The sequence below is a fragment of the Embiotoca jacksoni genome, unplaced genomic scaffold, assembly GCF_022577435.1.
Source record: "Embiotoca jacksoni isolate LCO1_2020_lvr unplaced genomic scaffold, fEmbJac1.0.p SCAF_22, whole genome shotgun sequence".
NCBI lineage: Eukaryota > Metazoa > Chordata > Actinopteri > Embiotocidae > Embiotoca > Embiotoca jacksoni.
In genome coordinates this window covers 9,189,741-9,250,688 of record NW_027185363.1, presented here as the reverse complement: position 1 = coordinate 9,250,688, position 60,948 = coordinate 9,189,741, and the positions used below count along the sequence as shown (strand labels likewise).

The following is a 60,948-nucleotide window of genomic DNA, read 5'->3' as shown; positions in this document are numbered from 1 at the left end:
CTCCTCCTAAAGTTGGTTTATTTAAACAAATTGTGAATCTTTGATTGTTTGACCCTTGAAATGATTTTAGACTTAAAGTTTTCTACGTTTAACTACATTGTTGGACTCCCAGACTTCTTAACTACAGAAAGAACCTATTGAACCTAGCAATGGATACACCATCTTCTAGGAGTCAGTGAGAGGGTAAAGCAGATGAGGAATTGTAAATGCAAACAAGTTTAAGGCCATCTGGCAACATAGGGCAACATAGCTAAATGCGATCAATGAGCAGAATGGCTGTAGGTTAAGTGGCTTTGGCAGCCCACCTTTTGTTGGTGGTCAAGATTGTATTGCAAGAAAGGAGAGACTGAAAAGCCCATTACTTTTACCTGGGAATGAAATACAGATGAAGTTGCCTGCCCGACGGATTTACAGCCAATTAGGTTACTGCAATGTGGTGACTATTAATAAAGTCAGGCCCATAAGGTGCTGCAGGGCCACCTTTTTCTAACGTTCAAGAAAAAAAAGAGCAGGCAAAAAGTCCCTGTGGTGGCGGGGTGTGGTTAGTTCAGCTGCAGGGGGTAGAGAGTGGGAGGAGTGGTTCAGTTGTAATGAGCACATCTGTGTGGCGGTATTATTGCACGTGCTGATGAGCTCTCCCCTATAAAGGGAGCAGGGAGAAGGAGGAAGAGGAGAAGCGGCTACACGAAGACATTGGTGTATGGGCAGGGCAAATGAAGGCATTTTACACCCGAACGTACGACTGAGCGTGTCATCTGTGTCCGGGAGAGACCCCGGTAGCACCAACCTTGCTACAGTCCCTTTAATTAATTAATTAACTAATTAACCTGTAACACCCTATTTCAAAAAGTGTTATTTGATAGTGTGTTGTTGTGTTTTTTAAAAAGGCACAGCGGTAATTAGTAATATTTAAATATTTATAAATTCCATGTACATTTTTTAGTAAACCAGCATGGACAAATCATGCAGGGGCCTTACAATGATACACATATATTTAGTTAATAATGATTTGTATTCATTTCACACCTGTCTGCTCATACTTGGCCATATGTACTTGAAAATGCTGTTGTCACTTTTGACAAATAATGTTTAATCCTATTTCTTGGATCTAATTAAACAAATATTCCTCATGGCATTAACTAGTCGGCCGACTTCATTAATGGCTAATATTTATGAGATTTGCTTGATGGTTCTAGTGGCACCCAAGTCATAGACGAGGGAAACTGATAATCATTTTATCACATTAATATATTAAAGCTGTCCCTCTTTGCTTGTTTCCCCATTATCCTAATTGAGTACAAATTGGTTAAGAGGGTGCAGTATGGCTATCAAGCGCCTTAGTTTTATCAGATGACAATTTAAGCCCCTGAGATCCTATTAGGAAGAAAGCAGCTAATGTTTAAAGGCGCTGTGTCAGCTTACAGGGGGAAAGGGGGATGGTGAGCAGCAGGGGGATGACAGGGAGATGAGGGAAAGGGAGGGTAAGATGCTGAGAGACTGGTCATGTGATCAAGTCAAGCTGAAATGTGAAGAAATAGCTGACTCAGTTGTATGTATGAAAGCTAATTATAATTTTATTTAGACAGTTGATAAAGTGCTCTTTTAAATTAATTTTGATTAAAATATCAGTAAGGGGTCACATGACAAGAGAATTAAAAAAAAAAATGAAGTTTCCTTTATCAAACAAAACAAATGATGTAATGGAACTGTCAGGTAACAGAGGGGACAGAGTTACAAGGGTAGAAAGTTTAATCCAGGATTAAGGTGTATGTCCTATAATGTGTTCTATAGGTACAAGCAACTCGGAGTTGCCAAATAAAATTCAGATGCGTACAAACAGTAAACCACATCTGGGAAGAACAGGTTGTGCTGTAGTTTTAAGTGCATCCTTAACAGATTTGCAGTTCTTTAAGGTCCTAAATGTACTTATTAAACCAGTGCTTTTGTCCTACAACTATGTTACTTCATTGACTGATGCAGATGGAAGTCATGAGGGAAATGAATCTGCGTGGCATTCAGGTACTTTAGTTTTTAATCCTTTGTTTATCAAAGAAGTCAAAGTGTTTACCGTCCCTCTACTCATCCAGATTAGGACCTTCTCATGGTTAAGGATTTCCTTGCTTAATGTCTAATTTTTACCTCTTTACCGTTTTAAATAAACAAAACACAAAAGCTTTTGAGTGATTGTCACAAATGTTCTATATTTTAATGAACAGTAGTCACATGACGGCACACTTTGTTTCTGCAGTGTGCTTTATCTCTGTCAGTGAGACCTGGGCCTTGGTTTTCAGTGTATCCACATCCATGTTTTGAAGTTTATTGAGGAATGAATCCTCAACCTCCTCCTCTTCCTCATCTTCATCCACCATTTTTGCGAGGTGCTCTGGCAGGTCAATGTCATCACCGGCCATCTGAACCGTTGCAGCGTCTCAGGCATTCCATCACAGAAGTCATAAAGTAGAAATACTTTCAGAATGATGGTAGAACATGATAATCAATATATGGATAGCTAAATGGTGACTGGAGGATTCCTTACGTCTGGGAGTCTGTATTTATCTCTTTGTACCACTCTTGAATTTGCCATCAGCCTTCTTTGTGGCAAAATCTTTGTCACGCTGAATCCTGCTGAACACACATGTATGCAAGACAGTCAAAGTGAGTCATAACGTAAAAAAAACTTAAATGTACTGCTGCAGCTTAATTTTTTTTTATCTTTTAAATCCATTGAGCTAATGATAAAAACATTTCAATATTTGGATCTGACCTATATTTCATCATATTTACTTTGCCTTCTCCAAGAGGCCTAAGCCCAAATCAACGTATCCGGGCATAAGGACAGTGTATTAAAAGGTTAATGGGTAGACGTAGAAGCAGGTGGCTTGGAGTAAAGCTTTTCTTAGAGATCAGTATTTTATCAGCAGCAGCATTACCACATTACAGCAATGTTGTCGGTAGGGGTGTCCCAATCAAGTTGATTTGCTCCCTATCTGAGTCATTTAATATTGAGTATGAGTCCCAATCCAAGATTTGTATTTTCAGACATAATACAGCTGCATAGTGCTCACTTTAAGTTTATTGAAATTATTAAAATCAATCCAATGTCTATACTCTGAGCTGCATTTCTTGAATGAAAGGTGCTATACAAATACAGTTTACCATTGTTATTACTTGACAATGGAATATCTGTAATGCAAGGAAACAAATTCTTGCATCCAAGTTGCTCCTTAATGGGGATTTTTATTAATGTTTTTCTTGCAAAATAAGAAAATAAACAAACAAGCTTTTTTTTTTTTAAATAATTCTATTAAGGGCAGCACTGATTTTAAGAAAATAATCAAGTTCAGAGATCTCCAGAGCATCGACTCTCTGTAACGACTCTAATTTGTAGTGTCTTTAATTAATGAGGATAGTCATAGTGATAGTGATGGTCGAGAATTGGGAGCCGCCCATTGGTGCTGCAATTGAATATCTAGGGAGTTCATGCAAATTTATGCAGTGACCTTGAGACAGGAGATCTTCCCTGTTTTGTCAGTTTCTTTTGTCTTTTTCTGGAGCAGTTTTGTGGAGGTTGGTGTCTCCTAATAAGCAGAAAAAATGCTAACTATTGTGCCTACCGTCTAAAATTTCCCACTGGCCAAGCTGAGTCTCATGTGACACCATCGGCCGCCTCGAGTCGAGCTACAACGGTGCAGTTCACACTGCTGCAGCTTTTAACTGCAACATTATAACAAGGTTTGGTCTCGTCTCAAATCTTTGGTCTGAACTCAGCTTAACAATCAGGGTCATAACAAACAAAATTCACACATGAACTTTGTCACAGTTACTGAGTGAACTGTGTTTTGTTGTCTGTTTATATCAAATTTAGCCAAATAAAAATATTAGTATTGAATGCAGCTCTGTTGCTGCCACCTCGCAAAATGCTCAAATTGCAGACATTGACTTGGGAGATTGGCTTGGGACATCCGTAGTTGTCAGCAAGGAAGGGCAGCTCGCACTATGAAAGCCTGAGGCTATTCTATGAAACAATATCTTATTAATATAATCAACAAGTCAAACACACTGTTTGGGTTTACCTGCCTTTGTCTGCTGTGTATGAGTTTGTGTGGATCAGTAAGAATGAAGTCGCTACCATTTTATGATCCGATTGACTTTTTTTTTAGATGCTCTCACTTCATTCCCATTTTGTTTAGAAATCTGAGAGGAGACGTTGTTTGACCTTTGTGCCTTGTCATAATAATTATAATTAATTAATATAATTATAATTAATTATAATAATTGTCACACAATTCAGTTGAGATTGATCTGACAGAGTCATGTTAAGAACTTCAAAACACTTTTACACCACATGTCCCAATTAAGGTCAGTAAAGTATTATTTAGTTGCTGTTGCCAACACCTCTGACTTACTTTACTCATACTTTTCACATAATATATGGTTCATTTAGGCAATACTATGTTATTAGGAAGCACTGCATATATTTCTATCACTATGCTGATGACACCACATTACATTTATCTGTGAAGCCAGAAGACACAAATCACTGATTTTCTACTTCTAAATTCAGACAAAACTGAGGTTTTTGTATTTAGCCCCTCATAAAGACACTATTTAACCACATAGTTATTCTAGCGATGCCTTGGCCTCCAGTATTACTGAGGAACCTCACAGGGATATGTCCTTGAACTCATACGCATAGCCAGTCTCTGGGGCTGCCTTCTTTCACCTGCACAGTTTTGTCAAAATTAGAAAACACGTTGTCTCAGAGAAATGGTGAAAAATGAATGCAAGCATTTGTTACTTCTCCATTGGACTATTGTAATCCATTGTTATTGTATTTTTAGGATGTCCCAATAACTCTCTAAAAAGGCCCCAGTTGATCCCATATGCTGCAGCAAAAATACTGAGAGGAGATATAATGAGAGATTATTTTTCTCCTATTTTTAGCTTTTCCTCATCGGCTCCCTGTAAAATCCAGAAAATAATTTAAAATCCCTCACCTTACATGTAATGCCTTTAATGACCAAGCACCACTATATCTTAATGACCTCAGAGTGCCCTATTATACCAATAGGACATCCTCAGTTCAGGCTTACTTGTGGTTCCTAAAGTCTCCAAAACTACAATGGGAGGCAGCGCCTTTCGATTTCAGGACCACCTCTGGAACCAGCTCCTGGTTCAGGAGTCAGACACCCTCTGCTTAAAACTTTCCTTTTTTAAAGTTTATGGTTATGTTTTCTTAAACCGAGGCTGCTGGGGGAGACATCCCATGATGCCCTGAGTATGTCTCCTGTCCTGTTCTCTCTTTCACTCTCACCGTGTTTTTTATGTGCCACTATTGCATGTCATCAACTTTGTCTTCTCTCTCCTGTAGAAACTTGACTTAGTCTTGTGTCAGATTATTGTTATTACACAGAGCGTGGAACATAATCAACACTGTGGGGATGAACACTGGAAAAGATTTAGTTACCTAAACCAGAAACTTAACCGTCATCAACCCTTCAATCCAGATTTACTTCTTTATATACATTGAACTTGCGTCATTTCTAGTATTAGCCCACTTCTGTAGCTGAAGCTGCAATGCTGTCCGACTCAGTACAATAGGGCAAGTTCCCTTGTTGGTACTAGATTTGACGTGTCTATTTAAGTGTGGTCTGCTCAGGCCCTGACCCTGCTTTAATACGATTAGCTGCACGGAGAGCTGTAGCTTGGCACAGATCTGCGGTTACTTGATGTCTTGGCCTGGTTTGCACTCCTTCACCTTATACCCTTCCACTGCTGTGCCATCAACACTCAAGGATAATCTCAGCATTTACTGAGATACAGTTTTGTACTTAGTCCTCTAGTGGAATCACAGATCGTGTAGAAGGCAAACACACTGACATGTCTTTGAAGTTTTGTAGTCAAAGCAATTAAAATTGTTTTCTGGACTGTGTGGATTTACTGCAGCTGTGACTCCACAGACAAAGATACAGTCTCCAGTCTACATACAATCTATGTAGATAAAAACCAAATGAATACTTGTAGTTTAACTTTAATGACTTAATCCAGTATTTTAGCTCTTTTTAACAGCAAAGCCCCAGTTTTGTTTGCTGTATTAGTTCTAGAAAAAAGATGTCTAATATTATTCACTTTTACTTGATCACTAATTTAATATCTAATTTTCTAGAACAATAATATAGCCAGATGAAGAATATAACTTGAATTACCTTCTCGTAAAAGATTTTTAAGAAAATTTGGATTCTTTTTTTTCTTTCACTAGTGACCTCTCCTAATTAAATTATAATGTTAAACTGCCTGATTGACCTCCCACTGCTATTTGAATTTAAAGCAGCAACTTCCAAGTGTTAAACAGGCTGCCTCACTTTCACATGAGCAATAAGACCTTAACTTCATTACAATTTGCCTTTTAATTGAATATAACAAACACTTCAGCAAGACTCGGGATTGTAAGGTGATTAAATAATTATTGTTTTAAAGCGCACTGGCTAAGAGAGGTGTTTAATGGTGGCTTCTTGAAACCGAGCCATGACGAGCTATTACACGCAGAGCCTAATCTGCTTCTCTGGCTAATTTGAGCCCCAAGGAAATAAACCCCTACCTAAAGCTACCCTATAAGCCTGGCTCTCATCTGTTGATGTCACACATGCATCACACGTAGCCAAACAAGCAAGTTCAGCCTGCCCAACACACGCACTCACTTTTATAGAAAACTCAATTTCAGCTACGGTATGGTGTGTTTATTAATGTATACAGATAGATGGAAACTATACTGTACTACACTCAACATGGACTCTAACAAAGGGATGGGGACAGAGTCAACTTTAGTAATAAGGATCTAAGCTAAACACAAAACGAGTCAATGACTGTGCATCAGCCAGCCCAGTTATAACAGTAGCTTGAGGCCAAGTGGTGAAGACACAACTAAGTGGTTTTTTTAATTTTTTTTATTGTTATTATTTGAGAGTTGTCAAGAACCTCAGGTATCAATCAGGACCGTCCATTATATTTGGATTTGCTGGATCAGGAAACTTCAAGCTTTCTGTTTTCCCATTATGTTTACGTTTTGTCTGATAGTGCCTCAGCGATGTGTTCAATTATTTGGGTAAATTGTTACCTCTAAATGCTCTGGTTATGCAACTGTAAACACAGCATGAATGACAAGTGTCGTTACTTAAAATGTTTGCGTCTCGGTATTAACCATGAATCACATCTCAGTACGTGCCTCCCGCATGGTCCACATTGCAAGCACACCATGTGTCAGTGGATGTGGAGTACAAATTTGCTCCTCTGTTGTCTAGAGTTGAGGCTTGATGTGTTTGTGTCTGTAGCTTTGTGACAAACACAAAGTGGAAGCCTACTTTGAATATTACTCATCACGCGTGTTAATCCCTGCTTAATGGATATGGAGGTTGTATTTTCTCAACATTAAATACTCAAACGTTTGTCCATAAAATATCGCAGGTGAATTTTATATATTGTGCAAAGTGCTTCCAACTTTACACAGTAAAACATTTAGGCATCTTATAATGTTATGTAAAATCACTAGTATGTGAGTGATATGTCCTCTACTCAAACACGCATTGATAAGTCATTTTTTTGGTGTTTTACTACACTAGTCATTACTATTATTTTTTGGTACTGTTTTCTATCATGCTATATAAAAAAATATATCTTCTCCGCTTACTCACTTTTCTTCTACCAGCTGTCTCTAGTACTCCTCAAACTCCTCCCTGGACATGCCTTTAGACTCCTTTTCCATCTGCTCCTGCTTTACTGTTATCTTCACCACCTCCTCCAGTAAAACTCTTCAACTTATCACCCAACATTTGATCCATGACGAATGCCACAGCTCAGTTAAAATGTTTTTCATTCCTACAGGCAAAAGGAAAATTGAGGGCTATCCGAGCACAGAGGGATAATGCATAAATTAAATATTAATATTTAAATTAAGAGACAGAGCTACTCACTATACAAACTTCCCAAATTGAAACCTTGCCTGATGTGTGTCAAGATGTTTAGGCTCTATCAGTAACTTGTGGCTGCAGTAATATCGCTAAAGAGATTAGCTCATAATTGACGGCCTCCAGACAATGGAAAGTGTTTCCCTTGTCAGCAGGATAGACTGTCAGGATGTTGGCACTGTTGTCTACATCTCAAACCAGCACAAATGACATTAGTAGATGTGGTGTGATGGTGTGTTGATAATAAAAACAGATTATAGAAAGAAATTATGAATAAATCCCATAATGCAGTTGTACAATTTTATAGACAGAATGAATACTGTAAAGGTACTACAAGTTACTAAACTGATTTTACAGTTCATGGTGCTGCAAGCAGATAAAAATATTCAGTAATTCAGTATTATCACTCTTTATATCTTTGTTTATATTTTTTTGTTTGTTTGTTTGTTTTACTTTAAATATGGCAGTTAGCCAAAGGGCTATTTTTCATCTTCACCCTTAGCAGATGTACGCCACCCTAAAAAAGAAGCCAATACTTAAATTACAAAGTCTCATGACGAATCATATGTTTGATATTGACTCTCCTTTGGCTCTGTTTTGGTTTCCACTGATTTATAAGCGCTGCCAAAAATTGTTGGTGGTTTACAGGCGGGGTTTGGATATCACAAAAATATTTTCAGCATAACTGATAAACCACAAACTAAAACAATACATGACATCTAATCCCAGATTTGTAGAGTATTCATTCAGCAGTCTACTGTATATACATTTTCACTCACAAAAATAGATTATCATTACTCTGGAGACTTTCTATTCACATTTTTGTGTTAAATGTACCCCAAACTGCCCCTATTCTTTAAATGCACAACACATGTTTTATTCTCCATGAAGCACAATTCAAACGAGTTAAAGATGTTTTGTGGCTTATTAGCATGTTCTGATGGGACCTCTGTTGCTAGTGGATTTTTCATTAATGATGCTAAGAGTATTTTTAGCGACGCTGTGCACTTAACACCTCCTTAACCTAAAAACATCTGAGTCTAACACAGAATTAAGCTCTGTACATGCACCATGCCAGATTTAAGTTCACCTAATTACACAGGATTTGTCTCGCATATCTTTCTGTCTATGGCCGTCAGCCAAACTGTGAAATCTGATTTATGCAGACTTGGCGAATGTTTTGCCAAAATACACTTAAATAAACTTCTTTCACTGTAAAAGATGATAATCTCCACCAGAAGTATTGTCTTGAGCGACTGCTTTGAGCAAAACAACCGAGAACTGAAATATGCTGCAGGGGCCTCATATGGCCATTTTGATAAGGATGATCCAAAGTTGCTCCTGAATCTTGTGCAGGTCTGATTCCCAGCTATCACAAACACTTGTATGAATTTATTGTGAGGTCATGTGTTATTCATTTAAGCACGTTGTGTCGGTCTCTACTTGTGACCTCAATGAAGATCAGACCAAATATCGCAAAAGCCCAGGTAATGTCACAGGGTTCATATACTTTTCCCTGCCAGTGTATTACAACCGCATTGTTTTTTTTTTCAGGCCTGTCAACTGTAGACAGAAAGGCTTATGGGAAAATTGGGCTACGGGCCTTCAGCTATTACATGGTCGCCACTATTATTCCTGTATTCACTGGCATTGGTCTAGCAGTTCTCATCCAGCCTGGAAAATCATCCAGGGAAACCTTGGAGACCTCTGGTGGTGGAGCAGAGGCTGTGCAAAGTGTGGATGCTTTCCTGGATCTGATCAGGTGTGTATGAAAGCCTTCTTAGGTAACTGAACAGTAACCTTTTTCAACATATATATTTTCTAATTAATAGCATTAACATTTAAAACACCCAATCTGTGTTTTGGATTCGTAGAAACATGTTCCCCTGATGGAAGCTTGTTTTAGAAAGGTAAGATCTGCAATGCCGTTTTCTTTTTTTTTTTTTGATGTTTTTACTGTCACCAACTATCAACATTTAGCCATACTTTTTATCTATGTATACTCTCACAGTGATCACTGGCCTGATCATCCACAGCTTCTTCACCCTGCCCCTCATCTATTCCCTGGTGACACGTAAGAATCCCTTGAGGTTTATGGGTGGCCTCCGCCAGGCTCTCACCGCCGCCTTTGGGACGTCATCTAGGTGAGTCTGAGTATTAAACATACAGACTTATGAACAATGCTGAAATATCAGTGTACTTGTACGGCACACTTTATGGGTTTTGTCACAGTCCTGCAACCCTACCTGTTACCCTCCATTAAATGGAGGGGAATTTCAACATGGACAAACAAAAGTGACACGCTTCATGCTTTCTATAGGTGCCACAATGAACATGGATGGTGCAGCCCTCCATGAAGCAGTAGCTGCTGGTAAATAATTGACAAAAACCTGTTTTCTACCTCTCAATGAGTCAGTACAGATTTAACAGATATAAAATGGAAAGAACACATTATGTAGTATCAGGGTTGAGTAAGTATGTAAATAAAGAGTGTATGCCTCCATAAGCAATACCAGTCAAGCTCTCACTAGGTTTTGCCTGATTTTGTAGAGGTAAAAACTAATATTACATCACAAAACATCCCCGTTTCCCTTGTTCAGAGTTATCGTCACAGCTGCGAGCACTGGTGCAGCCGGCATCCCACAGGCTGGAATGGTTTCCATGGTGATTGTGTTGGCGTCAGCTGGACTGCCCACTGAAGACATATCACTGCTCATGATTTTGATTGGATTCAATGAGGGTCTTTACAGTCAGAGTAACACTTAGGCATATCTTGCATTTTTGTTTTAAATGGAATGAAATCCAAAACTATGAGAAAAAATTACTCGTCCAATAAAAAATATTTTTATTTACCCGCTAACATGCTTAACTTTTACCCCAAAAAGTATTCTGTAAGTATTCTTTTACATTTTGCAAGCTCGGTTTTGTCACACACACAAATTTCTTACCTGTATGTCTGTTGGTAGGGCTCGTCTCAGGACTGCCAGCAATGTGCTGGGTGACGGTGTCGGTGTAGTGCACCACCTGTCTGAACGTGAGCTACAGAGCTCGAGTCCTGCAGGACAAAGATTTGGTGGAATAAAGCTCACAGCGCTGAGATGCCTGGAGTGTCCATTTTTAATGGCAAAGTTTCACCTGATGTGTTGTTTTTATTAATAACAAAATACATTTTTGGACAGAATTCTACAAAAAAATGTTTTAGCTCTTAAGAAAAAAGAAGAGAAAGAATTAATCGAAAGAAACCTGATGAGAAACACTATGAACTGCAAATGTTATCAGAACAAAGGCTTGGAAGGAAACAGGTATTTTTCTCTTTGAATTATCTGCACCCACTCGTGCTGGTGGTATCATTAGGAGCAACAAGTTTAGGAGACATAACTCACAGGACTTGAGGAGCAGGAGGGATTAAGAGCTCACTTCCTGTTGCATTGCAGCGTTAGGTATGAAACAAACTAGAGTTCTCTCTGTGGTATGTTAGTTTCAAAAGTTTAGGCTTTTGGATTTTTTTCAGGGACCAAATTGCCAAAAATTACTATATTCTAACAGTATTTGGAGAAAGAGCATAAACAGTAACTTTGGTTCTGCAAACTGTAGGTGGTGTTTTTAGTTTTAGCATTTGTTACTCTGCACTGACAAAATCCAAATAAAAGATGTTAACTTTGTGCAAGAAATAGCACAAGATATTTTGTCACATGCCTTAGGTTGATTTATTTTCTCTTTCTTTTTGAAAATTGTTTCTGTAATTCGATTAGTAATATCAGCAGCTGGTCTATATTCTTACATTTTATTGTCAACTCCACTTACGACAGTAGCATTGTGTTTGAATAGACCACATTATTGTGTGGATACAAGGTCGGGGTGCTAAATATGCCAACCTTGTCAAATATAACATAACTGTTAGGAGGTCAGTCCAACCAATGTTTTGTGACTTGATTAACGCTGGCGTGTCTTTCTTATTGAACGCTCTGAGCACCATCTGGTGGCAGGAAGGTCACTACGCAAGACAAAAAAATAAAACAGTGACCTAGTTACACATTGGCTATGTTTGGAATTGTTTAAAACATTTTGATGCAGAGAAGAACATAAAATTAAAAGTTTCGGAAGAAACCTTAACAACTGTATATTAGTTATTACAAAAAATATATATGAAAACATGTTGGTACATAAAGTTATCTTCTCCAAATTTTGCATCTTGCATCTGTTCCAGATATGTAGGAAAACAAATGCTTTTACTCACAAGTCATGCGTACTGCAGTATTTCAGTGCTGTGTAATGCAGTGTTATGAATAGAAAACTGCAAACAAGCCAGAAATAATTTTTTTCTGTCGAGCAGTGAGTGGAGAAGTACAGGAAACTGTGGCTGCTCCCTCTGGGCAACAAGGGCGAAGCCAGAGGGATGCCACACTGTGTTTACTGACATCTCCCAGAGCTCAGTGCAGCTGTGAGGAGATAGGGAGGGGGAGGAGGGAGGGGGCGTGAGCGTCACAGCCAGCCAGCAAGCAAGAGAAAAGGAGGGGAATTCATGTGGAGGAGGGGTTTCATCGAGGGTGAGAGAGATTATGAGAGATGGTGAGAAAAAGCAAGAGAGCGAGTGACTGTGTGTGTGTGTGTGCGTGTGTGTGTGTGTGTGTGTGAAGGGGGAAGATGCTGTTGCCAGGGAACAACACTGAAATAGAAACGTTCATCATGTCTAGCTCGCAGGAGGACAAAAAGTCATTCAATGATGGAAGCAAAACGGACTGAACGGGAGGAAAACAGGTGATCCCGAATCTGAGCCGCCTGAAAGAGTCAAAGAGAAGGTAGGCAGTTGTGATTGCATAACCATCATAACACAGCACCCCATACGGCTGACATCATCCCAGCGGGATTAGAGCCTCGGGTGGGGGCATTAGTGTTGGTGGAGGGTGGAGGGAGGAGGAGGAAGAGGAGGGGGGGGGGGGGGGGGGGCAGAGGGGGACTCGGCAGTGAAGAGCAGAAGTAAATAGGAGGCAGAGAGAAAGAGAGTGATCATCATGAGACGGGCTAAAAGCACAGGGTGAGGATTATCTTTTGTCCAAAAAGCAGCACGGGATCCGACTGGCAGAGGACACAGAGACCATGAGAGCAGGATGCTGTGTGCTGGGTTGTGACTTGGACTATCTCATTCATTCTCCTCTTTACAGGAGGACACAATTTTTTTCTCAATCTCCATTGACGGCATCAGCCAACAACAACAACAACAACAACTGTACAGCAGCCCAGATCCTGAGCACCTGAGCGTCCTACCTGCAAATGTAAACAGTGATGACCCTCCTTCAGCTTTAAAGAGGAACAAGCAAGATAAGGACGCTTTCAGAGGAAGTGTTCGTAATTACAATCGGTGAGTACCCTGCCTTTACGCGAGACGTGATCTCTGTTAACGGCTAGAAAAAGTGCTCTCCTTCAGGGCAGATTCCGCTGATGTGAGGCACAGAGGGCAAATTGTTAAAACATGACATTGAACATTTTGTTTTATTCTTGAACTGTATGCGTTTCAAATTATTTGAGACTGTTTTCGTTTGTCTGGTAATTAAATGATAGCAGCCGTGACAGAACAGCCTCCCGGCTTTCCCACGCATTTACAGGCCATGACGATTTTGATGTTCTCAATCTCCTTCTTCATAAGAGTACTGACGTCTTATCTTCTACTGAGAGTTAGAACAGGTTTTTGTTTTTTTTGTTTTTTTTTTTGATTTCACATTAGATGTTCATGTTTTTCCTTATTTCTTAGTGCTTGGCTTGTGGTTTGATCTGGTTTGGGCCCCAAAAGGAGGAAAAGGGAATGATTTGGATCAAATTGGATCTGATGGTTTTGGACACTGTCAGTCAAATCTGCTCCAACTACAGCTACGCAGTTCTGATGAAGCAGGTTAGCTGAAGCTTCAGGTGTCATTAGATTAGATTATACCCAAAGATCTTTTTTTAAACTTTAGTTGATGCTCTCCGCAAAATTTGAAGCCACGTTTTTATGCTTTTGACATCACTGTCCTCTTGCAGCTGAACAATCAGATGAGTTTGAGGAGGCGATGGCTGTACCCGATCGTAATGTCTGTTGTCTTTCCTCATCAATAAACCAGTTGAAGCTCATCCTTAAGCGGCAAACATGGTAATGATTCCATAAGAAGAAAAATGACTTTGATGCTTATTCAAGTGGAGAATCCACTTCTTCGCTTAAATTTTACTTATCGTACATCAAACACAGAAACATTATGTGGTAAAATTAATGCACATATAATGTTTGTTTTCCATCTGAGACAGAATTTTCCGCATCAAATTTGGTTTGCACAACAGAGTCAATAACTCACGAGGTAGTGTTTGGAAAATGAAGGCTGCTCTGCCATCTGGACACAAATCCCCACCGAGCACGTGCCGCTGCATCATTACTTTGTGTCCATCAATCAGCGGTTCGCCGTATGAGCAGCTGAGCTGGGGAAAGAGACATTTGCACAGAAACAAAACCACATGCACTGAACATGTGAGAACAGAGGAGGAAGGCAGATTGAATTGTGATTGTCCCTGGAGGGCCTAAATGAAATGGGTGTGCAAAGAAATCATCATCACGTCCTCATTGAACACTGTAACTTTCACATAGTGTTATCCAGTGTAAACACTGCTTCCCCCCCCCCCCCATCATTCAGGATCCGATCACGCATTACCAGCATCATGAAGCCGGAGGGCCTGCGCCTTTTAGCAAACATTTGCTGTTTTTTTTCCAAATGGACCGGCTATAGCAGATCAGTGCCATCCCAGTGGACAAATGGACTGCGATAACGTCTGCCGTGGCATGAACTCTGGTTGGGACAGTGACGTAAAAAGGAAGCTCCTCCACCCCCCCCCACCCCCCCCCCCCCCCCCCCCCCCAAAAAAAAAACATTTCTGACATAAGACTCGCACATGATGGTCGCTCTGTGAATTACTCAATCTTGATTGTCAAGCCGCAGCAAATGACCCAAACACGCGACACTGTCAAGCTTTACGTCAAACAGCAAGAAAAAGACAATGGATGGTGACTTCTGATTTGGTTGCTATGGAAGCAAAGATCAGTCTGCTTTATGAAACCATGTATGAGTTGCTTGCCTTGAGGGACTGTGCTGAATGAATAATTTGATGTTTTATTTCCGTGTCTTTCCCCAGGGATGAATTGGAAGGACACTCAGTGGGATTTGGTTCCACCAGATTATCATCGTGACTTCACTGTACTCTATTTACCCAGAACTAAATTGCCCTTGTGTGCCGCCCGCCTCAAAAAAAAAAAAAAGCCATTTAATATACCATTTTCATAAAGTTGTTGGACTGATGAGGGTCAAATTCAACTCAGAATGATAAAAGTTGAAGCAGAAAATGCTGATATATCCAGATTTTTTTTTTTTTTTGTGCCTCGCATAGACAACCAAAAACATTAAATCCTACATTTCCCATAATTCAACTGGATAGTTTCTTTCATTAGCTCCCTATTGTCTGGTAACCACCCACATCTTTCAAACTCCACACCCTCGGTTTGTTACGCAGGTTTGATTAGTTTGACGTCTCAAATCAAAATTCACACAATCCGGGTTGTGTAAAGTGGGTGGGGTGCCGCCTTTAATACAAATACAAGTAGTTTACGGTTTGACAGTGTTTTAACACTTGGTTTCCTACTGAAAGGTTTGATGACTTTTCTCTCTGTTTGTCCACCACAGTGAGCTGAAGCCCGTCCTCCCTGGCAGGGGATGGGTACAGCAGAAGCCACTTTACGTATGGACAGCATGGAGGTCAAGGATGAGTGGCAGGATGAAGACTTCCCCAGGTATTTGTTTGTGTGAGAGAGAGTGAGAGCGAGTGAGAGCGAGGGTGAGAGAGAGACAGTGAGAGAGAGAGAGAGAGAGTGATTCTGGGTTTGTGTGTGCAGTTTGTCGGATTTGTGCACGTGCCACTAACAAACAGATTAGGCTTTAATGGAAAGTCAGTCACGTGTGCGTTAAAGGCTGAAAGGAAGCAGGTGTGTTCTTTAAGTGACGTGGTCGCTAGGTGTTACGTGACGACGTTGTATCATGTCGGTGAACAAAATAGCAGCGAGCAGGGAGAAAAAAGGAGAAGTCGAAACAGTATCCAGCAGTGGAAAAACAGGCGGCCGCCCACTCTTTTAGAAAAATCATTTCTACAGCGGAGGCAGTGTGTTTATAAAAAGTGAGCAGCAGAACAAGTTGCTCAAGAACACCAAGTATGTTCACAACAGTTTTTTATGTATGAATATATATATATATATATATATATATATATATATATATATATATATATATATATATATATATATATGTATATAAAAGGAATAAATAAAGCTACAGAACGTTTAAAATGGAGCTCTAAAGAAAGATTTTTCACTGCAAATGTTTCTTCTCCTCCCTGCTGTTTAATTCCCTCTTGAATACTCGTTAGTGCAGTCTTCACCTTACCTCAACAAAAGCTACTGACAAAATAATAACGGCAATTATGCCAGCAGCTCCATCAGCTAGCCCATACTTGTGGTGTTTTCGGGTGTGTGTGTGTGTTTGTCTGTGCAAGCACATCTATGTTGGTGTGTGTGTGTGTGTGTGTGTGTGTGTGTGTGTTGGGATGAGTTCTGCCTTCTGTAATCTTGCCGTCTCATCACCCCCAGCTTTGATGGTTCAGCTGTCTTATTATAATGTCAGAGGGGAGTTGGTAATTACTGGTGTCACTTTCTTAAACATCAGATATTGTTTCCACGGTAACAATGTTGTTAAATCAAAAAAGAGCCTCCCTAAAAACAAGGAATGACTGCTCATACTTTATGGTTTGTTACTGAATTTATTTGATATGAATTTATTTAGTTTAGCTGTGGAGTGTACAAACTGTAATTATAAACAAGCAAAACAATCATTAATTTGGTAGCAGGAAAACATCGCCATTTAAGTTATGCTGGATATTCACTTCTATCTCTGCAGGCCTCTACCAGAGGATGGAGATGTTGATTCTTGTTGCCTCACTGACATCAGAACCAGTAAGTGGAATAAATACACAGCATTAGATTTTTATTTTTTATTTTGCCACATACTGTATCTGACCTTCCCCAACCTGCTGTTTTAGTCCCTCCCACCAGTCTGAACGTCGGCGAGTCCATGACCCAGCGCAAGCGTCGCACCCTGGTCGCCCCCGACATGAACCTGTCTCTGGATCAGAGCGAGGGCTCGGTGCTCTCCGACGACTTCCTGGAAACGCCCGACGACCTGGACATCAACGTCGACGACATCGAGACGCCTGACGAAACCGACTCCCTGGAGTTCATTAACAACGGCAACGAGCTGGAGTGGGAAGGTCAGACGGACGTTAAATGATACTCATGAAACATTTAGATAATCAGTACTGAGGAATTTTTAAGGTCAGGGGATGAATATTAGAATGAATATGTTATCTACCGTTGGCGGTCCTGTCACGTAGTGCTGCCGGCTGTCAAATGAAACAAAAAATTTAACTGAAAACAAACACTGAATAATAAACCTTGTTAACGAGTTTTTGTTTTTACGGTTGTTGTTGATTTTTTTTTTAAACGCTGTTAAATATTTTTATTCTCCAAAAATTATTTATTTCAATCACAGCTTTGCTTTTGTGTTTTCATCACGATTCTGGTGAAACAATACCACTAATTGTAGTTTAGAAATTATCATAGAATAATTGAATATTCTCAGCCAACCTGTATTCATTTATTTTTTTTATTCAAGTATTAGTGGAAGTTGTGCAAAAGAATCATAGTCAAAGTTGATGTTAAATTTAAAAGGTTCTGCTTGGTGCGGCCGTGAACCGAGTTTAAGCTTCTTTTTTTTTCTTTTTTTTTTTTTAGCAGACAGAAAAGTTTCATCTTCCTGTCCCTTAAACGATCCGAGCCTTAACTTTCTGGCGTCACCTCGTTTTCAGATGACACTCCTGTGGCCACGGCGAAGCGTCTTCCAGGTGAAAGTGAGGAGGAGAGAGACTCGTCCGGTCGTCTGTGGCGAACGGTGATCATCGGGGACCAGGAGCAGCGGATTGACATGCAGGTCATCAGGCCGTACCTGAGGGTGGTCACACATGGAGGTTAGTGAGAGAGCGTGGGCACCGGAGTTAATCCAAAAGGGGTTTCAAACACCACGACTGACACGAACGCTCTCGATCAATAAAGTCTAATCTAATCTCATCAAATTTGTTTACGTAAAACATATAAACTTTGGTAAAAAAGAGAGGAACTTTTCTTTCAAAAATACAACAACCAACAAAAGCTGAGGTTCGTGGAACTACAGCCAGAGATCAACAACAAGAGTAAGTCTGTGGACAGATGGGTAATACTATCGGCACACATCCCAATGATAAATCTGAGAAGCATGTCAAGTGAAGAAGAGTGCATATGCATTCACAAATATATTATTTAATGTAGCCTTGTGTCTCCTTACTGTACATATCTTACCAGAGGATGAACATGGTTTGCAGGTTAAAAACATTAAATCATGAATTTTAAAACCTGATTGAAGCTAATGATTCCGACATTTGACTGTTTTGTACTGTGAATGTAGAAAATAAAAACACAGATTTTTGTTGTGATAGCTTTAGGTGTTCAAACTACTCTTATCCCTGCTGAATATGTACTAACCCTGTCCGAGTGGAGGAACCTACGAGGCAGCAGTCAGCTCAATGTTGGACATTAAAACTCATAAAGTAAAAAAAAAAGAAAAAAAAAGGCAAAGCTAATTTACTGCCCATGTGTTAAATGGTCTGCACGTACAGAGCACCATTTTACCTTTGCGGGTTCAAAGCGCTGTAAATCTTTTGCCTTCCATTCCCCCTTTCACACACACTTTCACACACGCACGACAGCATGGGTCGCAGGGATTCATCAGGATTCAGTGTCTCGCTCACTGAACCACCAACCTAAAGATTAGTGATCAACATGCTTTACCATCTGGTCATCACCGACACCCTGAAAATACATGTTAGCCTCACGTCATTAGGCCCCAATCATCTACTCCCAACAAGCACACTGAGATATTTCAGTTTTTAAAAAGCAACACTTATTAAAGGCAATTGAAAAAATGTACATCTGTGAAGCTGCTTTGTAACTAATAAACCGTAAGTGATGAATGCATTTATATATGTAACATTTGAGGGAAATTCATATTTAAGTAAGTTCTTTTTTTGTTTTTTAGATCTCAACAGTTTTTTCAGAGCGTGATAATGCAGTTGATGACATGACTGTTTTATATCATATACCGTGTCTCCTCTACTTCACTAATATGTGCCTCTGTGAACCATCAGGTTATTATGGCGAGGGTTTGAACGCCATCATCGTGTTTGCATCCTGCTACCTTCCTGACAGCAACTGTGAGGACTACACGTACATCATGGAGAATCTCTTCCTGTAAGATCATTTCTGGTCTCTGGAGGGGCTTTTTTTTTTTTTTTTTTTTTTTTTTTTATCAGGATCCTGCTTTCTTCTTTTTTTCACTGTGTAATTTATCAAAGGACATGATAGAAGAAAATGTGTTTTAACTAGTGTGCATGTCAAACGATTATTAACATTAAATTGAAGTCGAAACAGTGCAACACTCCTCATTTTGACTTCACTTTGTGAATAACATCTGAAGTGGGTCGACTCAGAAACTGTTTTTTTTTTGTAGTCTTCATTTGGTGTGTTGCTTTTATGTTTCGTCAGCAGATCTGAGTTTGTTCGTTCCGTTGTCAGGTATGTTGTGAGCAGCCTGGAGCTGCTGGTGGCTGAAGATTACATGATTGTTTACCTGAACGGAGCGACGCCTCGCAGGAAGATGCCGGGAATCAGCTGGCTGAAGAGATGCTACCAGATGATTGACAGAAAGTAAGACAGGCAGTGTCAGAACAGTTTGTGCAAACATGAAGGAAATGAGAAGAAAAGTCAGAAATGTGCAACTGATGATGATGTTAAACATGAAATAAACACAAACACTGTCTGAATGTCTCCTGCAGGTTGAGGAAGAATCTAAAGTGTCTCATCATCGCTCACCCGACGTGGTTCATCCGGACAGTCTTGGCCATCTCAAGACCTTTCATCAGGTGATTACATATTTATGATCCATCTATTTATTGGCTCTGAAAGCATGTCCACATACATATCTACAACAGAGAGAAGACAGTAAATAAATTATAAAGCTATGCCAAATTCACACAGTACGGTGCACATTTAAAACATAACAAAACATAAAAATGTAGCTGTTACATAATGACAGGGTGAGTGCTGGCACTGATACAGATATAAGTTGTCAGACATGATAATTGAGATATAGTAATTGCATGTTGTCGACGTTTTCCGCAGTGTGAAGTTCTTGGATAAGATCCGCTACGTTCACACCCTGCAGGAACTCAGCCAAATAATCCCCATGGAGCACGTGCAGATCCCCGAGTGTGTGCTGCAGTAAGTACTCTCAGCCACAAAGGGTCTCTGTTGAGACACTACACACAGCGAACCAGCTGTTGTATACTCCCAAGTTTACAGTAATAACACTTTGAAAAGGTTCTTACAGTACAATGAAGAAGGTAAAACTCAGCCAACCAGCTCTTATGTAAATGTGTAGTTGTCGTTGTTTCCCCGCATCTTAAACAGTAGATGAATATGTTATAATCAGCATTTACTTTGGTGACCTTCTGTTTTTATGGCAAACTGTGATCATCTGAAACCTGAGAATACAAAAAGTAAACTATAATGGCTGATTCCTGTGCAGACAACAGTCGAAGATTCATACTGATTTTAAGGCAAACTGTAGGTGGCTGTATGAGGCTTTGGGAAGCACTGCGGTGAATACTTGAACACAGTAAACAGGGCCAACAGCTGACATAATATTTGGCACATTTCCTATATATGATTTTTAACAGTATACTACAGTGAACTTGTAGCTGCAGTGTATTACACAACTGGTGAGAAATATGTTGATTTAATGCAACATCAATCAGAGATTTCCATTCTAAATTTTTTAAAGGTACGATGATGAGAAGTTAAGAGCACAAAGGGAGAGGTGAGCGATTCATTTTCACGTCGTTTTGTGTTAAAAATAGTTTTTGTTCATGCTGTTTTCCTGCCTGTTAGAAGTCTTCTTAATATTTGCCTCTCTTGCTTACAGACTTGATCAAGAGCAGCAGCAGCAGACCAACTCAGCACTCCCCAAAGAAAGGTGACCTGAGTTTGCAGAACATACAGTGCAGCTACCATGTGGAAATTAGTCAGACATCTTTCCTTTAATAAGAGCCTGTGACTGCTAGAAGTCTCAAAGAGTTTTCACTTGTACTCGGTACAACTATAGTTACATTACTTAAATCGTTTAAGACACTGAAATAAGGAAACTTCCTACAATAATATCGATGAAATAGTTTGGAAAAGGCTGGAAGATTAAAATGGGGTGAAATCTAATTTGTTGTTTCCAGGCCAACGTCCATGATAGCTGAGGTGGGACGTGACATCTGACATTAAGGTAAGATGTCCCGTTCGTTTAACTGCCTCCTCCATCAACTCTCCAGGCTGGTTTGTAATGTCAGCCCACGGTAACTAATCTCTGACATACAGGGAAATGTGCACAAAAATATGCTGAAGTGTGTAAAAGAGACACGATACGGTAAATCAGATGTTGGACGGAGGCCTGTCTGGAGTCTTGGGTCACTGACCAAAGGTCTAAAGGGTCAGCTCTTGGGCAGCAGAACCGAGATCCAGTTTACAGTATCTCATTGCCTCAAATGTTCTCATAAAATAATGTAGAGAAGCCCATGTAGAGTAAAATATAAAATAAATTCTGTGCTTTTAAATCTTTTTTATTAGTAGATGATCCCCTGAAGAAAATAGAAACACTTCACTGGTTCTTTAATTACATTCAATTATGTTTTGATCTGAAAATGCTAATTGTATCTAAATGTTAGTAACTGCACCGAATTAAACAACCGTGTGCTCTGAGAACTCTGGGAGTGAATCTCAAATTGACCTGCAGTGCTTGTGATTACTGTCATTCATCAAGTTCACCTCATCTTCCCTTTTGCCAAGTCACGTTTCTGTTCTTTAAATTAAGACTTTATGCGAACCCAAGTAATGTTAGCTGATCCTCAAGCGTTACCTCGTGTGACATAAGGCACAGCTGCTCAGCTCTTCAAGCCTGCGTGCACACAACCGATCAATTCTATTTTTAATGAGCCGAACGAACCAAGTCGAGCAAATTGATCCGCGCAGCACAGTCTGTCATGAAATCGAGGGAAATACCCACCGCGGCCGGTCGAGGTGGGTTAGAGTGGAATTATTTTAGACGCCCAACCCCCTGTGGTGTTCTGTACTGCTCACAGTTTCTATCATATATCAAAAGAGCTATCATCCAGAGGACTGGCTGACATCCCAAGAATGGACACAGGCCCCGTCTCGTATCCAAATGCCAGCACAGGAAGCAGGAGAAAAATGAAGAGCCAAACCTGATATGTGTCAACTTGGACTTAGTTTAGATTTTAATGTAATCCCCCGTGACAACGCCGCCAGGTTTCAAGACTATCCGTAAAGTCGCTCAAGCGTTGATGATGTGAGACTTTTTAGCTGTCAGAATAAAGGTGATAGGCAGAGTTAAACAATTCAACTTTCTGTATTTGCATTTCAGAGCTTAAATTGAAGAGCCCGTGGGGGACATTCGTTCATTAAAAATGGGAACCAAAGTCACAAGCTGCTGGCGCAGGATTAAATCCTCTGAATGGATCAATTAGCTGCAGGACAATCATTCCTCAATATCGCTCTTATTTTCAGTGACATGCTTGCTTCTAATGACTTCATTAACACCAAAGCAGTACAACTTAAAGCTAAATGAGAAACGATCATCTTCCTGCATGTCAAGTCGAGCTTTATCTACAGCATGACTTCAACTATGTGAATGAAAAGTTACGGACTCGGATGGACTCTCAAGCTTCACGGAGCTGGGAACATGTACATACCTGTAATATATTTTGGAGAAAGGTGTTTGCACATGGGGTATTGTTTGGTTTCATGGATACGTGCTGGAAAATAATGTGCAATGATGTCGTTCTTCTTAAACCTAAGGTAGATGTTACTGATGCAAAAAGTGTGTTCCAGTTTTCAAGTTTTCCAGAGTTGAATATGCAGGTGGCATGCTTGTTCATATCCTTCCTGTATTTGTTACATGTTTCTGTCAGTTTTTAAGTAAGAAAAAAAGTACTTTTACAAGATGGAGAGTATACGTTGTTACAAATGAAATATATTTAAAAAGAGAGAGTCAAATGAATTGCTAAAAGTGTTATTTATCAAAATGTGCCATTTACTGTTTGTAAAAAAAAAAAAAGACAAATAAATGAATAAACTAAAACCAACTGATGTGATGATTGTCCACCTCCGGCATTCAACCATGACTCCTAAAACAGAACATGCGACTGTCTCACCCGGGTACCTTACAGCTTATATTTTTCAACTTTTTATTGCCTCTAAGTGCATTCCAGTTTGGTCCAGAATATTTCTGACAGTTGAGTTATTAAGGGGCATAATGATGATCTACGAGTGTGTTGGCCAAGTCGGTCAAAGTTCTTTGTATCACTTGACTGTCCTCTGCTGCCCTTTATGGGGGTCATTTGGACTTAATACCCTTGAGGCGATTCTTTATTTGTCTATGCAAAGTTACAGTGATCACAAGGTATTAGAACAATACATAACCCATAATTAACTGTATGTTCCCCTGTGTGTTCCCTGATATTTTTAGCATTAACTTTGAGATGGTACTGTCATCATTAAAAACAAAGATACATTTAGATTCAATTGCAGTTTACATAGTGTAAATATACAGTAAAAGAGCTGTAAATGTATTTCTTGTAAGAAACCATGATTCAAAAATACAGTAAGAAACTATAAAAACGCAGTATTGAGCAGGCAAAGCTGCTGCCAGTTAATTACTTTTACATTAGCTAGCCTGAGAAGCCCTTACTGCAGCGTGCATATCAGGGCGTGGCTTAATATGGGCGGAGTCAAAGGTAAACCCCACCCACATCAAGCAGTGCATTTCTGTTACTTCAACTTCAAAATGCACTTGGACGAAGCTAAATTTGTTGTTTTCAAGATCAAAATATAATGTCTATATCCTCGTGACCGAGATGAGAAGTAGCAAAGGGGCTGTTGTGCGAATGATGATTAAATCATTAAATGATTAAACTGTATTTTTTGCGATCGCTTTAATCATAACAATTCAAATTTGAATATCGGCTGTAACCGGGGAAAGTGCTCGATGTGGGCGGAGTCTTGAGTAGCGTCCTGACGCTGCAGTCAGGGTTACGTGAACTGTCCGGCTCTGCCCAAAACGTTTTTAAACTCCAACCAATACCTTTAAAGCCGATTGATTAACACATTGTTTGACCTGCGTGTAAACAAATGTATACATTTGTCATGTCGAAATGTTTTTCGGATGCGGTGTCTTCTCGCGTTGTCCTGAAGGAGTTATGTAACATCCTCATAAACCACAAAAAAAGCTTTTTAACATTTCCTACTGAGTGCGGATTAAAAAAAAAAAATCGGCAGATTAAAAAAAAAAATCGGCTTCAACACAGTTTTGACTTTTGGAGACAGCCAGGTTAGCTGTTTCTGGCTGTTTCTTCCTTCTTCCAGTATTTAGCTCCATGTTTAACACACCCTTATGAGAGTGGTGTCAAACGTCTCCTTAAAATCTCGTCACGGAGATAGACAGAGCAGTTTACTATTCCTTTATGCCTGACAACGTAGGTCATGATATCACCCCTGGGAATGAATTTAAAGAGTCTCGTTTGAACCGTGACAAAGAATAGTGGGGAAGTAAAGCAGCGTCTCTCCTCTGATTATAAGAAGGAAAAAGTATGTGCACCACATGCGTCTCTTGACCAACCACATGGATTTTGTGCCCTCAAGTCAACCTGAGCTTTCGTGGGTGCGTTTTTTGTATCCTTTCCAGTTTTTTCCCAGTTTGTAACCTTCTCTGATTAGTAATGTCAGACGCCTGTCAATACATCAAAGCCGCCAATCACACGTGTCAGCAGGCACCACTTTTCCGCTGGCAACCAAACATAACACCACGCGCCGATAGCTGCAGCTCAAAGTCCACCTCCTTCACACGTGCAGTTACACAGATAAGAGCTGTAGAAGAATTTATTCAAATACTGTATAAATAACTCAAACGCACGTTTCAGCTGCATACATCCAGAGGTGTTTAAACAACCGGGGCTCACAAGCAGTGGGCACCTAAATTCAGAGAAATAGACGTGTTTCATACTTATGGCCGTGACTCCAGACACTGTGATCACATGGCTGGCTGCTATGTACTCCAGCTGGTTGCATCAGAAATATGCGTGACGCATAATAGCAGCAGGCAGACACAGCCAACTAAATATAGTGCTCCTGGTTTTCACACAGCCGGAGCTGAGCTGTCTAAGCATGGAAACTTTCCCCCTAAAAAAAAACCTAATAATGACGTTTAGCTCTTCTGTGACACGGGTGTCTCCAGAATATATTTATGGAAGGTATTTCAGTATATTTATAATGATTCCATACAGGTGCTCATTGTAGAACAAAACTCCCTCATGATAAATTGCATCAGCACTTAACCTGCTTTTTTAGTTTTCAAGATTTTGAGTTTTTGAAACCATGCAAATTTAGAAGACATAAAGATTTTACAGACTCAAAGCCATCACTTTCACCAGTTCAGAACATCTTCCCGCCTGAGGCACCACATGACTGTGGCTCTTTCCAAAAACAGAATTAACTTTGCGTTTCACAGCTCAGCCGCATCACAAATTTCACAATTATTCTCTATATCACCTGAGAACTCTGTGGGATGTCGGATTTGTTGTGCGTTTGGACACCCGCCCGACAGCAGGTGGAAATTGTGGGATCTACTTTCACGTAACTGAGGCTCCTGACTCCTGCGCGTCTCATTGGTTCTGTGGTCTGTCACCTGCAGGGAAAAAGGGGCTGATTGGTTTGAGAGGCTGTGACGCCACGGCCAGACCCTTTATATGCCAGGCAGAGAGATTGTCTATCAATGAAGTAGTAAAAGGGGGGAACATTTGTGGTGGAGAAAAAGGAAAAGGTTTTCAACAGAAGCCTTTTATAGACTGTTTGCTTTGACTGGGTTCCCTGCTTTTACTTACTGAATTCCAGAGGTGACCAACGCACAAAAACGAAAAAATGAAGTTAATCATCAGCATTGGAGGGTAAGTCTTATTTAATCTATTCACCCAGCTGTCTATTAACTGAAATTTACAAAAAGAAAATGTTATGTAACTTGTGTCTCATGTGGCTTTAATTTCAGAGTGACCAACGGTGGGAAGACCACTTTGACAAATAGACTGCTAAAAACATTACCCAACTGTTGTGTGGTGTATCAGGATGACTTTTTCAAGGTAATTCTTCATTCTTTTTCTTTTTAAGTCACTTTATGTTTAGTTTAAAGCTACAGTAACTATTTTATGGAATTAATGTTGAGTGATAATTCTCAAATATTTGATTTGCTACGTTAAAGTTGCCTTTTACGACATTTTGTGCTCAGAAATGATTCATCAGTCTGACTTGCAGATGTCCTGTCATCGCAGTAGCCTAGTAATACATCTCGCTGATTGTCTCCTGGACAGCCAATGAAAGGGCTCAACGTCCCCACTTAAAGTCAGGCGTTACACACTGATGCTGGAAACGTTTTGAATGAGCATTTCATTTCATTTGCTTAAGAGAAGCCAGAAGATTTTACTCCTACTACAAACACGTGCTGCACTCAGGGACATAAAGGACGATTGACTATCGGACACCATCAGTTTTTTAAAAACACATTTTTCGTCTTGTGTGACTACTTTGTAAAGACAACACAACAACAACAAAAAAAAAGCCTTTTCTTTTTTGAAAGAAAGTTTGAGAGTTCAAGCAAGAAGCTCCAACTCTTAAAGCTTTCTCTCTTTAAAGTGAGGTGACAACGAGCGTTAGAACCATTCTGCATACTTTTAAAGTATTGTAAATTAAGAAAACCTTTGTCGTGGGGTATTGTAACCGACATTTTATAAGCGTAACTATTTAACCGCGCCAAAAATTGTCACAGTGCGTTCACTTTTGGTGGAGACGAGTCCTTGACTTATCCTGTCCAGGTGTGATCAGCTCCGACTGCTTACTAGGTTGCAGCAATGTTTTACTGGTGACTGTTATTTCAGAAACCCGATCAAATAGAAGTCGGGGAGGACGGCTTTAGACAGTGGGATGGTAAGAATGGATTTCGCGTAGGAAAACCATGCAGTAATGTACTCTTTCTTTCCTGCACATTTCTTTAGTTTGGTAAACAATCAATCCTAAACTCGTGATTTTCTTTCAAACATTCTGTGAATGCTACAGACATTCACTAATAGTGACTAATGTGTGTTAAAGCACATTGGTGAGGACTGTTGGTCGCATGTGTTGTGAAGCCCGTTTTTCTCTTTTCTCTCCTTGTTCTGTATCAGTGATCTCCGCCCTGGACATGGAGGCTATGAGCAACACTGTCAAAGGCTGGCGTGAGAATCCTGTCAAATTCGCCCGCTCGCACGGCGTCAGCCTGTCACCCGAAACCGAGGAACCGCACTCGGAGGACAAGAGGATCCATATTCTCATCGTGGAGGGGTTCCTCATCTACAACTACAAGTGAGTCACGTGCCGACTGGACGTGTTTTTCTACACGGGCTCTCAAACGTAACCTCTCTTGACCTCTGAAGCTTTTCACTAATCTGAGCTCCGGTTTTCCTCGTGCAGGCCTCTTATTGACATCTATGACAAATGTTTCTACATTTCCATTCCTTATGAGGAGTGCAAAAGGAGAAGAAGGTAACCAGATCCTGGAGTGACTTTTACAGATTCCACTTAACAGTTGCACATATGAGTACGGGGGTACAATTAATTGATTCTGTCTTTGTAGCACAAGGACGTACACAGTCCCTGACCCCCCCGGCCTGTTCGATGGCCACGTCTGGCCCATGTACTTGAAACACAGGAAAGAGATGGCGAACAACTGTAACGGAATAGGTTTGTAAAGCCACGCGAACAAAATATGAACGACGGGGTCCGTCTGTCTCCCTATCCGCATCCCCAATGTCAAAATAAAACCAAAACATTCCCCTTCTTCTGCAAACTCCTCTCCTTCACTTTTTCTGGACAGAGTACATTGACGGGATGACATCAAAGGACGATATCTACAACAGAGTGTATGAAAGTGTTCATAACTCTCTGCTGAACAAGTTATAGGTAAAAAGAAAATGTTCTCCAACAGATCATATGATGACGAAAATGTTATGATAGTTGTGAGTAACTTCTCTCCTCTCTCTCTGTCTCTCTTCTTACAGCAGGACGCGGATACCAGCGGATTTGTGTATAGACTTGTAAATATCATTTTGAGCGAATGTGCAACACCGGTTTCGTACTTCGAGCCTGATTTGTAAATAGATAATCATGTAACTTATTAAGAACTAACGGCAGAAGCTTTGTGTTTTGTATAATCCCGTGTAACTTTTTTTCTAAATGAGAAGCCACCTCTGGACTGCCCAGTGTTTTAACACCTCTAAAGGATCTAAACTCTGATGTGAACTTATGAAAAGCCAACTGGGAGTAAGGATTTGTGTCTCACAACTGAAAGAAACGACTGAATCCACTTTCATGTTTCCTGTTTTTCTTCCTACTGGAACTCATTAAAACACACACACACACACACACACACACACACACCTCCTCGTTACTGCAAAGGTGCCGATCGAGATCACAAACCTCACGATTTACGGCACAAACATTCGAGTGCATTGAGGATGGTTGATAACATCCTGCGGCTCCTGAATTACCCGCCTTATCATTCAGATTAGATTTAGTGCCACAGAGAAGTAAAAGTAGTCAGCAGAGAGAGTATTTCCCTCTAAAAACAAAACAATAAATTCAATATTGCAGAAAAAGAAGAAATATTTTAACCACCACTAGAGGGCCGTTTCATACATTAGGATACATAGAGATGAATATTTGAGTGTCTATAACTTTACAGAAAGAGGGAACAGTTATTTTGATGAACAAAGATTTGACAAAGTGTCAATACTTTATAATCTACTCGCACATATTTGCCTTCATCATCCTCTTAAGTGCCTGAAACTGAAATATCTGCTTTTTACATGAATCATTTTGATCTTTTTCACAATGTGGCTTTCATTCTAATTCTCATATTAGCTTTTCATCTATAAAATAACTTTACCGGCTGTCACTTAATGTAGAGATCAGATCTCTGGACATCTTGACATCATCTTTAGTCCAAGAAACATTTACCACAGCTAATCAGATGAAATCCTTAACTCAGGCATCATAAAGTAGCATAAGTGTAACAAGAAATAAGAAAATCTTAGTGTCTCCTGACACAGCGTCTCCCTCCAAAGCTCCTATTTAATTGACCTTCATGATGTTCCTATGAACCCTATTGGGACAATTATCCACCCTTGTAGATCAGAATAAACTGTACATAATTGCTTAAGAGCCATGCTAAAACCGACACCTTGAGCACCAGGTGTTTGGTTGAAAACTGAATTGTTCTTGCCCGAGGTGCTAACAATTCATCCAGTGACATTATATAACCCCTCTGTGTCCTGTTCTGTCGCTAGAAGTACAAATTACAGCTTTTTTTCCCTTTTCTTTTCAAATTTCTTTAACGATTTCTGGCATCGACTTCAACATGACACTGCGTGAAAGTGCTTGTGCTTTTCACTGGCGGGTTAACACCTCCTAAAGAGCAAAAGTCTTTTCAGCCACATCGCTCTGACGCTGTCTGCACAGGAATGAGGGGAGATGGGAGCAGTGTGTTTTCACCTTTATTAATACTTTAAAATCATAAACCCAGTGAGTTATGTGGTGACCCGTGACAGCTGTAATTCATAACACTCAGCCACAGAACAAATAGCGTCTGTGTGACGGACAGTGATGACTAAGACGTTCAGAGAAGATTTATCGTCTCTGAGTCTGTGGTGTCACCACGACTTTTTCCCGCATCTGTCCCTCTGATCATTCAGATCACCTCGCAGTGTACAAAAGACAAGCCCAGTCTGTGCCAGGGCTGCAGCGGGTGTGTCGGGGGGCGGGTGGGAAGTTCATGGTCTTGTGATGCATTTCTCAGAGTCTTTACGTGCCAGCAGTTGGTCTGGACCATACTGGAGCTGCTCTGACGGTTTATATTTAGGGTAAGTGCCTAGGGTGTCAGGGGAATATATTTAACAAATGTACAGCCAATTACTAACAGCCACACACACACACACACACACACACACACACTGGCCCGGTTTGACTCAGGGGCTTGGTCCTCACATGCCACGTAAGAAGAGATGGGGTGGCATCTGCTCCTTCGTCACCCGCCGCTATGGCAACCCCCAAATGTATGGCAAAAGGGGCATCCATATTAGGGTGGGGAGACAGTGACACAGGAGATAAGCTGCGGTTGTATGCTCCACAGACTAGTATGAGTGGGCGAGGACCCCGGAGGCATGTGAACAGTTGTGGTTCCACCGAGTGGATGACAGGAATATTTATGGAGGCCACACTGACACAAGCATATGTGAACAACTGATTCCATTTTGGTGAAACAGTTGACTTTGAGTCTTCTATAATGAACATTTATAAGCAGGACATGAACATGTAATAAATAATTATGTAGTTGTAAGCAGGGATGAGGACATTTCAAGAACGTATTAATGTACTCTGTTTAAATAATAAGAACAATAATTTTGTACTTTCCACAAGGACAACATATTCAATATTATTAAAACAGTGTTTTACTGTATTATCCTTCATTATCTGTTGATGCACAGCATCTGCTTATGTTGCTGCAGAATAAATACATTATTGTGTGTTATAATACATTAAATATTCATATGTATGCTGTTTGTAAATTATAAATTGATAAATAGGAAGACTTGAAGTAAAGTGATGCCCCTTGTTGTAGTAACTGCAGACCAGTCATGGGTTTCTCACTGTTGGTCAGGTGAGTAGGTCACTGCGACTTGATTGGTTTACTGACGTAAAACCAACAGAGAAATAAAATAGTACATCTAGTCCTAATATTTTCCTTTAAAAAAAAAAAAAAACTACGTCCATCCTCCTCACTAGAGGCAAATAAATTAATCCTGTATTAAACTTACAGTTTTAAACTAACTAGTCCTAAAGCTAAACCTAAAATATTTAACTAATTAAGATGTAATGTTTCAGCAAGAAAGGAAAAGATGTATGTCCCCACATGTTTTCTGACTGGTGGTTTAAATTGATTGTACTGACAATGCATATTTCTCTACTGATCATGTTCACATATTTTAAGCACGGTGTGCGTGTCCAAGTTCTTTAAACTAAAAAATTTTCATGTGTGAATTTTGGTCCAAAATAATTACCCTCAGGGGCAGGAACCAAAATATATGAGAATTTCTCCACCCACTAATTAATAAAGTCTTATCTTATCTTGTGACTGACTGTGACTTTGACAAACTCTGCACCAATGGCGCTAATTCATCCAATAAGTAGAGCTTCATACCAAGCAATGGAGTATATAAACTATTTAACTAACATTTTTTTTAAAAAAATCTAAAACTTAACTGTTTTTGTTTTAAGTGTTATACTTTGCCCCACTGAGTGATCTCATTTCGTTTTGGCTGCTCTTTGTCTTGCTTTACTTTAAACATTTATAGTGAATAAATAAAATACCTGATTTGTGCCAGATAATTTTAATAAATGCCAATTACATAAGTTTGATTAGCCCTCTTAGTTCTAGTCCGCAGATAAAAATAGGCTACAGAAATAAGAAAACTGCATCTGCTGCTCTGATATATTTTGTTTTTTTCCTTCATTGTTATTTTGCAAATCTATAGTCAACAAACTTTAATGATGTAACTTCTGCTGTGTCCACAGAAGTACTCGGGTCTTAAGTAAAAGTACCGCAATCTAGTCCTGTAGTCAACCTTTTGATTGAGTAAAAGTATTAATATCTAAATAACGTACCAAAAGTTAAAAAGTACTTATTATGCAGAATAGCCTGTTACAGAACGATAAATATAATATGCTGTAACTGTATTAGAATTATTGGTGCCTTAGTTAACAATATGTATAATAATATTACATTTTGTATTAATAATCTGAATCTGCCAAATAACTAATAACTAAAGCTTCAATTTAAATGTGGTGAAGTAATAGAACTGTTGCCAAGTACACTACTTGAGTAAATGTACTTAGTTACTTTCCACCACTTTCCTCACATCTAAGAGTTTCAGGCCAAAGATAATCACTCAGACACAGACTCCTACTCTCGACATGAGACAGTATTTAGAGTGATGTTTACCATCTGGATCCGGGTTAGAAGTCCTTTTAAGACCGCATTAAAAGGTCACATTAAAATCTCTCATCACCAATTAGCCACGTGAGGATGAAGGAAAACGTGAAGCAGGATAACGCAGCTCACAGCTGAAATGTGAGGAGAGCGGGCTGATTTTTAGCAAAGGTTAATCAAAGGTAAGCAGAACGTGAGTCACCAGAAATCTGATGAGCTGCAGTCCTGCGTCTGTCAAATGACCCACAGTTCATCTTTCATCAGACAACACTATTTTAATTCACGTTAGACAGAAAAATCTATGTTTTATTTATACTTTTCTGCTTTCAGGAGGAACTGAATATCCACATAACGTCAGATTTACCCAAAGCAGAGTTGAATAATTTTCATTTTTCAAACATGTTTTCAGCATCTCACCTGTATTGTCTCCCCATGATCTGTGGTAAACCCTCTGGATCTATCATTTTACTCCTCAGAATGGCAGTGTGAGGCCTCAGGGGAAGACAAAAGGTATATTCCTTGTAGGGGAAGTTGCTTGTGGTAAAACCATTTTAAGACCATCATCTTCGTTAAACCTCACAAGAAGCAAAGCTGTGAGCAGCCCTGGATACCTAGATTCATGGGATAAGATATATTCAAAGCGTAGAAGAATTAGTCTTTGACACGGGGAAAGATCTGCTGATGCTGTAGGTGTACCATGAAAACAACCAGAAACTGTTCCTTTTATTTCCAAGCACTCCTAATTTACAGTACAGATTAGTTTTTTGTGGCAACATTTGTTGTGATTTGTTTACTTTCAGGTCAGACACACAAGAAAGACTTAATTCAACGTCAATACTTACTGGCTACATTTTGTGGGTTACATGTCCTGCTGGGGAAGTCTTGTGCCAAACCAGTGCCGAGGATCTGTGGCTCTTATAAATCTGGGTGGCAGCACAGAGCTGGATTTTGGAGCAGGGGAGGGTTCGTCTGGCTAAGAATAGAAAAGCATTGAGACTCATCCTGAAAGCCCTATTTGGCAGAGGAAATACACACCGCGGTACTTCATCTGAGAGGTGTCAAATAGTGAGCCCTGCATGACTCTGCACATCAGTGTGTGTGTGTGTCTATCCTATTTGTGACATGTATCAAGCATATGACTTACTTTAAGAAAAAAATTATAGTGACAGTAGAAATAGTCTCTAGTTTTAAATTCATGTTTAAAGCTGAGCCACACAGAGAAGGAAAGTATTTCATGTACAGTAAATACTACATTGTATTTAATTTCCTTTAAAAAACAAAAACAAATATAACGTAGTTTTTTAAAAATATTTTTATATTGTTTCTTTTCTGTATCAATATGTTTATGCCTATTTTTTTTTAATAGAAAAACAGCATTTGATATTCTTAACGCATTATGTAAAGCACATTGAACTCCCTTTGTGTATGTAATGTGCTATACAAAATGCCTTGCCCTTATTTAAGTATTTTCATTTGTTACTTTATACTTCCTCCCTTAATTTCAGAGGTAAATATTGTCCTTTTTTTACATTTATTTGGCAGCTATAACACCGAGTGACTTTGCAGTGCAAGTTTTTTTTTTTTTTTATAAGAAATGTATACATTCAGTGCACAAAATTGTCTAATGGGGTTAGTTCAATGTGTGATTGAATCCTTCAAGTTTTATTTTCTTTTTAAAGTGACAAAGTGCCGTGAGATTGGTCCAACCTACTTTGCCTGTAAATCGCCCAGACTTTGTCTTTAGTTTCACTGTTCATCACTTTAAAGCAGCAACCTGCCTCTTTTTTTTTGTTCTTTTTGTTTAAACTGAAAACACACAGAATATTAAACTCTAGTGTGCCAAATTTCTTCCATCATGCAATGCTGCCAAAATCTTCTTTTCATGCACAGCTCGTCCCATTTTGAAGATCTACACCTAAAAATAGCCATCTTATGTTTTGGACTTATTTGTAATGTTTACAAAAATATATCTATATCTAACAACAGAAGCCTACAGATCATTTTGTGCAAAATAAATACTATAGATAAACAATTAATCTAAGCAGCCTTGTCATGACAAGACAGTGAAAGGGCTTTTTCAATCATTTAGCTGGGGAAACAGAGACGATAACAATAAGACTTTATTATTGCCAATAGAACAATGATGTGTTACTTGGTTTATTAGTAACAATATATAAAAAGGTAAGCAAACTGAACAAAAATTGTTAAATGCACAGGGCGTGTAGGTGAACCTAGCTTAAAGCCACTGTCTATTGTTAGACTTAGATTTCAGGATAAAACTAAAACACACAAATGGATAAACTGCTTAAACATAAAAAAAATCACAGAGACTTCAAACCAGCTTTAAAATCCCGTTTCGTTGATAAATGGATGATTCTGGTCACAAGAAACTGGGCACAAGATGAAAATAGACATATTTTATGGGTCTTATCTTGAACATCCCTTCAGGAGTGTTCCGAGATGATAAGAGGCTCCTTAAGAGCAGCAGTGTCTGCAGGATGGTTACATATAGAGGCATAGTACCCCCTTGTGGTGAATGGTTGTACCTGTATGACAGTATAAAATTATGCAATCAGCTTTTCCAGAGTTGTTGCAGAATGTGGAGAGATTTGATGAAAAACTACCAGATGATTTTGGTTTATTAACTTTAAAGAATCAGGCTTTTGAGTTCCATGAAAATAAACTGAAGTATACTTTTAAGTATTTCAATAGTAGTTTAAATACCATAAACATGCCTTCCTTTTGCAGTTTTTATGCGAGTGGAAGACTGATGTGTAAGTAAATGTATTTAACAAATAGTCTCGATTTTTTTTTTTCCTTGACTCGTCCTTTAAAATATCCAGATTAAATGGGAACATTTGGGTTACTTCAGTTTACACCTGTGCGTAAAGTTTACTCATCAAACGTCCTTGTGTATATCATACGTAACCCAACCTAACTACGGCAAGGGGTGGGTTAAATTTTCTTGGTCGAAGTATGACTTCGCTAAAGTAACTGGGCTGAATTCGATAATGACCAGGGAAAAAAAAGGCTTCAGCCCTCCTCTCCTCTCCAGCTGTCGGTCCTCCTGAGAGGTGGCATGTTGGTCTGTGTAAGAGCTGCAACTGAGAGCTCACTCCTGCTTTTCACCCACTTTCCACGACGCATCTGTACGAGTAATTTATGTCATAATTATTAATTTACCGGGAGCGATTTCATCTTTTCTTTTTCCAATTGCAATGGCAAAATGGTCACTTTTATTTATATTATTTTTCCAAGGACTACTTCCCCTCATCTTTGGGCAACAGCGCACAGCTGGCCCCTGGCGGCACCGGATTCAGTGGGAGAACAACGGGCAGGTTTATAGTTTAATGAGCAGTGGATCAGAGTACCATAATCCGGTTCGGTCCATGAGCCAGTCGAGGGTTTATGTGAGCAGCAGGAGGGATGGCACCGGGAGCCAGATGTCTGGAGCGCACAGAAGAGTGACAGGACAGGCCGAGTCCTCACAGTTCAGGACTGATTACAATGTACAGTCAGGATCTTTTACGCCTGGACACAATGTTAGACAGTATGTGTCTGGTAGTGGTCGCGTGTCAGGGGCCAGACAGCAGCCTGAACGCCCTTACGGAGCAGGAGTTGTAAGCCATCCTGGCGCGCGACGCTTTAATGCTGAATACACCAACACCTTCAACACCTCTTCACCAGAGAGTTTAACAGATTCACTTGGCAGAAGAGGAGTCGCTGCTAGTGTGAATACTGCACTGCGCTCCAGAGGAGGGGAGCCAGGGCCTGGTGCGCAAAACCAACCGTTACGCACAGCGCCAGATGCTATGCCTGTCTCCAGGCAACACGTGCAGACGGATCACTCTTCAAGTCCCACAACTCTGGAAACTGAATCTGCGGCTGCAGCTCAATTGCCTGCTCTTAGTGAGGATGTTTTAAACGAGGCAACCAGAAATGGAGAGGGCATGGTTAACGACGACCCTCGAAACCCGTTGAAAAACCACAGGAATTCTGTTTTCTACAACATGAATCCCACAAGAGGGAGATCAGTGGCCCGCACCCGCCGTCCACCTGGCACAGGATACGGAACAAGATACTTCCAAAATGGTAAGTCAAGTGTCCTCTTTATATAGAATGATCTTAGAATGAGTCTTAAAACATTAATGATGTGCCCATATGAACAGTGAAACAGATGGTTATCCCCTTATTGGACATTAACAGTCACTTTTAAAGGATTATTATTGAAGTCATACAAGGTAAAATTCAGATATACACATAATCTGACGAACTCAAACTGCAAGCCTAATATCTGTTTAAAATAAACTTTGGGTTTTATTTTTACACGTAACAAGATTTGTGGATTTTGGTTGGTTGTATACTGTTTTATGACAGATTTGTTTTATGATAGATTTGTGAATCTATCCTTTAATTGGCACAGATTTAAAAGGTATTCAACAAACATGATGGTCCAGTGAGTGCACAAATTAGAAGAAACCCATACTTCTGGTTTGTGACTCATTTTTAGACAATTTGCAGGGCTTCATGTCTCACTCACTTAAAGAGAAAAGATGAAAAGTCTTATTTGGCCTTTGGAGTTCACATTGACAGCGAAGGAATGTAAAACACTTTAAATTATGCCAAGAAACACAAAGAGCTGGGCTTTCATTCTCAGCCTGGAGTCTGTCTGTTTCGGTGTTCTCAGCATGAATCAACTGGCAATATTAAGATCTCAGAAAAAAACTTGGATTGTTCCTTTAATCTCCTCCCCCAGGACTGCCAGACCTCGTGCCAGACCCCTACGCCATCCAGGCAGGTGCTTATATCCAGCGCATGCAGATGTACTCGCTCCGCTGTGCGGCGGAGGAGAACTGTCTGGCCAGGTAATGTGTGGTGCCAAAAGTGATTCACTTGTTCTGTACGCACACAGTAACACGTTCACACACATTCATTGACATTGATGTGTTCCCGAAACCCCTACCATCACCTTAACCATCATAACTAAATGCCTAATCCCAACCCTAACGTCAATCTAAACCCAATTCTAATCTTAAACCTAGAACCAAGTCTTCAGCCTCAAACAGCCCTTTGAAGGGGTGCGAGAATGTGAGGACAAGCCAAACATTTGTCAAAATGTCCTCACTCCGATAGTTTAAAAGAAAACAGGTCCTCTAAAAGATAGTTGTACAAGTACAAGTACAAACACACACACACACACACACACACACACACACACACACACACACACACACACACACAGGTGTTTCCTTTACTTTTACTCAATGAAAGTTAATTTTTCCTGTCTGAGCTCGACTTTTTGTTGTTTTAGGATTGCTTTAAATTATGTCAGTATAGGTTTTACGTGTGTTGGGGTGACTGGTTTGTTGACAGACTTATACAAACTGTTTGATCTTATTACGGAGCAACGATTCTCCAACACAATGTCCTGCCAAGACATGAATGTTCTGGGTTGGTTTTCCCAAAAGCATTCAACTCGGTGGAACAAACCCTTTGCGCTCCGTTACTTTTAAGAAAACTCGACCCGGGAGCTCGGCCAGTAGCACTTTCCAGCGAGAGCTTATGCCCGTTTCCCCTGTGATCCATCTAAGGTCGGCTTATGGACCCGCCGTTCGAGACATCGACTTCAGAGTCCTTCTGAGGTTCCCACAGAAAGTGAAGAACCAAGGCACCACCGACTTCCTCCCCGTCAAGCCCAGATATCAGTGGGACTGGCACAGCTGTCACCAGTGAGTTCACTTCGCCTAAAAGTAGAAATAAAATGACCTCACATTGTTTTCTAAAATGTAGTCGGGATTAGCATGGATCCATTCAGATCTGATATAAAGGGCCAGGAAAATACCACACCCTCCAATTTCAGTTAAGTCAAAAAAAAGCTGTGGCCTTGAAGGCATTCCTCAACCCAATCCACAAGAAAATAAAGCTATTAATCCATTCTGTTACATCTATTTTACACCCTGAGGCACTACCACAGCATGGACGCCTTCAGTAACTACGACCTGCTAGACGTCATCACTGGACGCAAAGTGGCCGAGGGACACAAGGCCAGTTTCTGTCTGGAGGACACGGGCTGTGACTCCGGATTCAGGCGGCGCTACGCCTGCACATCTCATACACAGGTAACATTTATACATTGAATGAAGTTACTCAGATGAGATCCAGATCTGTTTTACATGACGGGCCTCTGGGAACAAATTCAGAGAGGACACAGTCACATAGAAGTACCAGAAGTCATTTCCTGCTGATTCAGGGCCATCACACAATGTAAATTCAAAATATTTCAGTCACTCAGTGGCTCATACATTTCCTTAGAGGGTAAAGCTTGAAAATATACATTTAACTTACTGCAGACCAAGTTTTCAGCACCCTGTAAGGTTTTGGGAAAACATTAGACTTGTACAAAGTTGCAAAAGACAATGTATTGACTTAATGAAAGTGAATTTTCTTGGTCTGAATAAACGTTATTTTATCTGTGTACCTGCCAAACTTTTACCCCCTTCTATGTTATCTTTTACGTCCAGGTTCCCAGAGCTTGTCATCGTTAGCACACATACGAGGTCTTGACATTGGGTTCTTTGAACAGCAGTTTTGAAACATAATTTATCAGTTGGTCAAAAGGTTCAAGGGGACTCATGAAAAACACTTTTCAAAATCAATACCATGGTTGATATATCTCACCTTTCACAACATGGTATGTGTGAAGCTCCAAAAATATTGGATCCTACGACTAAATAGTGTCTTTCACGGGACCCTCTTAGTTGTTAAATTGGTTTGACAATCACCTAATGTAGACATTCGGTCTGTAAGCAGAACTAATCATTTTACATTATTTTAAGTGCCATGAATCAACATCTTTCCTGTTATGTGTAAAGTTCCAGTAGAAAAAAATGAATGAGCTTTTGAAATAAAATAAAGGCAGTAATAATCTGATGCACTTGAGGAATATTGAGATTTACATTTAAGCGTATTACATTACAGACATAAGGTCACTTTTTAATGAGACCTTCCATCAGTGAGTTTGTGCTGCACAGTCATTTTTTTGTTGTTGGAGTTTTTTCCAAATCCCCCAAATCCACTTCTGAGAAATATTTTTCTAACCAAAACTCTTGTGTCTGCCAATGAAAAAAAAAAACATCCTGAGGACTGGGGGATATTTATTATAGCTGTTGTCTGGGCTCTGTGATTCTGGCTTTGCGCTACTTAGAGTTAGTTTCTTATAAAAAAAAACTTTCTTCCAAGAGCTGTTTATATAACTAAAACTTAAATCTGCTTCAGTTGCAGCACTTGCAGGAAAATACTAGTCAAAGATTCAAAGTTTTGAACCTCACTGAGGAGTCTGGGTTGTGTTTTCTTTAAGGGACTGAGCCCGGGATGTCATGACATCTACGCTGCCAACATCGACTGTCAGTGGATTGACATCACTGATGTCCCTCCAGGAAACTACATCCTGAAGGTAACATACGTGTCACATAAGTTCAGATCAGTTTGCCTGCAGAGTTTGAGACTGATTTTAGTAACCTGTCTGCTCAGCTGCTAAACATTTTATTTATGATTTTTGTTTAGGTTACCGTCAATCCTAATTTCCATGTCCTGGAGTCGGACTTCACCAACAACATAGTGAGATGTGAAATCACATACACAGGAGTCTATGTTCAGACACGCAACTGTCGAGTAACAAGGTACCGTAAGAGTCTTTCTGCGGAACACGAACACAGCGTATGCTTCACTGTCATTTGAGATGAACGTATTAATCGCCCCTCCAAGAAAAAACTTCTATCTCCACATTTGAATATTTCAGATCTAAAAATGAAATGTTCCCTGATGAGTTTCAGTTAAGTTATACAGATTCTTCTGGCAGTGTCGTAGAGCCAAGAACGGGACTGCATTTTTATATATTTGTGCATTTTAAACAGAGATCTCACAATTTTGCCATAAGAAAACCTGTCAATATGACTTTCTTACACTAAATCAAACAGAAAAAGTTTTGTGTTGAAGTTTGTTCCCCCCTCAGTTAGTGTTTCCCTCCCTTTATAATTATTTTGTGTAAAGTGCACCCCCTCGGGGGGTGGGGTTAGGACAAGGTTTGGTTTAGGTTAATGTTAGAGGAAACGTTTATTGACAGGGAAACAGACTTCAACACATACACCAGCATAATGCCTCTCCAGTGTGACTTTAGATAGCATGTTGGCTTTCCAGAATTGGAGGCCTAATCATGTGGTGTGACGTGCAAAACGACAGCATCAGTCAACAAAAAAGTTGGGTGAACTGGGTGTTGAGGTGCTTCGGGTAGCTCTCCAATTCGCACACACGTTTTTCATCAGTAGATTTGCCATCTTGCCTTTTGCAGAGATTTGTAAATCCCCTGGTGGCAGGTTGCGCACATCACACCTCATTAAAACGCCACACCCCTATACAGTCATTCCCGTTTACGCACTCATCTATCCGGCAGCGTCACTACCTCTACTGATGGCTTATAGGTGGAACAACAACACCCTCCACTTCAATGTTCGTATGTTTTATACAGAATGGCAAGATGGAATAATGGCACAGCAATCCTGCCTTTAATAGGCTGTTTTCTTTAGTAACATATACATGAAAAAAAAGCCAATCGCAGTCTCATGGTAGTTGAGAGAAGCTGCATCAAGTTGAATTTTTTTCAGTACATGTTGGACTTCTGTATATTTATATCTCTTTCTGTCTATTTTCAGGAGTTGAAATCTTCGTTCTCCGTAACATCTGCAGGAGTTTTGCAGCTAAACATCTCCTGCTGTTCGGTGCAGCAACATCAACACACTAACAAATAGTGTAATTGGTAGAGTTTGTAGGCTTAGACTGCATTTGTCGGTAATAAATGCAGAATAGGCTTACACCAATTTTGTAAATGAAATTAGTGATATTATCAAAATTACTTGATCGTTTATTTCTACAAATGTGCCTTGATTAATTACAAATGTTGTCTTGTTTTGTTGTTTGTTTTTGCCTTAAGAAATACATACTGTTCTTAGACACTTTTTGGTTTAGTGCTTGAAAAGTGTGTTTTGTTGTCCTAGTCTTGTTTTTCTGCTTTGTGTTACCGTTATGTGCACAGGATAGAATATTCTCTAATTTATTTTTTTTTTGTCCATGAAGCTCATAAAAAGATCAAAACCAACAATGTCTTAAGGGTTCAGGCTATGCCGTATTTTGGTCTAATAAAAATTCAAAGACCATGCTGTGGAAATTTCAAAACACACTGAAAGAAAAGCCATTTTTTTATTATCAGGATGACATGAGCCACAACGCCCTGTATGTTTCAGTTGGGCTGTTATCGGCCTGATATTGTGTAACCTGAACCTCACATTAGTGTATTAATGTAATTTAATTTATTTTAAAAACTAAATGACTCTAAAATAACTAGTTACTGCAGATGTCAGCAAATGCTACTCAAACAGAGGTAAATTATGCATTAGCAAGTGCGTATTCATGGCAGCAAGATGGTACATGTATAAGTGGGGTCAACCAAAAATAAAATACAGTGTCCATGTTCATGATAATTAAGAAACAAGTTATCCAGTTCATCAGACTTTGGATACACAAAGACAACACTGGTCGGTCGGATCCAGTCATTGTTGGTCTTTTAATGTGATTTGTCGACAATAAGAAAAATACAGAATATCACCCATCTTATCCTTTTACGCCTTAACGTTCATATTGGCAAATACTCATTTGATGTTAAATGGTTTGAGCAGTATGTTGGAGTATGTTTTCATGAATGTGTGCTTGTGTATAACTGAATGAAGGGATATGCTGAAAACTGTTAATATTGTTAGAACATTGTTAAAAACCTCATTACATTCTGTTGGTATGTTGCATTTGATCCAATAAATATTGAGGAGTTTGATATTATAACAATTATTTCCTTTTCTTTTAAAATCTTATTGATTTTCTTCGATTTCATCTGCATGTCTGTGTTTTTTATGATAACATTTTAAGAACTGTTAAATAATAGATTATTTTAACACTTTCAAATACTCCAAGCCAGCTGGACAAGAGCAGCTTGTTCCCGCCGAGTTATCCCTGCAGACTGCAGGACTAAATCAGACTTGAGTCCTCGTCATGTTGAATGGAGGCGTTTTACTTTGAGTGATGCGTGCAAATTGTGGCCTCAGAGACAAACAGGCCTGTGGGCAGACGCTGGCGGCATGTTTGCTGACAGACCTCTGTGAAGACACAATCCACAGGATCTTATACACCCCTGCCATATCTACTAAAACACACCCAGAGTACGATGAATGGAGGCCTTTTCTCACTTTCCCTCTTGGTGGATGTTAAAAAAAAGGTTCTCCTAGCTGCTGTATGAGACTCTTTCCTGCCTCATAAATCCCCTCATCACAGCTTGATTCAGGTCCATGGGGGATTGTCTGAGACAAGAGGGGTTTTAATAGCACTGGGATATTTTGTCTGAGTGGGAGGATTGGCACAACCCGCCAGAGAATATCTCCAGTGTCTTTATGAAAGATGTTTTTACCAAAGACAAATGTGTTTTTCCAGAAAGCACCAGACAGTTTCAAACAGTAAAGAACGACAGGAGAAATACTAAACCTGTGTCCTTAGTATTCACTCTGTAGTGGTCAGTGCTTCACCTGATTCAAAGATGTTTTTTAGCATGTTAAATGCACAGATGTTGGGTATTTACATCAAAGCCGAGCTCAGTCTCAGCTTCAGAAAGCAGCGAACCAGAGAGCTTTAAGCACAGTTGAAATGGTTTAAGTTGGATGTTACCAAGGTGCCTGCCTGCCAAAATAGATTGGTCTATGTTATTGAAAGTGTCTGGAAAATCCCCCCTAACTCCTATGGAGTCCACTCTATTCCCGTCTGTCTAGTAATTTTGATAGCAATGTTTACTGACAGGGATTTTTCTCAGTCGAGGAAAGTACAGCAGCAGAAATGTGTTAAAGGGTCAAAAGTCAATACCAACCATATAAAATCAAAGATGACACTGTATTTCTTTGTTTATTACTTCACTTGCTGTTCTATCTTTTAAATTGACTTACTTTCCTGTCACCGCTTTTTACTGACTCAGTCCAACATTGCCATCCCTCGGAACCAGAGTGTTGAACTTTTACTTGTTAAAGCTAATCAGATGATCAGAGTCTGACTGACTCTGTTAGAACTCAGCTGGTCTGCTCCTTTTTGGACCAGCATGTCATTTTAAACATGTCATGCTGTAGAGAAGACAGTAACTGTTTGCTCAGCTGTGGAGCTTCGCACCAACATCTGGACGGAGTCTCTCGTTAGCCTTCCACAAGCACAGAGGGACGCCGGCAAAGCCAACGAAAAAAGAAAGGCTGGCTGGCACCTTTCACTGGGCCTCAGTAAATACAGTCCAGCATACAGGTGGGTAAGGTCAGGAAGGAATGGGTATACACCTAGCACAGTGTGGCAGACATTTTCCGGATGCATCTGCACCTATGTGGGCAGTATTTGGAGAGTTTACCAAGGGCAGGGTTTGGTATTTGCAGGTCATATTTCAACAAAGCGGGGGCCACGTGAGAGCCGGCGGGGACGTAACAGAAGAACTTGCTCGGCCTAAAGAGAGCGTCTTGGCAGGTTGGTTTAGGCACAAAGCAGAGAAATTCCTCAGCAGTTCTGTCATCCCGTTGAGATTAAGCACAGAGCTCAGGTCAGCCGGAGACCAGCGAGGGTGTGTAAGGGCAGACGCACTGGGATACTTCCTCAACCGGGGTCACTTACACAACCAGCAGACACACTGTCGTAGATTTGGCCAGTGAAAACTACATCGGGCTCAGAGACAAAACACAGCGGAGTCATCCTGAAGTGGGACTGATGATGAACTCGGCTTCTTTTCAAGCTGGGTGGTATTGTGACTTGGGTGGTATTTGGAGGAATGGCTCAAAGGATTTATTATGATCTTAATGCTGATCCACTGTTCTGTCTGTCGGTTCTTCATATCCTACCTCAAACACTTTCACCAGTGTACAAGGAGGTTATGTTTTAACTGTGGTTTGTTTGTTTGTTTACTTGTCTGTCAGCAGGATTACAGGAAAAATGCTTGCCTGATTTTTAGGAAACTTGGTGGTATCGGGTAGCATGAGCTGACGTAGAAGGCATTAAATATTGGAGCCAGTCCGAATCATGGGGCAAATCAGTGAATTTGATTTTTTAAACTTTCGTTAACATTGCAAGATATTGATTTGGCCTACTAGCTGTAGCCTACTAGGCCTACTGCTGTACATCTTAAAATCCGGTCGAAGTTCATTACTGACAAAATCCAGGCAATGTACGATGACTCCATGTTACGATCCACATTCACATGTACTTGCTCGAACGTGATACAGCAAGCCGTCGTTGTGGAGCCCTTGGTGTGACGATTTTTTTGAATAAAGTTACGATGCATCTCAGAGCATCTAGATACAGCTTCGTGCGGTTTAGAGGGGGAGAGTATTACTCAGTAATTTTCTGTGGCTACAATTTACAGATTTCTCTTGAAGGCCTCACATGCAGGCTGTCAGTAGACACTACAATTTATCAATGTTCTTAAAAGCTCAAGTCCCCTTTCAATTACTGTAGTGCACACAAAAAAAAGAAGTGATTTTCATCTCTCTGGCCAAATGGAAAACACTGGTGGTGTAATATTAAGTGATTGGCACTGCAAAATCTTCCTCGTCTACACCACAAAGCATCTAATTGAGGAAATTCCACACCTCCACAGGTGGCACAGCGCAGTGGAGATGGGTCTGGCAATACGAGACAATCATACTGGTGTGCTAATTACCCCTGGGACAGTGCCTCTGTGGCGTGTGCATGACGGTCACGGAGCGTCATTATTTCATTTCGCTGCCCATTTTGACAAGTTAGAACAGCAGCACAGCCCGCGGGAGATGAACGCGTCATGCCTGTTTCACGCCTTGCTGCTCCGGCGCGTCTTCGAGAATGTTTAGGATGATTTAAAAATCTAATTTGCAATAAACATCAGTATTAACGCACTGATTTATACAACCAAAATCTGCCACTGTGCTTTTCCAGTCACTAAATACACTACATCAGTCAATTTATATGCTGTCAGTTGGAGTTACATGTCATTATCCGAGAGCTGCTGCTGTCTTTCCCTGCCTGGCTGTGTGTTTTAGGAGCCTGGTTGGATCTATTAGCACATAGCTGTCGTAGCTGCCTCTGAGACAAAGACTGCAGTTCTTCAGCGTGGTGCAGTTTTCCGTCCAAAACCAAAACAGACCTGGACACAATACTCCACCGGACAAGCATTGAACACCTGCAGCATTAATAGCATCCTCCTCGTGTATTATTTTTGGGTGGGGATGAGAGAAACGGGAGGTGGCAGTACTCAGAGTCTGTGTTGTTTTTGGTTTGAATGTCTGTCTGACATTCCAGACTCACTCCAGTATTTACAAAGACGGAACGGCCAGCGGCTCAGCTGGTGTGCCTTCTTCTGTCTGACAAGATTCATAGACAGGGTGTGCAGAAAGGCCCAACCTTGGACAGCAGGCCAAGACACAGCCTTTCTCTCAGCCCATCAGGGTTTAGGTGCTGCACACATTATCTGAGATCCAGACTTGCAGACTCTAAAGTCATTGCTCGAGGGATTCATGTTGTTTTGTGATTTCAACTTGGAATTCATACGGCCATCTGGACTTCTTTTCATCCTGGGATATTTGTTTTAAAAGTATTTTAATTGGGGCCCGAGCACCAAAGGTACTTATATATCGTTATCCAAGGAATTATTATTCTTTTCGTTCCTTATTTTTCTCCGCAAAGAACTGCATTTTTGGAGGCTTTATCATGTTCAAAAACTCATGAAAGTTGGTCCACACATCTCTCCCTGCAAAAAATGTTGTATTCCAGTGGAGTCGGAGTGGGTGTAGCCAAATGGCTCGCTAGCGCCCCCTAAAGAAATGCCCCTGCGGCTACATTTACCTACATGCACCAAATTGTATCAACCGAGATGTACAAAAAAAGGTCTCTTGGCATCATTCATTTATTTTCATCCAACGGTGTGCACGTGGCGTGGCGGGCATTTTCAGCGTCTCGCCATGAAACTACAAGTTGTTGTAACTTTTATGTACATATTCCGATCTTCCTCAAACATTACATCTTTGATAACAGTCCCGCCCTGAAGACACCTGTAGGAAACGAGATACAAATTAAAACTGCAAGCGGGGATATGCGGCCTCTTACGCGCTGCACGTCGGGGATCCAGGGGCCCCGACCCGCCGGCTCCCCGACGTGCACTGTGCGAGGGCAACCTATAACTCCACCGTCCGTAAACATTCATTCAAATGCGACCAAAATTGCCACAGACATTCTTTGGATAGTAGATATACGTGTTTTCAAGCGAGTCTGCAGTGATATTTCGGACATGCTATAGTATGACACAGTGGTGCACTGGTTAGAGCAGTTGCCTCACAGTGAGAAGTAACTTGAGGCATGCATGTCAGTTCAGAAAAAGGTCATACTCCAAAAAGTGATAAAAGAAAACTCATCGTATGTCGTCCGAAATATTTTTTTTAAAAAGTCATACTATAGCATGTCATCAAAAAAGTGACCGAAAATTCATTTTTGTTTAATAGTATATAGTATAGCCAGGGTGATGCGGTTAAGTTTGATGTTTGGCCGTGACACAGGAAGTTGATGTTTAAGGTCAAATGATGCTCCAAACCTCCCGAAACTTTGCACATGTGTCAGGCACCAACTTTCATTAGTTTTTGAAGATGTTAAAGCCGCCAAAAAACAACAACATTTTTTTAAGAACAATAAGGAACGAGATCGAGCCGGCGGCCCCGAGCAACTGGATCCCCGACGTGCAGGGTGCGAGAGCCCGCATGTCACTGCTTGCAGTCTTAATTTGAAAACTGTTATTTTCAGTCAAACAGAATAGTTGAAAGAAAAAAACATACTTTTATCCCACTTCCCAAACTTTTCCTATGAATAGAAAGCAGAGTGATGTCCTGCAATATGAAAAGTTCATGACAAAACTATAAAATCATTTGGTTTTTGCTCCTTACAGAGTTTAGGAGATCCAATGCTGTTCTTGTGAATTATTAGTCTTGGACTGAAATAATTATGACATTATGCAGCAATGTCAGTTTACGTGAACTTATCTAACAACCGTTTTTTTGTTTGTGGCCTATAAAATCAGTCGTATAAGCAGTCGCTACTAACCTACTTCTGTCTGTGGACATGTTGCTATGGTGTTGTAGTAAAGACTGTATATAAAAGTAGACGTAGCTTCCAGGTCTGAACAGAGAAGCCGATGCGGATGCCCTTAAAGTGGTCCACTACAGCTGTCTCTAAATCTCTGGCTCCTAGAGGCTCCTCTTCAAGAAGCACTTTCTAATAAAATACAAAGTCACTTTAAATGTTTTCCATAAATCATTTATCCTGTCATTTGTTAAACTCCCTCGTAATCAGTGTTCTGGTGGTCCTTCTGAAACTAATACCATAATTAGCCAAATTGGACATCGGGCCTCTAAAAGCAGTTTGTTTAGGGGCGTGTCTTGTTTGATTGACATGCGTAAGGTGGTGGTGGGCGTGGCGTAGTGTCCTCAAGTTCTCAGTTTTCATTGGGAGGCGTGAAGACGGGTCGCCACATGGTTGTTAACCGTTGTTCAAATGAATCGCTAACAGCTAACCTGGACCGGAGTCATCTCAGGTGTGACGTCTTTCCCAACTCCAACTTCCGAGGTGAAAGAAACGCTGCATACATTTGAGCAGTTAAAAAAAAAAAAGAGCAATTACTGATGTGAATGTTACCTTGCTTTTAACGTTAGCTTCACGAAGCATGAGCTAATTATTTAAAGTTAAGTTTGTTTTTGAATGCCGGCGTGACTAGCTCCAAAAACTACAACTTACAAGAACTGCTGTCATTCAGCCAAAATGAGACCTTGCTTTTGTTTACTTCTGCGTGAAATCATCGTTCGGAAGCAAACGCACAACATTTATAATATTGCTATGAATTTTGAGTGTTAAATCTTACCATCTGCAGTGATAAATTGGAAAGCTTGACAGGAATACCAACAGCAGAGGGCAGTATCTTCAGTGGTGGCTGTTATAAATGTGGCTTGACATTGAGCTCTGAGACGTTCATCACCATTTTCTGGCATTTTATGCACTAAACAATGACTCAAAACTATATCATTAATGTAATTGATGATTGAAATCATGCCTCTTTGCAGCCCGGGGCCATGCTGTTAGAAAATTATGATACAAAAGGATGCTCGGGGGGCCGAAACAAGATTTTTCATTTTGAATGTTGACAAGTAATAATGGACTCTGACACATGACCTTGCCCGTCTATATCTGCAGCGGCTTATCAACTCTTTACAACCTTGCTTCTCACCACTATGGGACAATTTACTCACCCTGCTTTGGGCTGCAGACACAGATATTGAGTGACAAAGTGGGCTGGATAGTTAACATTTTTTTCTTGTGTCATCCTCCATCTGTCACTGCAGCTCTCCATCAGTGATACAGGCACAAAGAGAGGCAGAGAAGGAGGGATGTTGTGTAAGGCGGATGATTTATAGTGCTTCTCTGAGGGCGGCGGTGCACTCCCATAGCAGCAGGAGCTTGTGAGAGTAAAGTGGTGAAATTCTCAGACAAGATTTAAACAAACAGAGACACAGACGCTGGCCCGGGACGCAGTGGCAGTGGCAACGACAGACAGCGGCCTGACGGAATAAGGCCATGAGAAATCACATAGTGCCATCTCCAGATCAAAGAAGTATTTCCCAAACTTCTACAGCTGCTTTTAGTACAGTCAGGCTTAGTGAATGCATAAATCATCACCCAGAGACAGAGGTCATTAAAAGCTGGTATCACGTCTTTTATTTCATATTCCAATGCCATACATTTAGCAGCCAATGAAGTCTCTCTAGAAACAATTGAGACGTCAAATTGATTTGTGTGAGAAAAGTGCAGAAGCATCTGTTGTATTTCAATTTACAGGCAGCTCTGCCTTTCCAGCTTTCCTGTCTTCTAGCTGTTGTTTTCCTCTTATGTACTCTAACAACCATGTAGCAGAGAGAAAAACAGTTTAAACTCTTTCATATGGAAAATATCTTTACAATAGTTTATATGATATACAAATCTAGGTTAGGTAGTATCCAGACTGGGGTCAGCTGCCTGAAAATAGATATTTTTTCAATACAAAATAGTAAAAATAAATTAATACTGTGATGAACAAACATTTTAACTCTCAGTTTGTGGTTGTTGTGTAGTTTATCCTCATTATTTGTCACCAGCTTCAACTCTCAAGACAGGTTTGACTGCCAACTCTTCATGCCTCCGTGCTTGCTTGACATTTGCAGGTTGACTCTTGAAGGAGTTTTCCCTTTGGAAACATCTCCACCTTCAGGCCGTGCTCTGTTTCCACCAGCTGACAGCTTGTCTCAGTGGCATCAGCTCCTGCTGGAAACATCATATCACAGGAGGTTAGAGCAAAAAAACAAAACAAATCGTTTAAATTCAGAACTCGGCATCTTTGTGAGCTCTTGTAGCATTATTCATTGGTGGAGACCCAGAAACAGCACTGCACTGAAAGTGAGGCAGTGTGTGTGTGTGTGTGTGTGTGTGTGTGTGTGTGTGTGTGTGTGTGCGTGCGTGCGTGCGTGCATGCGTGCGTGCGTGCGTGTGTGTGTGTCCTTGTGTGTCCTTGTGTGTCATGTTGCCTGGCTTGTGAAAGAGCGCTGTCATTCATGTTTTTATCAAACCTGTGGCGAGAGGCTATCTGCTCGTGTGCTTCTTTTTTCTTGGAGAGCATTTACACCACATCTCACCTTTTTTTTTCTTTTTTTTTTGCAAGTCTGGTCATGGTCAAAATTCCAATTTATTTGTACCCAAAAGCCTGCAGCAGTGAAACGCAACTTCAGGATAAAACAGAAAGCATATAAACACCTCATCAGTGATGAATGAAGGAAAGTACATAAGCGAAAATATTTTTTAAAAAGCTTAACTGTGAATGTTGAATACAGTTGCCTCAGACCCCTTCACTTTTTGCATACTTTGGTGTTACAATTTTAATTTAAATGGATACATTTGCATTTTTCCAATCAGTCTACACTTAAAATCCCATAATGACAAAGTAAAAACATGCTTTAGACATTTTTTTCACATGTATTTAAAACAAAAATCTCTAATTTACCAAATTAAACTGTACTGGTATAAAATAATAAGAGTCTGAAGCATGTTGCCTTAAGGTATTCATCAAGTACAGACCAGATAATCGACTACAGAAAAATGTTACCTGGCCTCAAGTTTACTATGCACAAGCTACTTCTGGTAATTTGATTGATTTATTTAGATTCATGCATCATTATCTGAATTGAAATTATAAACTTTTAAAGCTCTCATCATCTCATCTGATATTGAGATTTTATTTGGCAGATTTACAAACAACATAAATCAAATTACCACAAACTATAAATGCCTGTCGGAACTTTTAGGATCTGGTGAAGCAGGGGCACTAACCTACCGCTCTAAGTCAGTAAACCAGCATCGGTTCTAATAATAATGGCCAACTTTATAATTGACTTTTGAGCATGTTAATTTTTTACTTTCCCCTGTTCAGTTATTTAGATGGACTCGGTTTTAAGCAAATTCACTTTGTCCGTATTGCAGTTTATGGTTGACACGGGGATAGTGAAACAGGAATACGTGTGTGTGTTTGCATATTGTCCTTCTGTCTTCGTGAAGGTCCACCAGTCTAATTTCAATATCAAACTTCATTACCATCTATTTTTAGCGTAATTTTTGTATGCCCTTGTGGGTTATGTGAAAATACAGTCTTGTTCGAAAATCTTTATTCAATCCTTCCTTTCATTTTTGATGCCTCTCACATTCCTGCTGAGAATTTCTCTTTTATTCTTTTACTTTTTATCCAGTTATTAATGTCCAGATTTTTGTCCCGTGTTATTGTGTGTTTCGTCGTGGACCCCATGAGGACTGATGAACAAATCTAACAATTGCTTAGCACAAAATTTCATGCGCTAGCCATTTTGACACTGAACTTGCTCGAGGTGACTAATTCAGATGATTCAGGGCTTTAACGTGCCAAAAGCGTTGATGCTTTAAAAAACTTTGAAAGGACATCATAGAACGGAGAAGGTATGTTACACCTATCGACTATTTAAAGTGTTATCTTGTTCAGATAAATGAAAGGTGAAGCACATGCACCTCGCCGATGCCTTTCGTGTGCCGGCCAGCCTCGACATGAAGCTGCAGCCTTCGGCGCGCGTCTCTTCCTGCAGCATTGAGCCGCTTTGCCGTGCAGCCGTGCTCGTGTTTATATGGACGTCACAAATATACCAAGACTTTGGCTCACTCTGTTCTGGCGCGTGGCCAGAGGGTTTTATGATTAAAACCAGATTGTGCTTGCCCAACTCACGGAGGCCAGAAAAATAGATTGCAGTTACGCATACTCTGCACAAGAGGGAAGTGCAGAAGCATGCAGCATCCGCAAAGGTGGACTCTTTATGGGAACACTTGGCTGTATGTATCTGCCGTTTAATTTTCCGATTCTGCTACGGGGACTTTTTCACAGATGTCATCTTGTTATTAAGTCTGCTTGTAGTTCACAGTTAATGATACATCTGACTGTGGCACGAGAAGAAAGGCTTAGTTCCTCCTCATCAACCCCAAACAGTAAATTATGCCAATTCAGAGTCAGAGCTATGATCATCCTGTAAATCTAATGACGCCTTTTTTGGGTCACATGGTTGGAGTCAAGCGGCTGTGGGGTCTTCCTGTGCCAGAAATGACTGAGCTCCTGCCAAGTCTTAGTTCCCTCTCAGTTATGACTAAGTTACGATGCAAAAAAACAAAAAAAGTCTGTCTCAAGATTTTATCTTGCTATCTGCTATCAGATTTAACAGATTAAAGTGATTTAAAAAGGCAAACATAACAAGATTTTTAAACTACTTTCTTAAACTTATTTTGAGCTGTGTGTTTCAAAATTTGCGAGAACCAGCAGCTAATCTTTGTTTTGCAAGATCAGAAATTCATCAAATCTATTCATAAAAGTAGAATTTTACATCACAGAGTGAAAAAAATTTCACCCTCTCGGCTGATTACAACCACATGTGTAACCAAACTGAGGATCTCATTTCTTATTTCACTTGCCAGGACAGACTCATTTTGCAGTGTAGGGAGGACTGGGAAATCATGTGACATCAACAAAAGCAGACACATTACGCCCCCTCCACCGCCGCCCACACACAGACACAGCACACACACACACACACACACACACATACATCAAACACATACATCTTCTTTGTAACCGGCAGGAACACTGCAATTCATTTACTGACTTTGAACACGACGCTGCCAGTAAACAGCAAACGTCATCGGCTGCCAGCACTGACAGAAACATCAACACTGTAAAAGAAGAGGGAGAGATGTAAAAAAATTAATTAAAAAAAATAAAACTTACCATGAGTTGTTCCCCTGCCTGGTCCCTCTCTGACCTCCACTCATTGCAGCAGGGTCTCATGTTTCAGGCCCCTATGGCACTGGGGCAGACCACCCCCCCCCTCCTTCACACCATGCTGGTGCTCTGGCGGCCTCTCCCAGGGTAGGCAGGGGTCCTCACAGGCTTGGGAGGTGGGTAAGGGCCCTTCCCACACCGACCGTTTTGGGGGTAAGGTGGAGGCTTTTGAGTTCTTGGATGGGAGCTGCTGTTCCCTATGATGACCTTCGGGTCTAGGGTCTGTGGGTGAGGCTCTGGACGAGTTTGGCCAGTGTGGTTGGAGTCTCTGTTGGGGTACAGGTGAGGCGGGTGACCGTTGACACCCGGCCTTTCGTGGTTGATGTCCTTATTGAGACTGGGTGGGGTGAAGCGGCTGGTTTTGACGACCGACGCCATGTGGACGGGGGAGGGAGAGTTAGTTCTGAGGATGATGCGGTCTTCATCCACGAGTTGCGATGCCTGAACTGAGGCAGGCTTGTGATTGGGCAGCGGGGCCACCCTGAGGTCTCCTATATGAATTAAGTCGTGAATGTTATTGGATGACCCCTGGGTGATGCAGGGCGCCTCCTCACTGAGGTCGATACTGGCTGTGAGACGATCAATCTGCTCGACCACCTGAATGATAATAAAGAGAATACATACGACAGAACTGCAGAATAATATTTTACTTGCATATTTCCATTCAATCCTTTCTACTTGTACTCCAACACAATGTAGCTCGATATGTTGTACTTGTACTTCCTCTGTCTTAACATGTCCTTGTCTGCCTTACTTTTCTTTTCTAGATTGAAATACATATCACACATATAAAGTACAACAACGCTGTCAAAACTTTGAATAGGTTTTTGGCTTGTTTTTCCGACCGCTTGTTACTTTTCATACAACATTGGGTCATTTGTATTATTTGATAAAAAAAAAAAAAAAACAGTAAAACTCTACAATATTTCACAAAGAGCAAAAGTTAGTTAATATTCCAAAACTGAGAAAAGACTGAGATTTCTATAGCAGATATTTAGTTTTTCTTCTCTCCTGACCTATCGATCCCTTCCTGACTCCTCAGATTTATAATGTGACACTTTGCAGAGACCTGAACCTCAGGATAGGAACCCCTGTAAGAAATTTCAAAATTGTACACTTAGTAGAAGCTCCACATTAACCAGTCAAAATACTGAAATGCTACTTGCATAATAATTAATAGTATGTTGGTGAAAGAGGACAATTTTAAGGAATGAGTACCTTTTACTCTTTATAGTTTTACATTAAGGTCATAATAATCTTGTGTGTAATGTAGCATTTTTACCTTTTGGTATTTGTGCTTAAGAAGGGGATCTGAGCACTTTGTCCACCGCAGCCAAACTGAAGGCTATTTATAAGCACAAGTTTGTCTCTGACTGAAGCAATTATCACTCAAATCAAAGCTGTTTGTTTTTTTTCCCCAGATCTCTTTTGTTTCCAACAGCCTAAATTCACAATCATGGAGATTTTGGTTTCTAACAGTACAATGCCAGGCCTTGCACGGATGCATTCAGCTGTGAATCAATGCTATTTTACAGCTGCACGCAAAATGGATACTGTAAGAGTAAGGCATAATTTAGTAACGGGCTCAAGCCAGGATTTTTTTTTTTATGTGCTGACCGGAACACTGCCAGCATCAGGCAGCGTTCTGCAAAAGGTCAGTGCAAATCGCTCTCAATCACCGCAACGGAAAGAGATGATGACTGAGTCACAAACAATGCACTCAGCATGTACACACAGATATTGACATGCACGCAGAAACACGACCTGTGTCTAACTGTTCCGCACGGTGGCTCGTTTTGTCAGCATCAGAGCTTTGTGCTAATCATTTTAAATGTCACAGTATCCGAGGTAGGATTGAAAAGGCTGGGAAATGTGCACCAGACGCAGACTTTCCTGATTAGACACCTACGGTACTCGTAAAGAGTAAACATCCATAATAATAGACCCTCCTACCTCTTTCATCTCAACGTGAACTTGCTTCAAACCTCCCAACACGTCCTCCAGATCTGTCACCACCTGTCGGATTTGATCCCTCACAGAATCCTGCCTGCTCTTCTGCTTCGCCACCTCTGAACCTTGGTGCTGGTGATCGTTGTTGGTTGTCGATTTGGAGGGTTCTTGAGTGGTGATACCGGAGGGAGGGACCCGGGACCCCTTCCGTCTGCTTTGACTCAAGTGCTTCGGAGGGACTTCAGTGGGGAAGAAGCCTTTATGAGAGCCACCGCATCCATTAAAACCCTCCTCTGATCCACCCTTTAGTCTGCCCGGGTCCTGATGGCTATCTCTTTCCTCCCCTCCTTCGAAGAACACAGACCTCGGTCCACAGTGGCCATTCGGCGTGTGCAAATGATCCGGCTGGGGATGGTGTGGTTCCAGATGATAGTTTTCAAAAGCGCATCCGCTGCCGTCTTCCTCATCCACGGAGACATACCTGACAGTCCTCCTGTGCCTATGCCCCTGACCTTTGACCTGAAGATGAGGGAGAGGATGTGGTATCCCGGTGTTAAAGGGGTGTGCCCTGGTGTCGCTGCGCACCACACAGTCACACTGTTCTCTGACAGATGAATAGTGTCTCACCCCAGGCTCCGCTGGGTAGTTCCGCTGGGCAGGGTTCAGCTCCCAGGGGCAGACTTGGCTCAAGTCATCTGACTGACTGTGAGGGCCCAGCCCTGCAAACACAGGCCTCCTCTGTGGGCTGCGATGACCGCTTCTCTCCACTCTGTCCACTACGAAAGCTCTGCCTCCCACATCTTTAACCCGAAGAGCCTGGATGTCTCTCCTGCAGTCCAGCGATGGGTGGTCCGTCTGTCTGGCTGATGCTGGATGGTATCCCGGCCCAGCGCGATGGCCATACGGCCGCTCATAGTGGATGCAGTGCTGGCATGGGCAGGGGGTGGGGGTGTTGTTGTGCTGAAGAAATCGGTGGTGCGCCGTTGTTTGTGCGCCTTCTGTGTACATGTCCAAAGAAGTCCAGAGACCTGTGTAGAAAACGCCTTAGAAAACAACAGTTTTCCTCCCCTCCCAGCTCTCTCCAGCCCAGTCATTCACTCGCTCTGTTTTCTTCATCTGCGTCTTCCCACAAGAAAACTTTTCTCCAGCTCTTTTTTTTTTTACTCTCTGCCCAAGACTTCTCCCTCCCCTTCCTTCCTGTCTGTTGTTTCCCTTCTTCTACTCTCCTGTAGTTGTTAATCTTTGCGTCCGTACTTTCCTCAGAGCGCTTCTCTCCTACTTCTCCTAACTTTTTCTGACTCCTTCTTCTTCCTCACCCTGTAGCCCTCTCTCCTACACGGGGCCCCTCTCCACCTCCCTCCTTCTCTGTCTGTTTCTACCTCTCCCGCCTCGTTGTTCTGTCTCATTTGCTGCTGCAGGCTTCCAGTCTCTCTCCCTCTCTCTCCCTCTCTCTCTCTCTCTGGCTGTGTATTTCCCGTTTCCTCCTCTCCCCTCCCCTCCTTTTTCCTCCCCTCCTCTTTCCTCCCCTCCCCTCTCCCGCTCTCCTCTCTTCCTCCACCTCTTACTTGCCTCTGGTATATTCTCTCACATAGTCGGCTGTACCTGAATTTGAGAATTCCTTGTTTCCCCACCACCTGAAATCCAGCTGCTTTGTGAGGCTCCTCCAGTAAAGGACTCCATATGGGTTTCTGTCTCTCAGAGAGTGTGTGAAAGAGTTCCAGCTCCGGTGCTGAGCTCATTAGCCCAACTAAAGCCTTTGCACTCTGCAATTAAACGCTGCCTGGGATTCCTCGGCCAGAGACTGAGCAAGAAGGGGAGGGGAGGAGAGACGCACTGGGGGAGGTGGGGTTTCTAACAGACCAGGGAGTAGACAGCACTCTAAGTCAGGGAGACAGAGCCACTGCTTTTGTCCAAGGAGCACATTTTTAACTTTTTTTTTTTTTTTCTACCTCTCTCCCCACCAATTTATTCCCCTCTTTGTCCTTTGCCACTCCTGTCATCTCCACTCTGTCATTGTCTAGGTTAAAGTGACTTCACCTCAACAGTTGAGCAAAACTTCTCTATGCTGAGGCAAGCACAGGCAGTATAGTAGTCCTGTAGGGGAGTACGTGTTCCTCTCAGGTCCATACAATAGTATTTATACGTCTCTTAAATGGCATCAGAAATGTGCTCATGCCATGTTAAATTCATTATCTGTTCCCTTTATACATCGGTCTCCTCTCACTATAGATAACTATAATCTCCAGATGAATGGAACAAGAAACAAAACAAAATTTGAAAAGCAGGATGAGCAATCAAATCTCTCCCTCTCTCTCTCTCTCTCTCTCTCTCTCTCTCTCTCTCTCCAAAATAACATAACGTGCCTCTTTGTCCACAGCGACACTCAGGACAGCTAGGCGTTTATTTTCAAAGAAAATAACTGGAGCTTTGAAAACAATGGGTTGTAAGAACTACTGAGAATTACAGCAGAGGAAGATGAAGGGGATCCGTCCATCCCAGCAGGAGGATGAACAGTCCAGCCACAGCTGCTGGGAAAGATTGTTGTTGTAGATGAAACACAGTTGAGGTGACTTTATCTCGATAAATATATATATATCATATCACCGGAGGGCAAGAATATGCCCATATGTATGCACACTTAGATTTACGCTCCCAATGTAAGGTAAAGCAGTTAGAATTGCTCATTTAGATACATACTGTGATAATAGATTGTGATAAATCTATTTAACGTGTTAACGTGTTAAATCTGCGGTCACAGATGTTTAACCCATCTATTTACATGTGGAAACAAGCTGTGAACACAACTTTATGACATATAATTTACTTACAAACTGGATATGGTGAACATGGCTTATTCACATGGCCAGCAGTTGCCGAGAAACATTAGCATTTATGTAGAGTTGTGTGTCTGGTGACGCAGTGAATGGAAGTCCAATTAACACTCTCTTTTTAGCTCTTTTTTTGGTCTCCACCAACATCTGAGGGGGATATCTTGATCTAGAGCTGCGAAATGCCCTGCTGTGTTCACCAAACGGTTGCTAACTTTGTTTGTCTACTGTTTGGTGCTGAGCAAGGAGCAAGAGTTGTTTTTCAAAGGTTTTTGAGAGCATTGAGCGTGAACCCGGGGAGGCCAGAGAGCTTCACAAAGAGCTGAAAGATAAAACTCCATAGAGCTGAGGGGAACTGCTGAGATGATAAGAGACACAATCAAAATGTTCTGAGACTTTTCCTGTAGCGGAGAAACAGAGCGCAGCACAGTAATACACATGGAGCAGAAGGAAACAATGACTCTCATGAGTAAGTAGTCCAAGTTATATTGCTTGATCAACATCAGCGCCTGTGTTGTATAAATTTTTTATGACCACTGGCACGTGTGCACTTGCAATTTCATCACGGACTTGAAACTTTATTTAAAAAAAAGCGCACATCAAATTGTGTGTCAAACTTAAAATGCTTCAGAAAACCAAAAGCAATGAAGCAGGTAGTCGGGCGAGGCATCCTGAGTGACATTCACATTTGAAGAGGTGCAGAAGGTCACTGTCTAAAACTGAAGAATGTGCATCCGGTCTGGAGTGAAACCAGGTGGGTTTTCTTTGGCATCATCTTTCAACACCATGATGTTCTTGAGGAACACATTTGGTGCAAATGAACTGAAATGTGACGCAATGGCAAAATGATCCTCACACCAAATTTGGTTTCCTGGGACTTCTGTCTGTTCTCCAAAATGAAGTTCAAGTTGAAGGGTCACCATTTTGAAACTCACAGATGGTGCTTGACGGGCTTACAGAACAGGACTTGCAGGGAGCGTTCCAAGCGTGGCCGGACCGCTGGGAGCGTTGTAATGCTGCACATGGCGACTAATTTGAAGGGGATAGCAGACAGAATATAATATAAGCAATCTTGGAACTTTTTGATTGCACCACATAATTTTCTGTGGGTTAATCAATATGAGCTGCCCATTTCTCATGTTAGTAGCCAGGTGATATTGTTCATGTACTAATATTATAAGCATAGGATGGACAAAATCTCCTGTTGCCCACCTTTAAAGTGGACTAACTTTATGTTGCAGTCTCAGTACATTTTGACTGCTATTACACAAATTTTGTATAATACTGGCCTATAATACAACATTAGTCATCTGTCATCCATAAGCACATCCCGCCAGCTTTATTTATTGTATCTTATACATGCAGTCATACAGTTCAGACAGAGAGACGAGAAAGATAACAAGAAGAGACGCAGCAACACCTCAATCTGACATCTTAATCTCAGGATTTCTCAGGCGGGGAGCCTTGTCTGTGAGCTACAAAAGGAATATCAAAGGTTGGAGTTGTCACACTGTCTGCACCCATACATATATAGATGGGTGTAGTATGTGCTTGCGTGTTGCCTCAGAAAGTTCCCAGCTTTGTGCAGCTCTTACATCACACTGTTTTGTGTTGGCCTGCCCACCTCCCGCTTCGCTGCACGACTGGAGGGCAACCGCGAGAAAAGGAGCTACTTCGCCACTCTGAACTCTCCTGTTCTCACCCAGGTCAAGATTACCTAATTAGCACATATGGCTACTTCTAAATGAGCCTATAACAAGAGCTCAATATGGTGTCAGAGATGTATCAGATGGTGTGAGGCCTATTTACCCTCCTGCAGATCCGCAGACACCGATATGGACACGCACACAATAGGCACACAATGTAGGAGTTTATAACGCATTAGTGTGAGAAGAGATACTATACGTGATATGACTGATGTTTTTTCTGTATCATTATATTCTATAGGATACTTTTAGCCTCATTAAACAAGCTGCCACTGTTATATTGATTTTAAATTCCTTTTAATTACCTAAAAGCTCCAGAGTACATTGCTGAGCATTTAAAGCCGTATTGCAATCGGTCTGCAATGATCAGAAAATGATTAAATATTTCAACAAATCCTCCAAATGAACCTTAATCTATAAGAGACAGATGTGCTTTAGTTGTGGTCCAACAATTTATGTTTTCATATCACGTGTAACTTCATTTGTTAGCTTGTCCTTTTTCCTGAATAGATATCTTATTCTGTCTAAAATATCCTTGTCATTTGTTTGTCGATTGAGCCACTATTATGTGGTGTTTATTTCAATGTCGTACACTATTATTCCCTTGTGTTAAGATTTCCATGAACTTTTGCTTTTGAAATGTTGGTAAATCTCTTTGTATTTCACAGTATGTGGAATTTTTTTAATCTGCTGTCTGGTGACATTTTCATACTGGCCAGTTGAATGCATGCAGGGCGTGCTTTATGGGCCGAGCCGGGAAAATTCCAGTTGTGCCCAATACAAACTTGAATGGCGATATAATAATTCAATCTTGTGGGGTTTTTTTTAGACATGTCAAATGTTATTTGGCCCAATAAATGAAATTCTGATAGTGAAACGAGTCATTTTGCTCGGGTTGTGATGCTCAAAAAGATTTACACTTAACATAAGTTAAGTGATGTACACAAAATAAGTTAACGTTGACTTTTGTTTTCACAGGGGACACAAACAGCAGCCTCCTGGGTGAATATCCTGTGTTTAAACCATCCAACCAACCCCGACCTCCTCCGTAACCTTCAGCCCTACTGGTGGGTGTGGGTAAGTAATTGTGGGAGATAATGTTAACGGACATTTAAGTTTGATAACATTTAAGTTGGGTGTCAAAATACAAACTCCTTAGCAAAGAGAAAACAGTTTTTAACTAATTTAACACTTTGCTTTGGAGTTAGTCACATACTGGGAAATTTGACATTGATGTGCGAGTCATTTTCTGATCTGAAAACGTGACTCCCATATCACACTGTTAATGACGCACCAAAATATAGAAACATGAGTCCTCTATGATATAGATATCAGGGAGTGGGAAGACTGTGTTTAACTAACTTCAGAGCCAACTAAGTATTGAAATAATGCACATGCTCTTTGTTATTTCCAGGAATGTGCAATATGTTCTCAAGAGTATTTTTGAACTCCCTGTCACATACATTATAATCAGAACAACAGTGCATAATTAGGCTTCCTTCTTTCTGACAGAGTCTGCAGTGTGTCCTATGAAGAATTTTTGACTGTTTTTCAGTCTTGAGTATAATAAATCATTCATGCAGCTGCTCACATAAACGCTTTAATGTACACTGAATGTTTAAAATATGAGGAGCATCGTCGTGACACTGCATTATCGTGTGCTTC

At 40.7% G+C, this 60,948-nt stretch overlaps 5 protein-coding genes and 1 long non-coding RNA gene across 11 annotated transcripts; 3 read left to right on the top strand and 3 right to left on the bottom strand.

The window, feature by feature from the left end:
- Positions 1-2,219: 2,219 nt before the first annotated feature.
- On the bottom strand, positions 2,220-8,323 carry cplx4c (complexin 4c). Its single transcript, XM_069158002.1, is given in 6 exon segments — positions 2,220-2,431; positions 2,530-2,582; positions 2,584-2,622; positions 7,689-7,771; positions 7,773-7,849; positions 8,317-8,323. Coding segments are annotated over 6 exon segments (471 nt in total).
- A 4,186-nt stretch (positions 8,324-12,509) lies between these two features.
- Positions 12,510-23,314, top strand: LOC138203150 (caytaxin-like). 3 transcript variants are annotated; one of them, XM_069157806.1, is made up of 14 exons: positions 12,510-12,760; positions 13,124-13,320; positions 15,659-15,765; positions 16,922-16,977; positions 17,064-17,291; positions 17,889-18,047; positions 19,260-19,362; positions 19,687-19,818; positions 19,947-20,033; positions 20,293-20,391; positions 20,954-20,989; positions 21,095-21,145; positions 21,396-21,442; positions 22,598-23,314. In XM_069157806.1, the coding sequence occupies exons 3-13, from the start codon at positions 15,689-15,691 to the stop codon at positions 21,433-21,435; spliced, it is 1,068 nt and encodes a 355-aa protein (XP_069013907.1). In that variant the 5' UTR covers positions 12,510-12,760; positions 13,124-13,320; positions 15,659-15,688; the 3' UTR covers positions 21,436-21,442; positions 22,598-23,314. The 3 variants fall into 3 exon arrangements, with proteins under 3 accessions (XP_069013907.1, XP_069013909.1, XP_069013908.1); XM_069157808.1 differs by lacking the exon at positions 12,510-12,760 and adding an exon at positions 12,909-12,996; XM_069157807.1 differs by lacking the exon at positions 12,510-12,760 and having other exon boundaries at positions 13,003-13,320.
- LOC138203152 (uncharacterized) lies at positions 17,001-33,205 on the bottom strand. Its single transcript, XR_011178695.1, has 6 exons — positions 33,142-33,205; positions 32,717-32,910; positions 19,984-20,093; positions 19,742-19,797; positions 17,878-18,025; positions 17,001-17,423 (listed from the first exon to the last, which is right to left on the bottom strand). It is a non-coding gene; the product is annotated as an uncharacterized lncRNA (long non-coding RNA).
- LOC138203151 (nicotinamide riboside kinase 2-like) lies at positions 25,995-28,619 on the top strand. 3 transcript variants are annotated; one of them, XM_069157810.1, is made up of 8 exons: positions 25,995-26,174; positions 26,273-26,363; positions 27,156-27,204; positions 27,441-27,618; positions 27,727-27,798; positions 27,890-27,996; positions 28,130-28,215; positions 28,317-28,619. In XM_069157810.1, the coding sequence occupies exons 1-7, from the start codon at positions 26,149-26,151 to the stop codon at positions 28,213-28,215; spliced, it is 609 nt and encodes a 202-aa protein (XP_069013911.1). In that variant the 5' UTR covers positions 25,995-26,148; the 3' UTR covers positions 28,317-28,619. The 3 variants fall into 3 exon arrangements, with proteins under 3 accessions (XP_069013911.1, XP_069013910.1, XP_069013912.1); XM_069157809.1 differs by having other exon boundaries at positions 28,314-28,619; XM_069157811.1 differs by lacking the exons at positions 25,995-26,174; positions 27,156-27,204 and having other exon boundaries at positions 28,314-28,619.
- A 2,167-nt stretch (positions 33,206-35,372) lies between the features above and the next one.
- Positions 35,373-42,181, top strand: LOC138203149 (protein-lysine 6-oxidase-like). The gene is made up of 7 exons (XM_069157804.1): positions 35,373-36,391; positions 37,056-37,164; positions 37,891-38,028; positions 38,262-38,418; positions 39,657-39,752; positions 39,863-39,978; positions 41,008-42,181. The coding sequence occupies exons 1-7, from the start codon at positions 35,518-35,520 to the stop codon at positions 41,012-41,014; spliced, it is 1,497 nt and encodes a 498-aa protein (XP_069013905.1). The 5' UTR covers positions 35,373-35,517; the 3' UTR covers positions 41,015-42,181.
- A 6,941-nt stretch (positions 42,182-49,122) lies between these two features.
- Positions 49,123-56,269, bottom strand: LOC138203148 (uncharacterized). 2 transcript variants are annotated; one of them, XM_069157802.1, is made up of 3 exons: positions 54,753-56,269; positions 52,746-53,396; positions 49,123-49,723 (listed from the first exon to the last, which is right to left on the bottom strand). In XM_069157802.1, the coding sequence occupies exons 1-2, from the start codon at positions 55,755-55,757 to the stop codon at positions 52,851-52,853; spliced, it is 1,551 nt and encodes a 516-aa protein (XP_069013903.1). In that variant the 5' UTR covers positions 55,758-56,269; the 3' UTR covers positions 49,123-49,723; positions 52,746-52,850. The 2 variants fall into 2 exon arrangements, with proteins under 2 accessions (XP_069013903.1, XP_069013904.1); XM_069157803.1 differs by having other exon boundaries at positions 49,123-49,720.
- Between the last annotated feature and the right edge of the window lie 4,679 nt (positions 56,270-60,948).

Excerpts from the sequence above, each read along its gene's own strand:
- LOC138203150 (XM_069157806.1), top strand. The coding sequence starts at position 15,689 with ATGGGTACAGCAGAAGCCACTTTACGTATGGACAGCATGGAGGTCAAG. Across the intron at positions 15,766-16,921 it reads CAGGATGAAGACTTCCCCAG|GCCTCTACCAGAGGATGGAG; the intron begins GTATTTGTTTGT and ends CTATCTCTGCAG. Across the intron at positions 20,034-20,292 it reads ATCTCAAGACCTTTCATCAG|TGTGAAGTTCTTGGATAAGA; the intron begins GTGATTACATAT and ends CGTTTTCCGCAG.
- LOC138203151 (XM_069157810.1), top strand. The coding sequence starts at position 26,149 with ATGAAGTTAATCATCAGCATTGGAGG. Across the intron at positions 27,799-27,889 it reads GAGTGCAAAAGGAGAAGAAG|CACAAGGACGTACACAGTCC; the intron begins GTAACCAGATCC and ends CTGTCTTTGTAG. Across the intron at positions 27,997-28,129 it reads GAACAACTGTAACGGAATAG|AGTACATTGACGGGATGACA; the intron begins GTTTGTAAAGCC and ends TTTTCTGGACAG.
- LOC138203149 (XM_069157804.1), top strand. The coding sequence starts at position 35,518 with ATGGCAAAATGGTCACTTTTATTTATATTATTTTTCCAAGGACTACTT. Across the intron at positions 37,165-37,890 it reads GAGGAGAACTGTCTGGCCAG|GTCGGCTTATGGACCCGCCG; the intron begins GTAATGTGTGGT and ends GATCCATCTAAG. Across the intron at positions 38,029-38,261 it reads GACTGGCACAGCTGTCACCA|GCACTACCACAGCATGGACG; the intron begins GTGAGTTCACTT and ends TTACACCCTGAG.
- LOC138203148 (XM_069157802.1), bottom strand. The coding sequence starts at position 55,757 with ATGTACACAGAAGGCGCACAAACAACGGCGCACCACCGATTTCTTCAG. Across the intron at positions 53,397-54,752 it reads TTCACGTTGAGATGAAAGAG|GTGGTCGAGCAGATTGATCG; the intron begins GTAGGAGGGTCT and ends ATTATCATTCAG.